The sequence below is a fragment of the Cervus elaphus genome, chromosome 25, assembly GCF_910594005.1.
Source record: "Cervus elaphus chromosome 25, mCerEla1.1, whole genome shotgun sequence".
NCBI classification, from domain to species: Eukaryota; Metazoa; Chordata; class Mammalia; order Artiodactyla; family Cervidae; genus Cervus; species Cervus elaphus.
In genome coordinates, this window is record NC_057839.1 from 29,373,675 (window position 1) to 29,445,763 (window position 72,089).

The following is a 72,089-nucleotide window of genomic DNA, read 5'->3' on the forward strand; positions in this document are numbered from 1 at the left end:
CTTTCCTTCTGCTAACCCTGGGGTTCTTCATTTCTTCCTTCTCTAATTGCTTTAGGTGTAGAGTTAGGTTATTTATTTGGCTTTTTTCTTGTTTCTTGATGTAAGCCTGTAATGCTATGAACCTTCCCCTTAGCACTGCTTTTACAGTGTCCCATAGGTTTTGGGTTGTTGTGTTTTCATTTTCATTCATTTCTATACATATTTTGATTTCTTTTTTGATTTCTTCTATGATTTGTTGGTTATTCAGAAGCGTGTTATTTAGCCTCCAGGTGTTTGAATTTTTAACAATTTTTTTCCTGTAATTGAGATCTAATCTTACTGCACTGTGGTCAGAAAAGATGACTGGAATGATTTCAATTTTTTTGAATTTTCCAAGACTAGATTTATGGCCCAGGATGTGATCTATTCTGGAGAAGGTTCCGTGTGCACTTGAGAAAAAGGTGAAGTTGATTGTTTTGGGGTGAAATGTCCTATAGATATCAATTAGGTCTAGCTGGTCCATTGTGTCATTTAAAGTTTGTGTTTCCTTGTTAATTTTCTGTTTAGTTGATCTATCCATAGTTGTGAGTGGGGTATTAAAGTCTCCCACTATTATTGTGTTACTATTAATTTCCTCTTTCATACTCGTTAGTGTTTGCCGTACATATTGCGGTGCTCCTATGTTGGGTGCATATATATTTATAATTGTTATATCTTCTTCTTGGATTGATCCTTTGATCATTATGTAGTGTCCTTCTTTGTCTCTTTTCACAGCTTTTATTTGAAAGTCTATTTTATCTGATATGAGTATTGCGACTCCTGCTTTCTTTTGGTCTCCATTTGCATGAAATATTTTTTTCCAGCCCTTCACTTTTAGTCTGTATGTGTCTCTTGTTTTGAGGTGGGTCTCTTGTAGACAGCATATATGGGGGTCTTGTTTTTGTATCCATTCAGCCAATCTTTGTCTTTTGGTTGGGGCATTCAACCCATTTACATTTAAGGTAATTATTGATAGGTGTGGTCCCGTTGCCATTTACTTTGTTGTTTTGGGTTCATGTTTATACAACCTTTCTGCATTTCCTGTCTAGAGAAGATCCTTTAGCATTTGTTGAAGAGCTGGTTTGGTGGTGCTGAATTCTCTCAGCTTTTGCTTATCTGTAAAGCTTTTGAGTTCTCCTTCATATCTGAATGAGATCCTTGCTGGATACAGTAATCTAGGTTGTAGGTTATTCTCTTTCATTACTTTCAGGACGTCCTGCCATTCCCTTCTGGCCTGGAGGGTTTCTATTGATAGGTCAGCTGTTATCCTTATGGGAATCCCTTTGTGTGTTATTTGTTGTTTTTCCCTTGCTGCTTTTAATATTTGTTCTTTGTGTTTGATCTTTGTTAGTTTGATTAATATGTGTCTTGGGGTGTTTCGCCTTGGGTTTATCCTGTTTGGGACTCTCTGGGTTTCTTGGACTTGAGTGGCTATTTCCTTCCCCATTTTAGGGAAGTTTTCAGCTATTATCTCCTCGAGTATTTTCTCATGGCCTTTCTTTTTGTCTTCTTCTTCTGGAACTCCTATGATTCGAATGTTGGGGCGTTTCACAGTGTCCCAGAGGTCCCTGAGGTTGTCCTCATTTCTTTTGATCCTTTTTTCTTTTTTCCTCTCTGCTTCATTTATTTCCACCATTTTATCTTCTACCTCACTTATCCTATCTTCTGCCTCCGTTATTCTACTCTTGGTTCCCTCCAAAGTGTTTTTTATCTCATTCATTGCATTGTTCATTTTTAATTGACTCTTTTTTATTTCTTCTAGGTCTTTATTAAACAATTCTTGTATCTTTTCAATCTTTGTCTCCAGGCTATTTATCTGTAACTCCATTTTGTTTTCAAGATTTTGGATCATTTTTATTATCATTATTCTAAATTCTTTTTCAGGTAGATTCCCTATCTCCTCCTCTTTTGTTTGATTTGGTGGGCATTTTTCATGTTCCTTTACCTGTTGGGTATTTCTTTGCCTTTTCATCTTGTTTAGATTGCTGTGTCTGGAGTGGACTTTCTGTATTCTGGAGGTCTGTGGTTCCTTTTTATTGTGGAGGATTTACCCAGTGGGTGGGGTTAGACGATTGGCTTGTCAAGGTTTCCCGGTTAGGGAAGCTTGCGTCAGTGTACTGGTGCGTGGAACTTGATTTCTTCTTTTTGGAGAGCAATGGAGTGCCCAGTAATGAGTTTTGAGATGGGTCTATGTGTTAGGTGTCACCTTGGGCAGCCTGTATGTTGACATTCGGGGCTATGTTCCTGTGTTGCTGGAGAATTTGCGTGGTATGTCTTGCTCTAATACTTACTGGCTCTTGGGTGGTGGTTGGTTTCAGTGTAGGTATGGAGGCTTTTGGACGGTCACTTATTGCTTAAAGTTCCATGTAGTCAGGAGTTTTCTGGTGTTCTCAGGTTTTGGGCTTAAGTTTCCTGCCTCTGGATTTCAGTTTTATTCTTCCTGTAGTCTCAGGACTTCTCCAACTATACAGCACTGATAATAAAACTTCTAGGTTAATGGCGAAAAGATTCTCCCCTGTTAGGGACACCCAGAGAGGTTCACAGAGTTACATGAACAGGAGAAAAGGGAGGAGGGAGATAGAGATGAGCAGGAGGAGAAAAAGGGGGACTCAAGAGGAGAGAGACAGATCTACGCAGCTGTCTGTTCCCAGAGTGTTCTCCGTATCTCAGACACCTACAAGGATTCACAGAATTGGATTGGGAAGAGAAGGGGAAAGGAGGAAATAGAGGTGTTCTGAGGTAGAAAACAGAGCGTCAAGATTGGGAGAGAATAATCTTCGGTTTAAAGATAGGGCTTCTCTTTTTTTTTTTTTTTGGTAAGGTTATAGTGTAGTGAAAATGAAAATGAAGAGTAGTAGAGGAGTTCTAGAGGACTTTAAAAGAAATAAGAGAAAAAGAAAAATAGAAAATAAAAGAGAAAACGGAAAGGAAAAAAAAGAAGAAAAAAGTAGAAAAAGAAAAAAAAGAAAAAAAAAAAAAAAAAGAAAGAAGAAAAAAAAAAAAATTTTTTTTTCCCCCTAATTAAAAAAATCGTAAAAATCTATGAAAATGAAAGTTAAGGAGTAATGGGGGAGTAATAGGGAATTTTAAAGGAAAATAAAAGAGAAAAAATAAAAAAGAAAAAATATAAAAAGAAAAAAATTTTTTTTTTTTTTCCTTACTTAGAAAAAAAAAAGTAAAAATATATCTAGGAGTTTCTCTGGAGCTGTTGCGGTCAGTGTGGGTTTGGCTCAGTTTCAGATAGCTCCTCGTTCCAGCTTACACTTCTCGATATCTACAGGGCCCTTCCGTGAAGTCGGTGTTTCCTAGAGGGATTTTAATCTGTTGCACCAGTCCCTTCTGAAGCGGTTCCCTTTGTTTATTTGGCTTCTGTTTGCCGGTCTCTTCAGAGCCTCATTTCCGCCCTGACACAGGCGGGCGGAGGTGGACTCTTATTCAGTTAGCTAGTTCCGTTGCGCTGCTAGGAGGGGCTGACGCTGCGGGGATGGGCTGGCGCTGCGGGGCGGGGCTGACGCTGCTGGGAGGGGCTGACGCTGAGGGGATGGGCTGGCGCTGCGGGGCGGGGCTGACGCTGCGGGGAGGGGCTGGCCCTGCGGGGGCGGGCTGGCGCTGCCGGGAGGGGCTGACGCTGCTTTCTCCGTCTGCGCTGCTCAGGCTCCCGGCTGTTCCACATGGAGCGCGCCCCGCGCTGCGCTAGGTTCCAGCCCTCGGGTGTTACACAAAAGCGCGGAAGGAAAAGCTGCGCCTGCTCTCTGTGCCTTCCCCGTCAGAGCGGTCCAGGCAGCGAGGGGCTTGATGGGCGCACTATCCCCAGGTGTGGCGCACTCACTCCCTTCCGCGGACCTAGTCTCAGTTTCCGCTGGCGCCCGACGGGTGCGCGCGCCTTCCGCCCTCTGCGTCCCCAGCCCCAGTCCCCGCCCGCGCCGGTCGGGTGCCTGCGCCCTGTGTCTCGCCGCGACCTTCCCCTCCCCCCTGCCTCCTGCCTCCGGCGGGGCTGGGCGGGTCCGCAGCCTGCGACCTCTTCTTGGGACTTTCTCCGTCCCTTTGTTCTGCGAACGGCCGGCAGTGTGTTCCGGCCGGTTAATTTTCTCTCTTTTGGTCTCCCACAGTTCAAGTTGGCACCTCACAGAAGCTCCCTACGATTGTCCTCAGGGCACTCAGGCCCGGACCCTAGCCCAAGCAAGGCCGCCTAAGACTCCCTTCCCGGGACGGGTCTCCATCCTTAGCTCTTTTGTCTCACTTTTTATCTTTTATATTTTGTCCTACCTCCTTTCGAAGACAATGGTCTGCTTTTCTGGGCGCCTGATGACCTCAGCTAGCGATCAGAAGTTGTTTTGTGAGGTTTGCTCTGCATTCAGTTATTCTTTTGATGAATTTGTAGGAGAGAAAGTGGTCTCCCCGTCCTACTCCTCCGCCATCTTGGCTCCTCCTCATGAATTAGTCTTATTGGCAAATAATTGATAAGTTTTCAAATTTTATTATTTAGTAGAATCCTTATAATCAGTAATGAAAAGGCCATATTTAAGAGAGAGTAGAGGATTTTTCCTTTGCCTTATTGCTGTAGCTAATCAACATAATTAAAATACTTTTCTATAGTTTGAAATAGGCATCATTTTAGGAAGAGGAATAATTGATCAGTCCTATTTATCAGGAATGTACTTTTTGATTGCTGTAAATTATGATTTATAATAGGAAATCAGTATATATATGTATATAAATAAGAAATGAATATGTATATATGTATTTACCCACAAATATATATAAACACACATATTTCTCATATAGTGGAGAAAGACATGGCTTTCTCTTGAAATGCTTTGCCTTTAAAGATAAGATCTTTAAAAATCTGTAAAAATCTGTTTCAAGAAAATTTTCTAAAAGTATGGGCCATATTATATTAAAAAGAAAGTACATGTGAATGTGGGCTGAAAACCCCCACAATAATCACCATGTTAATAATGACTGTATCTATGGCTATAACATGCAATATTTAGTAGCTGTGATTTGGTAGATTAACAAAAGAAAGCTCTAAATGAATCAATTAGGTTTTTAACAAAGGAAATATATTTCTGCATTTTGCACTGTAGCAATTTCCATAGATGGTAGCAATTTACAACAAGGATTAATAATACAAATTTGAGCTTCCTGGAAGGGGTCCACATGCAGGCTGTTTCTTTGCCACGCAGTTCTCACAAACAATAGGCAACTATTTATTACTTTTACTGTGTATTATTATTACTTCAGCTTAAGATGGGGACAGCAAGATTCTCCAAATTGGATATGGCCTAAGAGGCTTGAAAGAACAATGGTTCCAAATGATCCTTATTGTGTATCAGAAGTCATGGTATGTCCAAGGAGAGTGTGTACAAGAAGGTGGGCTGAGAAGGAGCCCCCAGGAGAGTGCTCAGCATCACATCACCCACTGACATATAATTGCAAGGCTTTGAGTCCAATCCATGACACAATCCATGGTGATTACTCTACTCAAAAAAACCAAAAGACAGATAAAAAGTGCTTAATTTGCTTGTTCTTAAATGTGGCAATCTGCCTAACGAATGAAATTGACTTCATAAAATGCCAGGGATATCTTTTAGTTTCAAATCTGGAATACAAACATACCCCAGATCCCAGCGCTTGCAGCTATAATTGATTCAAAGTGAAGCACGTGGAGTAACACATGGCCACTATCCTACTGAAACAGGTCAAAATAAACAGAAGTGGTCAGAACAAAGATGTGGCTAATACCATTATACAGAGTGAAGTAAGCCAGAAAGATAAAGACCATTACAGTATACTAACACATATATATGGAATTTAGAAAGATGGTAATGATAACCCTATATGCAAAACAGAAAAAGAGACACAGGTGTACAGAACAGACTTTTGGACTCTGTGGGAGAAGGCGAGGGTGGGATGTTTCAAGAGAACAGCATCGAAACATGTATATTATCTATGGTGAAACAGATCACAAGCCCAGGTTGGATGCATGAGACAAGTGCTCGGGCCTGGTGCACTGGGAAGACCCAGAGGGGTCGGGTAGAGAGGGAGGTGGGAGAGGGGATCGGGATGGGGAATACATGTAAATGCATGGCTGATTCATGTCAATGTATGACAAAAACCACTACAATATTGTAAAGTAATTAGCCTCCAACTAATAAAAATAAATGAAAAAAAAAAAAAAAAAGATGTGGCTAATAGAACAAGAGAGAATCTCAAATCCTGGTCAACCAAGATTATTTCTAAACACTTGCAGATAGCGATACAGAGCTGTCATTTATCGAGCTATTTTCTTTCATTTCAGCATCTCTCAATAACATTTTATATTGCCTGAGTGACACTTGAATACAGTGAGGTAAGTACAAAAAGAAAGATTAACCTTTCTATTGCACATGACAGAAAAGTTCCAGAATATAGAGGGAGAATGTATAAACCTGATGAGTAGCGCTGCTGCTGATGGTGATGATAGTGTGCCTGAAGGCAGGGATTTTTCAGTTAAGCCCAGGGGATTATACCTAGAGCACAGAGCTGAAGGTAGAGTAATAGCTGCCCAAGGTCACATATTTTCACCAGTGGCAGAAATGAGAGTTTGAACCTGGACCTTAAGGCTTCTAATGTTCTGTATGGAATATGCTCTCTTAAAGTTGGCTCTGAATGTAGCCGCTTTTTGCAGTGTGTTCTCCACAGTTAACAGCCATGGGTAAGTCTAGCTGGATGACATCTTTTCTATAGAGAGTCATCCCTGTGGTTTTAAGGTCTCAGGAAGATGGCTGGGAAGTATTTATATTACAAGACTGAATGACACCAATCTATTATATTATTTTTGATTTCACTTTGCAGAGTTCAAAAAGGAATACATGAAACACAGTGCCTCTTGAAACTCATCAATTGTTGTAGAGCAGATATGAAAAGTGATGAAAATTTTAGAGAATGCAGCTTTATGTATTTCTTAAACAGAAAGAATAAGTTAAAAAGTGTAGAAGTGTAGAATATAGGAGACATTTAGATATTGAGTCATTCAAATAACTATCACCTTATTGATTCTTAAAATTGGTGAAACTAAAGGAGGGGCATTCTATCAGTGGGTGGAGTTTTATATAAATTGGAAAAGATGAAGCCCCCAAACAAGGGCTAAGAACCAATGGTGAGAACAAACTCAAAATATTCAGGTGCCAGCTTTTAATTATAATCAGCTAGCAAGTGCTTTTTTTGCATAGGCATTATGTGAATTTTTTAGATAAAGAAAAGGATGAGAAATTTGTGATTATTATTTTAAAACTGAGATTAGTAGTTGTTTATTGTTCAGTCACCAAGTTGTGACTGGCTCTTTGCAACCCATGAACTGCAGCAAGCCAGGCCTCTCTGTCCCTCACTGTCTCCCAGGTTTTCCCAAGTTCACATCCATTGAATCAGTGACGCTATGCAACCATCTCATCCTCTGCCGTCCTCTTCTTTTGCCTTCAGTCTTTCCCAGCATCAGAGTCTTTTCCAATAAGTAGGCTGTTAACATCAGATGGTCAATAGATAAGCATCTAAATCAAGAACTGGTGACTTTTTTCCTGTAAAGGTCCAGATGGCAGATGTTTTTCAGTTTTGTGGGTCATGTGGTTTCTGTCGTACCAACTCACATCTGCCGTTGTAACTCCAAGGCAGTCATTGACCCTGTGAAAATGAATGAATGTGGCTGTTTTCAGTAAAACTTTATTTACAAAATAGGAAGCAGATCCAGATTTCACCTGCCAACCCCTGAAAGTGAAAGTGTTAGCCGCTCAGTCATGTCCGACTCTGCAACCCCATGGACTGTAGCCTCTGTTCATGGGATTCTCCAGGCAAGAATACTGGAGTAGATTGCCATTCTCTTGGGATCCTACCAATCCAGGGATAGAACCCGGATCTCCTGCATTGCAGGCAGTTTCTTTACTATCTGAGCCACCAGGGAAGCCCTTAACTCTGTATTAGTATTGATTCTTATTGATACTAGAAAGCCAGAATTGAAGCCCTGGCAATAAGAGCGTCTTTTTTTTTTCTTGTGCCAATTGTTTCCCTTTTAAATATCCTATAAATATCAGCCTTATCTATTGATAAAGTAATAAGTGTACTGAAAAGAAAATAATTAAATATTTAATGTACCTCCTCTCCCTTAGTATATGAGGAATATAGTTGAATGAAGAATATACACTTAGAAGGTCACCAGCTCAAACCATTATTTCCATTCTAAATATATATCAGGATGACTAAAACCTCACATACTGTACTTTCTGAGTATTTAGTAGGAAATTAACTAGTAGTTCTACATCATACTTAGAAAATTAAATAATATCCATATGCAGTCATAAGGCAAAAGCTGAAAAGAAAGGAATAGGATTAATTTTCCCCTGATAGCACAACATGTGCTATCAGACCATGTTGGAGGCAGTATCCACCTTAGTTGCCAACAATACACCCAAGCTATGTGTGAATATATGCATATTTGTTTATTGATAATGTATAACTTTACAAAAATGCTCCCACTCACATAATTGTAGAAATAACCTAGTGAGATAAGTGTGGTAACTCCATAAGCACTTTGCTTTCCTACCTAATTAGACTTTTGGAAAAAGTGGCTTTTGCAAAAATTTTTTTTTTTTGCAAAAATTTTATGAAGAAAACTTACATGCATTTTCTGAATTTAGAACTGAATAAGTTATCATCTTTAACCAAATGTGAAAGATATGATTCTAAAATGACAGTGTAGGAAAAGCAAGAAGTAAATACTAACGGCCTCTACTTCAAAGTATTGAAAGGCTTATTACTCTAGATCTGTTTTCTGTCAAATGCTTCCCTGCTCATTCTTATCCATTTTTCAATTTGGCATCCCCTTATGTTGCCGAAGCAGGTGCCTTGCACACAATAGCAGGAGTATGTGTTTCAAAGGGTCCCACAGGGAATCATTTATCATGCAAGATTACTTCATGACTAATGATGATCTCTGTAAACATTCAGGTGCTATTTGACTGCCTGGTTGGTGGTGGTCCAGCCTGGTGACAGTTGGCATGTGTTTCATCTCATCTCTCCTTCCACATTCTCAGCATAGTCTAATATATGTTGGAAAGAAACTCTGGGATGTTATAAGGAATAAAATGATGAATAGAAGCTATTAAATAAATCACTACAAATAAAACATTGAATGTAGAACTTTATCATCTCTGGCTTTATCAGTGACATAGGAGGTCTTTTTGAGGCTGTATTCCAAACCTGAAATGCTGACTGCTGGACACTGTAAGATAATGATAATCTCATTCGAGCCAAGTTTAGGATTGGGAATGTTGGCAGGGAGGAGAAAACTGGTAAAATTGATATGCTGCCCTAGCCAAAGCTTTAAAAGTTACAGATACCAATGCATGTGAAATGCTGTGTAAAGTAATAACACTATATGAATATGAGATGTCTTCTGTATTACTGTAATATTTGAATCATATATGTTTATGAAATAAACATTTTAAATGATCTAAGTTTATCTTTTTTAATTGTGATAATCAACTCTAGTCATTTTGAACTCATTCAGCTGTATCAACAAGGGAGCAAACACAAAAGCCAAATATGTTTCTAGACTAAAACAACACAAAATGTTTTGATATTAGCAGCTGCAACATAAGACCATACTGTTTATAGACATGCTCTAAAACTGATAATTTCACTTCTGAGCATAATTGAAGGTAAAAACTATTTTAGTAGTAAAAATTAGAAAGCTACATAATTTTGAGAAATATGCCTAAATTTTAAACATTTCAGGCTGCAGATAAATCACTATGGAAATATTTTAACCAAAACAGAAATGATCTCCATCACCATGTCCCTATTACATCCAGCATAGTTTGGTGACCTGAGCAAACCAGTAGAATATCATTTTCAGTTTTTTACATTTTTGGTAGACAGGTTAGTATTTTGCTACATGACTATAATTTACAAGCTCTTTGTTTCTTCCCTTTTTTCATATAGACATTGAAATTACAAAGCTCTTCAAAACTTCCTAATAAATAGGAGAATTGTAGTTAGGAGCACTGATTTAGGAGTTAGATTGTGGACCCTTGCTCTCCTATATCAGCTATATCATTTTGGGCAAATGACTTGGTGTCTTTGTCCTTCAACTGCTTCAACTATAACCGAGGAGGAAGAGTAGTGGCCACTTTCTGGGATTATTTTGAGCATTAGAAATAATGCATGTAAAGAATTAGTAATGATTTTTGACACACAAGATATATTCAAAATTATTCTATGTTAATATTATTATCTCTTTTATTTATTTTTAAAGTATATATTCAAGTTTTTTGGGGAAAATGGCATCAGAACGTGGCTACTTGCTGAGCTGTTGTGTTGCAGGCACTGCTAAGCTCCATCAGACCTGAAGAGTGTTTGCCTCACTCACCACAGCTGCTCTAGGACCCAGGAGAGTGTCTGACGTTAGGGTGCATCAATACCTGTCAAATGCATGAACAAATGAATGCATTAATGAACTAGACCTCAAGGCCAATGGAAAAGACTTAAATGTTTTCTCATTGCCCAAAAACAGCCAGAGAAGACTCTATAAACTAAGGCCTGCTTAATCTCAGGTGCCTTGTGTCACTGTGTCCTGTCTGCTTTGGCCTTGGAGCTTTGCCCTATCATGGAGTAAATGTTCTAATTTGGTATCCATCACTTCAGAATATTAGTTGTAAACTTCTGTGTTGATTTTTCCATCCAAGTTTGAGAAACTGGATTAAGTAAGGCAGGACTTAAGATAGAAGATATGTGTAGATCTCCAGAATATTATTCCTAGTTATAATAGCACCTGTATGTATCTACTGCTATAGCCTAGGTATAAAAATATATCCTCATTTAATCCTCATACAAATCCTGCAAGGATATTATCTCCATTTTAACACAGAATAAAAAATGAACACTACAGAAATTAAATTTATTTGCTGAGATCCTACAGCTCAGTTAAATATTAATCAGCACTACTGGCTAATATTTATTGAATGCTAAGTGCCAGACATTCTTCTGTGCCTTCTCTATGTGTGTTTTCATTTGTAATACTATGACATGGGTACCATTATTATAGTTGGAGAAACTGAGGGTAAGAAAGATTATGTAATTGGACATAGGTCACACACTTAATAAACAGCACAGCCAAAATTCAAATCTAGGCAATTTCACTCTCAAGCCCACATACTTAACCATGGGAATGGGAGGACTGCCATTATGAGGTCAATATTTAAAATGATTTATGTTTTATTTCAAAGCCTATTGTTTTCTTTATGGGGCAACTCAACCTTGATGTCAGTTACAAATGGTTATGGACTTTAAAATATATATATTTCCTTATTCATTCTGGATATGGAATCTTTGCAAAGGCAATCTAGAGATTGAATATAAAGATGAGGTTACATTATTTAGTTTTCTTGTACACTATTACATTTATTATTTTTACATGTAAGTTGAAATTAAATCATAATGGTTAAAACTTTCAAGCATGATGGCATTTCCATATGGCATTTCCAGCAATACCATAATCTAAAGTTAGAAATGGCGGTAGTGTTCTTTGACAAACTCCTTTAATAAAGAAGCTAAATGAGATGAGTACATGACATAAAATTACATGTAACTTATGCCTTTTACATAACCATTGCACTTCATAGAAAACTGCCTCTGCTCCATCTCTACACATCACCCTGTTTGATGGACACACAATAGTTTTTTTATTTATAAATGTGGAGCTCTGGAAATTAGAATATTCTTTTTAGGAGAATGCTTAACTTCATTCACATGTCTTAGAGTTTAGGTTAAGCAGTAATTTAGCCCAGCTATAGATTAACATCTTTGTGAGACATCACAAGGAACTAAGGGAAATAAAGTAAAATTGTGCTTACCAAAAGAATCAAAATCAAGTAGACAATCTGGGTTTGGATAAGGGATTTATATGTTGAGTTAAATTTTAAATTATTTAAATAAAATAAAAGTTTCTCTCATGTTTTATAGTAAGATTAACTTTTTGAAATCCCAATTCAACAATTTGAGAAGGGGAAGACACTTCTTAGCTAGAAAATTAAGGTTAAATGTGTTTTTTTAAGGTTGTTGTTGTTGTTTTGATGTGGACCATTTTGAAAGTCTATTGAATTTTTAATAATGTTTCTTCTTGTTTTTTACATTTTTGTTTTTTGGCCATGAGGCATATGGTATCTTCACTCCCTGACCAGGGATTAAATCCACATCCCCTGCATTGGAAGGCAAAGTCTTAACCACTGGACTGCCAGCAAAGTCCCTAAATGTGTTTTACATTAACACCCAAAAATATCTGTTAGTGTGATATGGGATATAATGTAATTTTCCCCTCAAAACTGTCACTGGACATGTTTAAGTTTGATGAAATCAAGTTGGGAAAATCTTAAGATACCAACAATCAGTAAGAATTTCCTAATGTAGAGCTGCACAGCCCAAAAAAGCTATGTAGAAATTTGACATGTTAGATACTTACATTAAATGAAACAACTTGATAAAGTAGGCATTATTATTAGCATTCTGCAAATGAACAAATCATGCCTTTGAGGTATTATAACTTCCCAATGGGTTTATAGCTAGCAAGTGGTGGAGCTGGCATCTAATTCCAGGCTCTCTTTACTCAACGACTTGAACTATTTATACCACATTTTATTGTGTTGGCACACCAAGCAGCTGCATTCATTAACAATGTAAATAAAAGCCCCAATCGAGCATAAATTATGTGGTGTAAGTCAAGATATGTTCTTTAGATGGGAAAATAAAATAAGACACTCTAGTTTCTGCTCTCAAGGAATTCGAATTTAAGAAAAAAAAAAAGCTTCTTGAACAGTTACTTATAAAACAGTTTATCAGTGTAATAGCAGAGGTGATTACACTGTAGAGTGAGAGCCTAGGTGATGAATAAGCTGTCTTAAATGATGAGTTGAAAACTTTTCCAGATAGACCACAAGGGAAAAGTATTCCACCTAAGGAAAATCACATGTAAATCATGAAGCATGGGATACCATGGTATATTGGGGAACAGCAAGTGACCTTTCTTGAGCTGGTATAGAGGCAGTAAAGTGAGGTGGATAAAATCAGGGGCTCTTTACAGTCACAACAGCAATAGTTAAAAATTGTATATAATGAGTGTGTTTCCTCCCATTTTCCAACAAACTCCAACAGAGTCTCTTTAGAGCAATATTAAAGGCTCTTCATCCTCTTCCCCTTCTTCCATACCCCAAGTAATCTCCTTTCACTGTTCTCTTTGCAGATATTAGGCAGTATATACTATGATTCAATCATTCGTTTAAGTATTTAAGATATACCAACTCAATTATTCTATTTATTTTGAAACAATTTTAAACTTACAGAAAAGTTGCATGAGAAAAGTACAAAACAAAACTTCTTTACATGCTTCATGCAGAGGCCAGTAAGGATTTTGACAGCCAATCCTATGTGCTCTTTACAGGAAAATAAAATCCAGTTCAGGATCAAACATCACCTTTTGCCATGTATCCTTAGTCTCCTTCAACGTAAAATATTTCCTTTGTCATTCTCTGACTTTCACAACCTGTATATGTATAGGTATTAAAGGATACTATTTGTAAAATGTCCCATCATTTGGGTTTTTCTGCTGTTTCCTCATGATTAGCTAGCTTCATGTTGCTCATTTTTAGTCAGTATATTATAGTGGTACTACAATCTCATCACATGGTAAAACGATGCTTAAGAAACAAGATGCCAGCATAAAAATTTTCCACTAGATTTCATAATTCAGTCACTATTGGTGATTTGATGGTGTGCTTCACATGATTTACTAGCAGTCTGTCTCTATAACTGGAAGATGGTGAAAACACTTCAAGAATAATGACATATAATTTACCTACTTGGAAACCTCATACAATTCTCTGTGTAGAGCAAGTACTCAATATGAAGCTATCAAATTCATCAAAAGAAATTGAGCTGAACTTAAGTCACTTAGGTAACTATAAAAGGGCGATTCTAGAAGAGGACAGCAAAGAATAGAAATTGAGAGAGAAATGTTTTAAGAGTTTGGATTCAAAAGAGGAAAGTGAAAGGAGATAGGAATTTTAGGTCTTTTAGGGGAAGGTCTGGGTAAAGAAGGAATCACTGTGAGGCTGCCTAATTTCCTTCTAGAGAAAAAACAAATACATGTTTTACTAGCATTCTGAAACAATGGTAGTCAGATGTAAATGTTGCTATTTTTTCATGTTATAGACAAAGTGAAGGAGGAAACAGATAGAATAGGCTCCATCTTGAAAGCAGGACTCCATCTTGGGCCAGACTTTGAGCTATATGCCCAGTATCTATGGAAACAACATGCCAACTGGAAAGCCAGACCTGCTGGATGGAAGAGCCCCAGGGCTCGTACCTAGACTCTCTGTGCCTTAAAGAATACCCTAATTATCTGTGTAACCGAATAGAATCATAAATTCTATTATGCTTATTGGGGTATGACCACAGGCCTATTGATAATTGTCCACTGTTAACTGCCTAGGCTTAAGGCATACAAATCACGGGTTTAAGGCATGCGAATCATGGGTTAACTTTGATTGTATCTTTCTTTTCCTTTGTTCAGACTAGTTTCAGAGAATTTGAGGAGGTGGATTTGAGCACGCACACTTAGGGTATATAAGATTTTCACAAAAACTGGCTGGGGTCCTTGGCTAAGAAGAGACTCTGCCTTGGGCCGGCTGGTGTAATAAACTTCACTCCACTATCTGTATTGTCCTTCTGAGTGAGTTTGTTTCCCGGCACTTGTGGATACAACAAAAGAAGTTGTGACTAATTTAGCATCTTGCCTGAAGTCACACAATGGAGTGACAGACACAAGTTCCAAACCCTCTCATTCTAGTATCCTGATTGTTTGCAAAAGGGCTTTAAGTTGCATGATATTTAAGATAACTTACAGTTCAAAATTATATGATTAATGAACCTGAATGAGTTATACCTATGAGAACAGAGAAGAGAAACAGTAACTGAGGGAAAAGATCATAAGTCATAGAGATGGTGCAAATTGTTATTCAAGGGAGTCTTTTAAGTTAAGATGAAAACCTTCCAGCAAAAATAATAGTACTAGATAGAGGAAGAGGAGGAAGAGAGACAGTAAAGGCAGCTGTAGTGTTTATCATAGTAACTCTTGAGGGTGTCTGCTATGTACCATGCATTGCTTTATGTCATTATATAATGCTTGCTTACAAAATTTCTTCTCTGGAAGGAATTCCTATATTTTTAGATTTGGCACTACTTTTAACTATCAATTATTTTTATGTAGGCCTCTGGCATTTGAGATGAGATAGACAAGAAGATTTTTCTTTATTTTAAAATCCTCTCCACAAAAATGACCTTTAGGGCTCTAGTTCAGTTTTAATGGCAGGCAGGATGTAGCTGCTCTCATCCATGTCAAGCATCCATGAATCGTTATTGTTTTCTCTCTCCATTATCATTTAGACAATCAATAAGTATTTAGCTTCTTTAGTAAATAAGTCAATGATTCCAAGCCTTCACTATTATTTGAACTCACTCTAGCTTATGTCTTTCTGGTAATGAAAGGATGACAAACAATCATATGGTTTTCCAGAAACAGATCATTAGTTTTGTAACAGAAGGATTATCACCTTTTTTATGGTACAATACCCTTTTGAACCCCACTCAAAATATTTTGTGTGTATGTGTATATACTATAATAAAATTGTGTCTAATGGTACCATATTGATATGTATTACAATTTTATCTCTTAATAGTCATTTCTTTAGTTATTCTTTTATGTGTTTCTTCTTTCCCCTCTCCCATCCTCACACCAGTGATGGGGAGAAAGGTTCAGTTCAGTTCAGTTCAGTCACTCAGTCACGTCCAACTCTTTGTGACCCCATAGACTACAGCACTCCAGGCCTCCCTGTCCATCACCAACTCCCAGAGCCTGCTCAAACTCATGTCCATGGAGTTGGTGATGCCATCCAGCCATCTCATCCTTTGTCATCCCCTTCTCCTCCTGCCTTCAATCTTTCCCAGCATCAGGGTCTTTTCCAGTGAGTCAGCTTACCACATCAGGTGGCCAAAGTATTGGGGCTTCAGCTTCAGCATCAGTCATTCCAATGAATATTCAGGACCAAGTTCCTTTAGGATGGACTGGTTTGATCTCCTTGCAGTCCAAGGGACAATCAAGAGTCTTCGCCAAAACCACAGTTGAAAAGCATCAATTCTTCAGTGCTTAAAGGTAAGTGTTAGCAAATTCTAAATATAATAGAATTTCTAAAGTTTGCTTAGGGTAAAAATAAAGTGGGTATTTAAACACAAAGTTGTTTTGATGAAGAAAAATTTAAACAATGTAAGTCATGTGTGGAATACAATTAGCTTTTGCTGCGATAAAACTTACCCCAAAGCTAATGGTTTAAAATATATTCATTTATTTCACAATTTTGTGGAATGGTGATTGTGTCTAGCTTCTGCTGGCTAGCTCTAGTCTGGGACCGGTTTGGTTGATCTCACCTGGACTAATTTATCTGTCTCTCAGTAGTTGGCTGTCTGACTGTGGGCTATCTGTTTTATAATGTCCTTGGCTTTGACAGCTGTCATGATTGTGGTCTCTACAAGGTTTCTCACCCCTCAGCAGGCTAGGCAGGTATTCACATAAAGGCAGAGTTATAAAGATGTAGGGAGTTGCACACCAATGGGCATGTGCTTTTCCCATTCATTGTCATATCACATTTGTCAAACTGTCGTTTTTGCTGTTACCCATTGACTAAAGCAAGCCTTGTGGCCAAACCTAAAGTCACCATGGGAAAGCAAACAGCAAAGTGTGAGGACAAAGGGCGGGTGTGAACAAATTTACCATATTAAATTTGGTGAATGTGTGAAAGTTGCCTACAAATGCCCAATTAGGGCAGCATGTTTTCATTCCAATCCCAAAGAAAGGCAATGCCAAAGAATGCTCAAATTACCACACAATTGCACTCATCTCACATGCTAGTACAGTAATGCTCAAAATTCTCCAAGCCAGGCTTCAACAGGACGTGAACTGTGAACTTCCAGATGTTCAAGCTGGATTTTGAAAGGCAGAGGAACCAGAGATTAAATTGCCAACATCTGTTGAATCATCAAAAAAGCAAGAGACTTCCAGAAAAACATCTACTTCTGCTTTATTGACTATGCCAAAGCCTTTGACTGTGTGGACTACAACAAACTGGAAAATTCTTAAAGAGATGGGAATACCAGACCACCTGGCCTGCCTCTTGAGAAATCTGTATGCAGGTCAGGAAGCAACAGTTAGAACTGAACATGGAACAACAGATTGACTCCAAATAGGAAAAGGAGTACATCAAGGCTGTTTATTGTCACCCTGCTTATTTAAATTATTTGCAGAGTACATCATGAGAAATCCTGGTCTGGATGAAGCACAAGTTGGAATTAAGATTGCCGGGAGAAAAATCAATAACCTCAGGTATGCAGATGACACCAGATGACACCACCCTTATGGCAGAAAGCAAAGAAGAACTAAAGAGCCTTTTGATGAAAGTGAAAGAGGAGAGTCAAAAAGTTGTCTTACAACTCACCTTTCAGAAAACTAATATCATGGTGTCTCGTCCCATCACTTCATGGCAAATAGATGGGGAAACAATGGAAACAGTGACAGACTTTATTTTAGGGGGCTCCAAAATCACTGCAGATGGTGATTGCAGCCATGAAATTAAAAGATGTTTGCTCCTTGGAAGAAAAGTCATGACCAACATAGAATGTTAAAAAGCAGAGACATTATTTTGCCAACAAAGGTTTGTCTAGTCAAAGCTATGGTTTTTCTAGTAGTCATGTATGGATGTGAGGGCTTCCCTCATGGCTCAGATGGTAAAGTGTCTGCCTGGAATGCAGGAGACCCGGGTTCAACCCCTGGGTTGGGAAGATCCCCTGGAGAAGGAAATGGCAACCCACTCCAGTACTCTTGCCTGGAAAATTCCATGGACTGAGGAGCCTGGTAGGCTACAGTCCATGGGGTCGCAAAGAGTCGGACACGACTGAGCAACTTTACTTTCACATGGATGTGAGAGTTGGACTATAAAGAAAGCTGAGTGCAGAAGAACTGACGCTTTTGAACTGTGGTTTTAGAGAAGATTCTTGGGAGTCCCTTGGACTGTGTGGGGATCCAACCAGTCCATCCTAAAGGAAATTAGTCCTGAATATTCATTGGAAGGACTGATGCTGAAGCTGAAACTCCAATACCTTGGGAACCTGATGCGAAGAACTGACTCATTTGAAGGAACCTTGATGCTGGGAAAGATTGAAGGCAGGAGGAGAAGGGGATGGCAGAGGATGAGATGGTTAGATGGCATCACTGACTCAATGGGCTTGAGTTTGAGCAAACCCCGAGAGTTGGCGATGGACAGGGAGGCCTGGGGTCCTGCAGTCCATGGGGTCACAAGGAGTCGGACATGACTGAGTGACTGAACTGAACTGAACTGTTACATACAGCTAAAAATATCAGTATTTCAGAAATGATTGGTGAGGTACATTTTAACGTTTTGGTAAATTAAGAGGTGATTTTAAAAAAAAATCTCACTTTCATCATTTTTCAGGGAATATGCAACTATTACAGACTAAAATGTTCTCAGAACTGCTTTGATCTATCGATATTTAGGGATTGTTGAGACAGAACCCAGAGTGGTTAAGAGTCTGTATTTAAATCTCACCAGAGGGAACAATTGAATGAGGGTAAAGTTGGTTGAGTACACCCTTTGTACCAGGACCACAGTGAGTCACAGGAGACCAAGAGTTGTCTTGAGCACCAGTGAAGAAGCTTTCATAAGGGCATGCCATTGCACTGAACCCAAGCTTAGAGACACACTCCCATGATACATATCAAAAACAGACTTGTAACAAACAAGCATACAGGCAACACTCAGATAAAGGATAGATTTGTCCACACACACTAGGATCCAAGAAATTGTAAACTCTCCTCTGTAATATGAGACTGAGTAATCTATATCCATCCAGTCTACATCCAGAGGTTATCCTGGAAAGGAAAAGAGGAATGGAAGATTTAAAAATTTGTTCCTATTGACATATTAGAAAGAGAATGAGAAAAAAAAATTTAAGACAGCATTTAATGTTTTAGATGAGACTAAATTTCAAACTGAATAAAACATGTAATTCTCATACCCCTTAACTATAATCTGGCAAAGAAGATGAGAGAACATATAAAAATAAATACTTTCCACTAGTCATGCATAGATGTGAGAATTAGTCCATAAAGAAGTCTGGATTCTGAAGAACTGATGATCTTGAATTCTGGAGAATTCAAAGTTTTGGTTTGAAGTTTTGGTGCTGGAGAAGACTCTTGAGAATCCTTTGGACTTCAAGGAGAGCCAACCAGTCAATTCTAAAGGAAATCAACCCTGAGTATTCACTAGAAGTACTGAATGCTGAAACTGAAGCTCCAATACTTTGGCCACTTGTTGTTACGAGCATGCTCATTGGAAAAGACCCTGATGCTGGGAAAGACTGAAGGCAAAAGAATAAAGGAGTAGCAGAAGATGAGAGGGTTGGATGGCATCATGGACTCAATGGACATGAGTGTGAGCAAACTCTGGGAGGTAGTGAAGGACAGGAGAGCCTGGTGAACTACAGTTCATGGGCTCACAAAGAGTTGGACACAACTTAGCGACTGAACACAGCAGCAATAACAACTATTTGTTAGAATTTTGGTACAAGTAAATACTGAGACTCAAATACATCACCATTTTAAGATTTTTAATCAATATATGTTATGTGCGCCTATTCCTTTAACTATCATTTGCAATCACTTTACTTTTATCCACAGATGAGATACTTGTGGTATAACATAAATAAAATATCTTATACAATAATTTAACTCCTCAGAGACTATATATAAAGAGTAATAGCCAGTTCTGACTTAAGTAAATTGGATAAATGATAGTACCATTTACTGAGAAGGTGGCGCTAGTGGTAAAGAACTCACCTTTACAGGAGATGTAGGAGACGCAGTTCAATTCCTGGGTCAGGAAGATCTCTGGAAAAGGAAATGGCAACCTGTTCCAGTATTCTTGTCTGGAAAATCCCATGGACAAAAGAGCCTGATGGACTACAGTCCATGAGGTTGCAAAAAGTCGGGCACAAGTGAGGTCACACACAGACACAGACACAGACACAGACACACACACACACACACACACACACACACACACACACACACAGAAAGTAAATCAAAAGCATGTGATATTTGGATGGTCTGTGTTTACAAGTTCAGTTTTAAATGTATTGAGTTTGAGGGGCTTGAGTCATCCACTAGGAAATGTCATATGGACTACTCGATTTATAGTTCAAAAATGTAAGTGTGGGGTTCTACTCACAGGATTAAAAAATTATTTCTCTTCAAGATTTGCATTTATTTAGACTTAAGTGGTTTCATCAAGAACAGTGAAATGATAAATACTTTTTAATTTCCAGGAGTACACTAGTGCAGAAATCAATGCTTTTCCAAGAAATAAACCCATGCACCTATGGGTACCTTATTTTTGACAAAGGATGCAAGAATATAAAATGGGGCAAAGACAACCTCTTCAATAAATGGTGCTGGGAAAACTGGACAGCTACATGTTAAAGAATGAAATTAGAACATGTCCTTACACCATACACAAAGATAAATTCAAAATGGATTAAAAACCTGTGTAAGACCAGAAACTATAAAACTCTTAGAGGAAAACATAGGCAATACAATCGATGACATAAATCAAAGCAAGATCCTCTATAACCCACCCCCTAGAGTAACAGAAATAAAAACAAAAGTATACGAGTGGGACCTGATTAAACTTAAAAGCTTTTGCACAGCAAAGGGAACTAGAAGCAAGGTGAAAAGATGGCCCTCAGAATGGAAGAAAATAATACCAAATGCAACAACTGACAGAGGATTAATTTCCAAAATATACAAGCAGCTCATACAACTCAACACCGGAAAAGCAAACAACCGAATCAAAAAGTGGGAAAAAGACTTAAACAGACATTTCTCCAAAGAAGACATACAGATGACTAATAAACACATGAAAAGATACTCAACATTGCTCATTATTAGAGAAATGCAAATCAAAACTACAATGAGATATTATCTCACACTGGTCAGAATGGCCATCATCAAAAAGTCTAGAAACAATAAATGCTGGAGAGGGTGTGGAGAAAAGGGAACACTCTTGTACTGTTGGTGGGAATATAAATTAATACATCCACAATGGAAGATGGTATGGAGATTCCTTAAAAAACTAGAAATAAAAACACCATATGACCCAGCAATCCCACTCCTAGGCATATACCCTCAGGACACCAAAATTGAAAAAGACACATGTATCCCATTGTTCACTGCAGCACTATTTACAATAGCTAGAACATGGAAGCAACTCAGATGTCCATCGACAGATGAATCGATAAAGAAGCAGTGGTGCACATACAAAATGGAATATTACTCAGATGTAAAAAAGGAACACATTTGAGTCCGTTCTGAGGAGGTGGATGAACCTAGAACCTATTATACAGAGTGAAGTGAGTCAGAAAGAGAAAGATAAATATCACATTCTAAAACATATATAGAGAAATTAGAAGAAAGGTCTTGAAGAACTTATTTGCAGGGCAGCAATAGAGAAACAGATATAGGGAACAGACTTGTGGATATGGGGAGAGGGAAGGAGAGGGTGAGATGTATGGAAAGAGTAACATGGAAACTTACATTGCCATATGTAAAATAGATAGCCAATGGGAATTTGCTCTATGGCTCAGGAAACTCAAACAGGGACTCTGTATCAACCTAGAGAGGTGGGGTGGGAGGGAGATGGGAGGGAGGTTCAAAAGGAGATTCATGTTGAGGTTTGACAGAAAACAACACAATTCTGTAAAGCAATTATTCTTCAGTAAATAAATAAATAAAAACAACAACAAAAAAGTTCAGTGCTTTTGTCTTTTTGTTAGACAATTGAATCATATATGCCTTTAAAATATATGTCTTTTTTATTGATTTTTTTTTTTTTTTGGTTCAGTTCATTGCTTGCTAATGTCTCTTCCTTGGATTCCATGCCCTCTGACCATAGGCCCTTGGACTGGCTACACCCACTCCATCCTTCCAAATCTTTCCCTCCATTCTCTATTATTAAACATAGTTTTTAGATTTCTCAAGGAATACTTACTACTTTCCTAATGGGGATGATGTTCCTTATCACTCAGAGCATGATACCTTTCTTTAGGGGCATTTACCATCCTTGCAGTGTTATTCTCTTTGTGTTTATTTGGCTAATACCTTGCAACCTCTTAAGAATGTTGAATTCACCTTGGTCTACTTCAATACCCAATTCAACTTCTGACACATAGTAGTGCTCAATAAATATTTGTGAAAGAAAACCTAAATGAATCAATTAGAGAATAGTTGTTAAAATGTAAAGTGTTTAAGTAAAGTACTTTAAAAAATTCACTTGATTATTCATATTTTTTCCTATACATGAGAACTACTTATACTGTTAGATCTCTCTCCTAAGAATGTTGGCTTTAAAATATGATTTTTCAAGGGCTCTTTCTAAAATGTACTTGTCTTTGTCTTATTTCATGGGGAAAACTAAAATTATGTTCATCTTTTCTTGTTAACTTGGAGTCATTATGAGCATGCTTAATTACACTGTATATTATTAGAGTGGTATTTATCTTTGGTGTTTTTCTTAGGTATCCTTTAAATCTAATGTATTATTCTTTCATGTGTCACATTCCACCTATGCTTATAGACTCTTTGACTCTAACCAGCCTTTCTTCCCATCCCTTAAATTGTTCTTCTCATCCATTGTTGTCAAGGAAACAAACTAATCAAGCTTTTTAAAAAAAATAGTTAAAATATGAGCCAACAAAGAACTGAGTATAACTTTTAGGACTGCAGTAGAAAACATTAAAGCATAACAAACTTGTCACTTATTTTTGAATTTCAAGATTTATTAAGGGCATTGCTTTTTCTCCAATCCACACCCTCAAGAATTTCTTCTCAAAAAGAAAATGATTTTTTTTTATTGTTATTATTATTTTTTCTTTCCAGTGGGTTTTGTCATACATTGATATGAATCAGCCATGGATTTACATGTATTCCCAATCCTGATCCCCCCTCCCACCTCCCTCTCCACCCGATTCCTCTGGCTCTTCCCAGTGCACCAGGCCGGAGCACTTGTCTCATGCATCCCACCTGGGCTGGTGATCTGTTTCACCATAGATAGTATACATGCTGTTCTTTTGAAATATCCCACCCTCATCTTCTCCCACAGAGTTCAAAAGTCTGTTCTGTATTTCTGTGTCTCTTTTTCTGTTTTGCATATAGGGTTATCGTTATCACCTTTCTAAATTCCATATGCAGATGTGGTTAGGTGGACATTACCTGTAATAAGTCTATCTGTTTGGACCATGAGAACATGATCCAGACATCCCTTCACGTATGGCATCATGAATTCAAACTGAAGATAGTAAACAACTTTGTGAGTATAAGCTGCTGAAACGCAAACCTATAGATATATACCACATCTGATGTGCTCAGTCTTTTGTCTATAATGCATGTTCTAGAACTAAGAGCTTGAGCTCTCAATTCAGGACATGTATCCTAATTTCTTATAGAGGTTTTAATAATTTTTCAAGTCTTATTTTCAGAGAAGTACAAAATTCAAGAGCTAGTATATCTGGAATGGATTCTCACATATCTTTGTATGTATGACTATCCACAGGTGATCCTATTGTGTGGGTGGATCAGGAAAAAGCATTATCAACCAGACATCTGCTGAATTTCTAAACGTCTACAGTGTAATTGCACCCTAAACTTTCATTCTTGGCTCTGAAATAAGCAGCACTACTGCACTGTGGTGAAAATCTCTCTGGCACTCATAGGTGTTGGGTTGAATATTCGCCAAGGTTAATACAGAGGACTTTATTGCACACATTTACGAATTTGTGCTCAGTGTGTTAGAGGCAGACTTCCCAGGTGGCTCAGTGGTAAAGAATCTGCCTGCCAATGCCAGAGATGCAGGGGACATGAGTTTGACTCCTGGGTCAGGAAGATCCCTGGAGAAGGAAATAGCAACCCACTCTGGTATTCTTGTCCTGGGAAAAAAAATCATGGATAGAGGAGCCTGGCAAGCTACAGTCTGTAGGGTCACAAAGAATTGTACATGACTGAGCAACTGAGCATACACACACATGTTAGAGTCAGTTATGTCAGTCATAACATAACATTGTTATGTCAATTTTAGAGCTTCAATCAGGTATAGGGCTGCCATATAATTTGTCATTTATATTAACCTCTTAAATTGGGAAAACCAACAATTTAAATCTCTCAAGTCCAGCTCTAGGAAGTAAATAGATTTATGTACAACAATAATGTTAAGAATATAAAGGGAAAGTATAGCTAAATTAGGGTTTTTCTAAATGAACAGACACTTAAGGTAGACTACAGAAACCTTTTAAAGCACCATGGAAAGCGTTGTCTATGATTGAGATGTTCAGTACTGGTCAACATCTACATCTTTATCAGGAAAACTTCAGCTCAGTCTGTGCTATTAATTAATTTAGGCACAATGATATGTGATTTGATTTATTGCATATACTCATGATAACATGAATCAATTTGGGGAGAGAAGGACTATGTTTTATATCTTTTTTAGCATCCTACTTATTTTACATTTTAATGTAACACTTATTTTTATTATTTAATTAAATTTTACATTAACACAATAAGCACAGACATCAAAATGATACTAGTAAACATGTAAGGAGAGTGTCCTCCAAGAAGGATAACCTTGAATTTGGCATCATAATTCTATTTAAATTCCACTGCTGAGAAAATAGTAACATATACCATTTAGTTCAATGAGTGCTCACCTTTCCCCTAAAATTATTATGTATGTATGTTAAGTCGCTTCAGTTTTGTCCGACTCTTTATGATGCTGTGGAACATAGCCTGCCAGGCTCCTCTGTCCATGGGATTCACCAGGCAAGAATACTGGAGTAGGTTGCCATTCCCTTCTCCAGGGGATCTTCCCCATCCTGGGGTTGAACCATGTCCCTTATGTCTCCTGCCTTGGCAGGTGGGTTCTTTCCATTAGTGCTACCTGGGAAGCCAAAATTATTTAATGTGTATTATTATAATATTCTATCAGTAAGGTGAATCATTGGCTTCCCAGGTAGCATAATGGTACAAGTGAGTGAAAATAAGAACACAATTTTGTATGTAATGTAAGAAGTCCTTTGGAAAGTTCTTTTAGTTCCCAAGTTAGAGCGATCATGAGTACCCAGAGAGTTATTGAGAAAGTCTTCCATTGAATCATGTCAAAGATAAGAAATATCAATGTAATTGAACTGCTTTATAGCCTTTGTAGTTAGCAGACTGAGGACGACTACAGTGGACTGCATTAGAGGTCCTTCATGAAGCTGCAGAGTCTCAATGTATACATTAGGTCAAAAGCTAATCTGTTTGATGTCCTATAGGATGTTAAATGAAGAATAAAAACCTTGATTACATTTAGAAAGAACTAAAAGTTACAGAATTGTGCCAATTTAGAGAATCAGTCTATAGAACTGATATCTACTGATAATTGACCTGAGCATGTTTCTATGAATCTGACTTTAGTTCTACTCAATGCCCACGAAAATTGACATTTTAGAAATTGTGTAAAGACTTGGAACTTGCTCAATGTTATGTGCCAGCCTGTATGGGAGGGAGATCTGGGGGAAAATGGATACATGCATATGCATGACTGAGTCCCTTCACTGTCACCTGAAACTACCGCAACATTGTTTTTCTTTTTTTTTTTAAAATTAATTAATTAATTTATTTTTTCAGTGGGTTTTGTCATACATTGACACGAACCAGCAATAGATTTACACGTATTCCCCATCCCGATCCCCCCTCCCACCTCCCTCTCCACCCGATTCCTCTGGGTCTTCCCAGTGCACCAGGCCCGAGCACTTGTCTCATGCATCCAACCTGGGCTGGTGATCTGTTTCACCATAGATAATATACATGCTGTTCTTTTGAAACATCCCACCCTCGTCTTCTCCCACAGAGTTCAAAAGTCTGTTCTGTACTTCTGTGTCTCTTTTTCTGTTTTGCATATAGGGTTGTCGTTACCATCTTTCTAAATTCCATATATATGTGTTAGTATGCTGTAATGTTCTTTATCTTTCTGGCTTACTTCACTCTGTATAATGGGCTCCAGTTTCATCCATCTCATTAGAACTGGTTCAAATGAATTCTTTTTAACGGCTGAGTAATATTCCATGGTGTATATGTACCACAGCTTCCTTATCCATTCATCTGCAGATGGGCATCTAGGTTGCTTCCATGTCCTGGCTATTATAAACAGTGCTGCGATGAACATTGGGGTGCATGTGTCTCTTTCAGATCTGGTTTCCTCAGTGTGTATGCCCAGAAGTGGGATTGCTGGGTCATATGGCAGTTCTATTTCCAGTTTTTTAAGAAACCTCCACACTGTTCTCCATAGCGGCTGTACTAGTTTGCATTCTCACCAACAGTGTAAGAGGGTTCCCTTTTCTCCACACCCTCTCCAGCATTTATTGCTTGTAGACTTTTGGATAGCAGCCATCCTGACTGGCGTGTAATGGTACCTCATTGTGGTTTTGATTTGCATTTCTCTGATAATGAGTGATGTTGAGCATCTTTTCATGTGTTTGTTAGCCATCTGTATGTCTTCTTTGGAGAAATGTCTGTTTAGTTCTTTGGCCCATTTTTTGATTGGGTCATTTATTTTTCTGGAATTGAGCTTCAAGAGTTGCTTGTATATTTTTGAGATTAATCCTTTGTCTGTTGCTTCATTTGCTATTATTTTCTCCCAATCTGAGGGCTGTCTTTTCACCTTACTTATAGTTTCCTTTGTTGTGCAAAAGCTTTTAAGTTTCATTAGGTCCCATTTGTTTAGTTTTGCTTTTATTTCCAATATTCTGGGAGGTGGGTCATAGAGGATCTTGCTGTGGTTTATGTCGGAGAGTGTTTTGCCTATGTTCTCCTCTAGGAGTTTTATAGTTTCTGGTCTTACATTTAGATCTTTAATCCATTTTGAGTTTATTTTTGTGTATGGTGTTAGAAAGTGTTCTAGTTTCATTCTTTTATAAGTGGCTGACCAGCTTTCCCAACACCACTTGTTAAAGAGGTTGTCTTTTTTCCATTGTATACCCTTGCCTCCTTTGTCAAAGATAAGGTGTCCATAAGTTTGTGGATTTATCTCTGGGCTTTCTATTCTGTTCCATTGATCTATATTTCTGTCTTTGTGCCAGTACCATACTGTCTTGATGACTGTGGTTTTGTAGTATAGTCTGAAGTCAGGCAGGTTGATTCCTCCAGTTCCATTCTTCTTTCTGAAGGTTACTTTGGCTATTCGAGGTTTTTTGTATTTCCATACAAATTGTGAAATTCTTTGTTCTAGTTCTGTGAAAAATACCGTTGGTAGCTTGATAGGGATTGCATTGAATCTATAGGTTGCTTTGGGTAGAATAGCCATTTTGACAATATTGATTCTTCCAATCCATGAGCATGGTATGTTTCTCCATCTGTTTGTGTCCTCTTTTGATTTCTTTCATCAGTGTTTTATAGTTTTCTATGTATAGGTCTTTTGTTTATTTAGGTAGATGTACTCCTAAGTATCTTATTCTTTTTGTTGCAATGGTGAATGGTATTGTTTCCTTAATTTCTCTTTCTGTTTTTTCATTGTTAGTATATAAGAATGCAAGGGATTTTTGTGTGTTAATTTTATATCCTGCAACTTTACTATATTCATTGATTAGCTCTAGTAATTTTCTGGAAGAGTCTTTAGGGTTTTCTATGTAGAGGGTCATGTCATCTGCAAACAGAGACAGTTTCACTTCTTCTTTTCCTATCTGGATTCCTTTTACTTCTTTTTCTGCTCTGATTGCTGTGGCCAAAACTTCCAACACTATGTTGAATAGTAGTGGTGAGAGTGGGCACCCTTGTCTTGTTCCTGATTTCAGGGGAAATGCTTTCAATTTTTCACCATTGAGGGTGATGCTTGCTGTGGGTTTGTCATATATAGCTTTTATTATGTTGAGGTATGTTCCTTCTATTCCTGCTTTCTGGAGAGTTTTAATCATGAATGGGTGTTGAATTTTGTCAAAGGCTTTCTATGCATCTATTGAGATAATCATATGGTTTTTATCTTTCAATTTGTTAATGTGGTGTATTACATTGATTGATTTGCAGATATTAAAGAATCCTTGCATTCCTGGGATAAAGCCCACTTGGTCGTGGTGTATGATTTTTTTAATATGTTGTTGGATTCTGTTTGCTAGAATTTTGTTAAGGATTTTTGCATCTATGTTCATCAGTGATATTGACCTGTAGTTTTCTTTTTTTTGTGGCATCCTTGTCTGGTTTTGGAATTAGGGTGATGGTGGCCTCATAGAATGAGTTTGGAAGTTTACCTTCATCTGCAATTTTCTGGAAGAGTTTGAGTAAGATAGGTGTTAGCTCTTCTCTAAATTTTTGGTGGAATTCAGCTGTGAAGCCATCTGGTCCTGGGCTTTTGTTTGCTGGAAGATTTTTGATTACAGTTTCGATTTCCTTGCTTGTGATGGGTCTGTTAAAATCTTCTATTTCTTCCTGGTTCAGTTTTGGAAAGTTATACTTTTCTAAGAATTTGTCCATTTCATCCAAGTTGTCCATTTTATTGGCATAGAGCTGCTAGTAGTAGTCTCTTATGATCCTTTGTATTTCAGTGTTGTCTGTTGTGATCTCTCCATTTTCATTTCTAATCTTGTTAATTTGGTTCTTCTCTCTTTGCTTCTTAATGAGTCTTGCTAATGGTTTGTCAATTTTGTTTATTTTTTCAAAAAACCAGCTTTTAGCTTTGTTGATTTTTGCTATGGTCTCTTTAGTTTCTTTTGCATTTATTTCTGCCCTAATTTTTAAGATTTCTTTCCTTCTGCTAACCCTGGGGTTCTTCATTTCTTCCTTCTCAAATTGCTTTAGGTGTAGAGTTAGGTTATTTATTTGGCTTTTTTCTTGTTTCTTGATGTGAGCCTGTAATGCTATGAACCTTCCCCTTAGCACTGCTTTTACAGTATCCCATAGGTTTCGGGTTGTTGTGTTTTCATTTTCATTCATTTCTATGCATATTTTGATTTCTTTTTTGATTTCTTCTATGATTTGTTGGTTATTCAGAAGCGTGTTATTTAGCCTCCATATGTTTGAATTTTTAACAATTTTTTTTCCTGTAATTGAGATCTAATCTTACTGCACTGTGGTCAGAAAAGATGACTGGAATGATTTCAATTTTTTTGAATTTTCCAAGACCAGATTTATGGCCCAGGATGTGATCTATTCTGGAGAAGGTTCCGTGTGCACTTGAGAAAAAGGTGAAGTTGATTGTTTTGGGGTGAAATGTCCTATAGATATCAATTAGGTCTAGCTGGTCCATTGTGTCATTTAAGGTTTGTGTTTCCTTGTTAATTTTCTGTTTAGTTGATCTATCCATAGTTGTGAGTGGGGTATTAAAGTCTCCCACTATTATTGTGTTACTATTAATTTCCTCTTTCATACTCATTAGCGTTTGCCGTACATATTGCGGTGCTCCTATGTTGGGTGCATATATATTTATAATTGTTATATCTTCTTCTTGCATTAATCCTTTGATCATTATGTAGTGTCCTTCTTTGTCTCTTTTCACATCCTTTATTTGAAAGTCTATTTTATCTGATATGAGTATTGCGACTCCTGCTTTCTTTTGGTCTCCGTTTGCGTGAAATATTTTTTTCCAGCCCTTCACTTTTAGTCTGTATGTGTCTCTTGCTTTGAGGTGGGTCTCTTGTAGACAGCATATATAGGGGTCTTGTTTTTGTATCCATTCAGCCAATCTTTGTCTTTTGGTTGGGGCATTCAACCCATTTACATTTAAGGTAATTATTGATAGGTGTGGTCCCTTTGCCATTTACTTTGTTGTTTTGGGTTCACGTTTATACAACCTTTCTGCATTTCCTATCTAGAGAAGATCCTTTAGCATTTGTTGAAGAGCTGGTTTGGTGGTGCTGAATTCTCTCAGCTTTTGCTTGTCTGTAAAGCTTTTGAATTCTCCTTCATATCTGAATGAGATCCTTGCTGGGTACAGTAATCTAGGTTGTAGGTTATTCTCTTTCATTACTTTCAGTATGTCTTGCCATTCCCTTCTGGCCTGGAGGGTTTCTATTGATAGATCAGCTGTTATCCTTATGGGAATCCCTTTGTGTGTTATTTGTTGTTTCTCCCTTGCTGCTTTTAATATTTGTTCTTTGTGTTTGATCTTTGTTAATTTGATTAATATGTGTCTTGGGGTATTTTGCCTTGGGTTTATCCTGTTTGGGACTCTCTGGGTTTCTTGGACTTGGATGGCTATTTCCTTCCCCATTTTAGGGAAGTTTTCAGCTATTATCTCCTCGAGTATTTTCTCATGGCCTTTCTTTTTGTCTTCTTCTTCTGGGATTCCTATGATTCGAATGTTGGGGCGTTTCACATTGTCCCAGAGGTCCCTGAGGTTGTCCTCATTTCTTTTGATCCTTTTTTCTTTTTTCCTCTCTGTTTCATTTATTTCCACCATTTTATCTTCTACCTCACTTATCCTATCTTCTGTCTCCGTTATTCTACTCTTGGTTCCCTCCAGAGTGTTTTTGATCTCATTCATTGCATTATTCATTTTTAATTGACTCTTTTTTATTTCTTCTAGGTCTTTATTAAACATTTCTTGCATCTTTTCAATCTTTGTCTCCAGGCTATTTATCTGTAACTCCATTTTGTTTTCAAGATTTTGGATCATTTTTATTATCATTATTCTAAATTCTTTTTCAGGTAGATTCCCTATCTCCTCCTCTTTTGCTTATCTTGGTGAGCATTTTTCATGTTCCTTTACCTGTTGGGTACTTCTCTGCCTTTTCATCTTGTTTAGATTGCTGTGTCTGGACTGGACTTTTTGTATTCTGGAGGTCTGTGGTTCCTTTTTATTGTGGAGAGTTTTCCCAGTGGGTGGGGTTAGACGATTGGCTTGTCAATGTTTTCTGGTTGGGAAAGTTTGCGTCAGTGTTCTGGTGCGTGGAACTTGATGTCTTCTCTCTGGAGAGCAATGGAGTGCTCAGTAATGAGTTTTGAGATGGGTCTATGTGTTAGGTGTCACCTTGGGCAGCCTATATGTTGATGTTTAGGGCTATGTTCCTGCGTTGCTGGAGAATTTGCTTGGTATGTCTTGCTCTAAAACTTATTGGCTCTTGGGTGGTGGTTGGTTTCAGTGTAGGTATGGAGGCTTTTGGACGGTCACTTATTACTTAAAGTTCCATGTAGTCAGGAGTTTTCTGATGTTCTCAGGTTTTGGGCTTAAGTCTCCTGTCTCTGGATTTCGGTTTTATTCTTCCTGTAGTCTCAGGACTTCTCCAACTATACAGCACTGATAATAAAACTTCTAGGTTAATGGCGAAAAGATTCTCCCCTGTTAGGGACACCCAGAGAGGTTCACCGAGTTACATGAAGAAGAGGAGAGGGAAGAGGGAGATAGAGATGAGCAGGAGGAGAAAAAGGGGGACTCAAGAGGAGAGTGACAGATCTACGCAGTTGTCTGTTCCCAGAATGTTCTCCGTAGCCCAGACACCCACCAGGATTCACAGAATTGGATTGGGAAGAAAAGGGGAAAGGAGGAAATAGAGGTGTTCTGAGGTAGAAAACAGAGAGTCAAGATTGGGAGAGAATAATCAACACACTCCTGAATAAAAATGGGAACTGAATATTGGATTCTTAAATGTTCACAATTTATATCATATATTGAAAAACAAAAATTAAAAATCTAGAGTAGAGATTAGACTCTTAAAAATACTATATTAAAAACAAAAACCAAAACACACACACAAAAAATTTTTTTAAATATATATGAAGTTCAGTTTAAAAAATAGGTCTTCTCTCTTTTTTTTTTTTTTTTTGGTAAGGTTATAGTGTATTGAAAATGAAAATTAAGGAGTAGTAGAGGAGTACTAGAGGACTTTAAAAGAAATAAGAGAAAAAGAAAAATAGAAAATAGAAGAGAAAAAGGAGAAAAAAAGAAAAAAAAAAAGATTTTTCCCTAATTAAAAAAAATTGTAAAAATCTATCAAAATGAAAGTTAAGGAGTGATGGGGGAGTAATAGGGAATTTTAAAGAAAAATAAAAGAAAAAATAAAAAAGAAAAAATTAAAAAAAAATTTTTTTCTCTTATTAAAAAAAAAAAAGTAAAAATATATCTAGGAATTTCTCTGGCGCTGTTGAGGTCAGTGTCGGTTCGGCTCAGTTTCAGATATCTCCTCATTCCAGCTTACATTTAGGGATTTTAATCTGTTGCGCTGGTCCCTTCTGAAGCGGTTCCCTTTGTTTATTTGGCTTCTGTTTGCCTGTTTCTTCAGAGCCTCATTTCCGCCCTGACACAGGCGGGCGGAGGTGGACTCTTATTCAGGTAGCTAGTTCTGTCGCGCTGCTGGGAGGGGCTGACGCTGCCGGGAGAGGCTGACGCTGCTTTCTCGGTCTGCGCTGCTCAGGATCCCGGCTGCTCTATATGGAGCGCGCCATGCGCAGCTCCAGCCCTCCGGTGTTCCACAAAAGCGCGGAACAAAAGGCTGCGTCCGCTCTTGTACCTTCCCCGTCAGAGAGGTCCAGGCAGCCAGGAGCTTGACAGGCGCACTCTCTCCGGGTGCGGTGCGCCCACTACCTTCCGCGGTCCCAATCTAGGTTTCCGCCGGTGCCAGTCGGGTGTGTGCGCCTTCTGCCCTCTGCGTCCCCAGCCCGTCCCCGCCCGCGCCGGTCGGGTGCCTGCGCCCTGTGTCTCGCCGTGACCTGCTCCCGCCTCCGGCGGGTCTGGGCCGGTCCGCAGTCTGCGAGCTCTTCTCTGGACTTTCTCGGTCCCTTTATTCTGCGAACGGCCGGCAGCGTGTTCGGGCCGGTTAATTTTCTCTCTCTTCCCTGCTCTCCCACAGTTCAAGTTGGCAACTCACAAAAGCTCCCTCTGATTGTCCTCAGGGCACTCAGGCCCGGACCCTGCCCCAAACAATGCCGCCCGCTCCTCTCCGTGCCGCCCCCACTTGCTGGTGGCGGATGCGGGTGTCTGGGGCACTTTTCTGCTGAGAGTTGCTTTTAGGCACGTAATCTGTGGGTTTTATTTATTGTTTCCCTCCCAGTCAGGTTGCCCTCCTAGATTCCAACACTTCCCCCAGGCCCGACAGTGCGAGGGTTTCCCGGTGTCTGGAAACGTCCTCTAAAGACCCGCTTCCCGGGACGGATCTCCGTCCTTAGCTCTTTTGTCTCACTTTTTATCTTTTATATTTTGTCCTACCTCCTTTCGAAGACAATGGGCTGCTTTTCTGGGCGCCTGATGACCTCAGCTAGCAATCAGAAGTTGTTTTGTGAAGTTTGCTCTGCGTTCGGATATTCTTTTGATGAATTTGTAGGAGAGAAAGTGGTCTCCCGGTCCTACTCCTCCGCCATCTTCACCTCAACATTGTTACTCAGCTATACCCCAATACAAAATAAAAAGTTTAAAATATGGAGGGGAAAAAAAAGAAATTGTGTAAAGAGGTTAAATTAACTTTGACTTCCTTTGAGGTTAAACTTCATAACTATGTACTAAATAATACCTAGTACAGGGCTTCCCTGGTGGCTCAGATGGAAAAGAATCTGCCCGCAATGTGGGAGACCCAGGTTTGATCTCTGGATCAGTAAGATCCTCTGGAAAAGGGAATGGCAACCCTCTCTGGTATTCTTGCCTGGAGAATCCCATGGGCAGAAGAGCCTGGTAGGCTACAGTCCATGAGGTTGCAAAGAGTTGGATATGACTGAGAGACTAACACTTTCACTTTCGCTTCAAATAATAATCAGACCCTGACTCTGGGAAAGATTGAGGGCAAGAGGAGAAGGAGGTGATGGAGGATGAGATGGTTGGATGGCATCATTGACTCAATGGACATGAGTTAGAGCAAACTTCAGGAGATAGTGAAGAACAGGGAAGCCTGGTGTGCTGCAGTCCAGAGAGTCACAAAAGAGTTGGACATGACTTAGCAACTGAACAAGAACAACAAAATAATACTTATAGAGTGCTTACTATATAACAGAAACTATTCCGAACATTTTACATAGACTAAATCATTTAATTCTCACAGCAACCCTGTGAAGTAGACACTATTACTCTCCTTATTTTACAGGTGAGGAAATGTTAAGTCAGAATCCAATGCCTCTATTCCTACTGACCATTCAAGTAAAATAATTTGTGTTTTATCCACTTGTTCTGATATCATACAAATATGAAAATAGTAGACAATAGTAATGAGTAACAGCAAGTTTTTCTGATTTCTTAAAACTATTGCTTATTAGCTTTTCAATCATTCTTTAGCTTCTAGAGAAGCTAGAAGAAACTACCAGTAGGATTCTTGAACATGAATAAGAAAGGCCATAGTAGGTGCTATTTCTACATGTGGAATTTTATTTGGGTCAAGAGTAAATAAAGAAATCAATACAAGAATGATACAATTCCACATATTACAAGGATAAATTATACCCATACATCCATTTATGTGTTCCAGATTAGGCACAACTCTGAATATTTATTTTCAAAGTGGAAAGAATCAAAGGGAAGAGGCTATTTTTTTTTCTTTTTATCTTAGGATACAATCATTTTACAAAATGAAGAAAATTATATTTTTAAATTTGAATCTGTTTACATCTGTTTCTGTGATACTTTCATAGTAGAAAATAAATGTCCTCCTTTCCCTTTAGTGTGGGTGAAAAGTCCCCATTTTAAAGAAAAGCAGCACAAAATTGTGAGTTCTGAATCATCACTGTTGTTTTCTATCGTGGGGATCCATTTGTGACATTGAGCCCTGCCCAGCTGAGATATGTCTTGACAACTGTTTTGCTTGGGGTGCTGCTACTGAAAGCATCTTAGTTGCCTGATTTGTCTTTTGAGTTATCTTCTCTTTTACCTTCATTATTGTGGTCCTTTCTAGTTTTACTGAGCATGCCCTTCCCATGATTTTTTGCTCATTTTTCAGTCTTCTGGGGGGAAGCAGAATACATATTTACAGTTAGGACCTCACTGTAATTTCACAGTGCTTAATGTTGCCATAGATAACAATAAGACTTGCTACATACTTTGAAAGCCAGGGCCTACCATTTCTGAAAGGTAATTCTGTGGACTTCTTTCAGGTTAGTTGCCTAACCTGGATATTAATTGAATTGAGATTTATCATATCTTTTTTCACTGAAATGTTACTTTTAACTTCAAAGTCTCAGCCATATTGTGTACCTCTGCTGAGTTTTTGGAATTCTTTACAGCCTAATTCAAATATGAGATTTTGACTTACTTCCTCATAATGTCTGCACTGATTATTAATGCCAAATCACTCTAGCTCTCTTTTAGCGCTGTCTCATATGCACTTCTGGATCCATCTGAGTCTGTCACTTCACCCTGGCTGGCGTGTATATGGCAATAATGTGAATATTCAAATGTTCTTTTTTCTTTCACACTTCCCTTCTATAATCCATAGTTATGAATATAAAATAGAATTACTCAACACAATTCTCTGATATGCTTCATATGTTCTCTAAAAATATGGTGAAAAATTTGCTCTTCCATTTCCTGAGTAGCTGCTATTTGCCATACATCATGCTAGAAAATGGATGAACAATGGAAAGCTTATGTCTAAATAGAGGAGACAGATAACGAAGAAGGAAATAAATGATAAACATGCAAATTACAGATTTTGGAGAGTGATACAAAGCAAACATATGGTGTTATGCTATAAAATATTGGAGGACGGGGGATATTGATGGAGGGAAAGAGTTTAAGTGGCATGGGTCAGCAGCAGAGAGGGTGTGTCCTTTATACAAGAGAAGAGAAGGAACCAGCAGTGTAATGAGACTGAGGACAATACAGAGGGCAGAGGGCATAGCACGTGCAACAGGAAGCCTCAGGAGAGTCTTTGATGACTTATTGAAGGAACTGAAGCAAGATGAAGCTGAAGAGGTTAGAAAGGAAGACACTTCATTGTGGAGAACTCCGCAGTAAATGATGCAGCAGAGTTTCCGTTCTTTTTAAAGGCAATGATAAGCCATGATAAATTATCAACCATTTCCCCTGGACTTTCATGCAATAAAAGGCCTGCATAGGTAAAATGCTTTACCTGGCTTAGAGTTGATCAAAGAACAGTGTATTTGTGTGGAGGGGAAAAGGCTATCAAGGTGATCAATTCACATCTCTGATCATTGGTATCCTATTTTTCTGAATTTGGATCAAGTCAACCAGGTTACCTAACATGTACATAAAAGACATGGTCCTTGTAAATATAATGAATCTAATTGTGGAGGATTTTACAGTACATTTGATAATAATAATTGACTTAGTATTATGTTACTATATCTATTTTTTATCCTTTACTTTTATGAGAAAGATAATTACATTTGTTAAAATATATATAGTGCACTTAATGTGAATGCACTTTTTACAAAAGAGACTATGCCTCTTTTTAGCATCTTATTTAGGCATTTAATTTGAGCAGTATTACAAAATAGCTCCCTATCCTTCAGATTAAAAAAATACAACAGGGCTTTGAAAATAAAGTTGAGCCATATTTTGCCAAATTATCATGAACATATATCAAGGCTTATCTGTACAGGTGGTTCTTGTACAGGAAACAGCATTATACACAGTTTGACTAAAGGTCACAAAGGAATAAATGCAGTTCTTTTTGAACTTGACGATAATTTATTGGAACGTAGCTTGCTTTAAGTAACAAAGTGGCAGCCTAAGCCTCAAAATTCTCCATTGTATATACTCATTTCACTGACTTGACTAATTCTGGGGATGAACTTGTCCTAAGTGAAACAGAAGGAAGTTTGTGTTCAAAGATGCAATGTTAACCCTTTAGTTAATACTACACTAAGAGGCTTACAGGAATACTGGTCTTAATTTCCATTATCTTTGGCAGATTGAAATCCAACAGTCAGTGATTCAGGAGTCCATCTTTTATTAATCTAGGTATCTAATCTATCTATTAAAATTAAGTCTAATGTAGAATTTGGGCCTAATCTCAGTATATCTAACTAAGATGTATAAACACACAAACTGCAAATTATAGCTTAAATATAGAGTACTTTCTTTAGGTGCTTAAATTCAATGGCGCCCTCTGTCCAGTTATGGTTTGTTAGATTTTCCTCTGTTTCCTGAGTTTATATTTTCCCCCTTTACCCTTCCTCTTGATAAAGGTAGACAGGATGGCAAAGATGTCAGAAAAAATACTTTTTATAGAATTTTATTTTATGTAGGGAGAGAAAATATGTTAAAAAATAACAAACATTATTATCCTATCTCTATTTTGGAAAAAAAATTCATTTTCTAATTTGCTAAAGTAAAAGTGGGAAAGTTGCTCAGTCATGTCCAACTCTTTGTGACCCCATGGATTTTAGCCTGCCAGGCTCCTCTGTCCATGAAATTCTCCAGGCAAGAATACTGGAGTGGGAAGCTGTTCCCTTCTCCGGGGATCTTCCCAACCCAGAGATCAAACCCAGGTCTCCCACATTGCGGGTTCTTTATCTTCTTAACAACCAGGGAAGCCCAAGAAAACTGGGGTGGGTGACCTATCTCTTCTGCAGGGGATCTTACTGACCCAGGGATTGAACCAGGGTCTCCTGCATTGCAGGCAGATTCTTTACCAGCCGAGCTACCAAGTATATATTAAGCAAGTAATTCATACATCACTTTGCGTTAGGAATTGCCCATGAACTCCACTCCTTGTGTGATCCAGGACTTATCTAACCACTTTCCTCTGGCAAACCACAGTCTATTTTAGTTGCTTCAGTGGATATTCTTGTACACATGCTTTTGTAAAAGTCCATGCTCTTACACATTGTAATATATGCTCCAAAAGTGCGAGGAATCATCTTTTACGAATAAGTATTTTATGTTTAGCAGAAAGTGAAAAATGACTGAGCCTAAAAAATAAAGGTGACATATGGAGCAAGGTTGATGTTTGGAAGATTATTAGTAAGGAGCTAAGCATCTCATTAAACGCTACAGAAAATACCGATCCTGTTTCAGTGATGAGTTTCCCCAGGCCACATCTATATTGATCTTTGTGGAATTTATAAGTAGTGTGTGAGGTCTGGATTGGTATGTCTATCATTTTTTTCTACCTATTTAACTGCTATCTTCCTATAGAGATTACTTTCTATATACTTCTTTTTTATATAACAGTTATTATTGTTAGCCTAAATTTATAATGCTCCCAATTGAATTCTAAATATTCTCCCTTGTATAAAGGATAGATTATGAAACTGAAACCAATGATTGTATTTTGGATTTCTGTCTCCACTCCTTTTTTTAAAGTTTGCAATAATCTCTTTACAATTAATTTTTATTGAAATACAGTTGATTTATAATGTTGTGTTAGTTTCTGCCATAGAGCAAACTGAATAGTTTGTGCATATATATATATATATATCTCCACTCTTTTTTAGATTGTTCTCCCATATAGGTCATTACAGAGTATTGAGATCCCTGTGCTATACAGTAGGTCCTTATTAGCTCTTATTAGTCATCTATTTTATTTATGTGTGTATTTCAATCCCAACCTCCCAACTTATGCCCCTCCCTTTTCCCCTTGCTAGCTGTAACTTTGTTTTCTGGACCTGTAACTTGATTTCTGTTTTGTAAATAAGTTCATTTATAGCCACATTCCCTCAGAGCTTCAAAAATGACTAAGAAGTCAATTTTTAGATAAAGATAAAAGACTGTATTGTCCTTTTGGTTGGTCAGAGAGAAATGGAAAGAAATTTATATTTAATTTTAAAGGTGATTCACTTAAAAATAAAGCAGTTCAAAATAATTTTTTCTTTTCTTTCAGCTAAATGTTTAATAGACTGGTGAAAAAAAGTGTGGTAATTTAGGAGCTGCAAGAGGACAAATCCTTTAACCTTCTGTAGATGCTACTTAAAATGGTTTCTTTGTTAATTTTTACAATTTAATATAAATTCAAAAAGATATAATTGCCTTAGTTATTTATCTTTAAGTTACAATATAAAAGCACTGTGGATAACTGTAAGTCCAACCTCCTGAAACATGTAATAATAATGTCCAAGTAAGGATTAAAATGAGGATAAATGGCTTTTAAACATATAAGTCTGTATTAAACAAGTTCTCTCCTTTTATGAAAATGCATCAAATTTTAGGCAGCTAGACTGGAAGAGTTGATTATGTTAGAAATATATTATGGCTCCTGAATTTTAAATGAAAAGAAAAACTTTTTCTTTTTTGGTTCTCTAGTGCATAATACACTAATGTGTAAATGACAAGCTTTGTTGAGAGAAAATCTGGTTTTATAAGTAAACACTTTAATAAAGTGATCATGAATGGGAATATAATACTTTAAATGGAATAACACACTTATTTACAAATAAATATTCCTTCAAACTAAGAAAGATAGGTAAAATGACATATTTCCTTTCGTAGGTTTATGGTTAAAATTATCCAAAATGTCAGCAATCAACTCAGAAAATGCCTCGACTGAACAAATTGAAATAAGATAGTTGGTTTCATGGATATGTGATTAAAGACGCTCTATTCCATCTAGCAACTACACAGAGTTCTCAAGGGTAGCCACAAATTTATAGGCTGAAACAAGTTTCCCTATAATCAATTTATCAGAATTGAACAGTAGGGGACGATATTTCACCAGCTTGTGCAAAATCCATCAACATTAAAACAGAAAAAAAAAAAAAAAAGCCTTTAATAGGGTGACAGCCAAAAGTCAGACAAACTACTTTTATTTTAAAATGTTTCTTTTTTTCTTGTTTATCAAAATCAGCTTTCGTTACTTGTGGAATATTTGACTGTACTCTTATCAGTATTTTTATTTAATATTTATTAATAGATTTTATTGGAAAGAAACACCATCATTGTTATTTCCATTACATCTTTTCAAATGGAATTATCTGTTGAGGAAGAAGTTACATTAAAAAAGATTGTTTTAAATTGGAAATATTTTATTCTCTGGCTATGCCAAGAAAAAAAATCAGGAGGGCCAATATCACTGGCTGTGTTTCAACAGACTTTATATCAGTGCTTTTAATTATATTCTGTGTAATATTCTGGACAAAAAAGAGAACCTTATCAAAATTACAGTTCTTTAATTGTGTTCCCAATAAAAGAGAAAATTCAGCAAGGAATTGTTCTAGAGCTTTCATTTACTACACTGAATGTCATAAAATAAATGGCAGAATATAAATCCATCTTTATATGCAGATAAAAATGAAGTGTGTTATATTAAATAAAATATTCCAGAGTAGTTTGTTTCAGGATTTTGAGGTTTGCTGTGTATTTCTACCACAACATTGTCATGAAAACCAGAATCAGGTAATACATATTTTATTTTAAGTAGAATATATTTACTGGTAAAAATTATGTGGTTTTGGTATCAAGCATTTTAACTATATATACATTAATGAATTATTAAGGTTAATTTATAAAAACATTTACCAAGAAATTTTATAATTCATATTTATTTCTTCTAGAAATTGCATTCCTACTTACTATTCCAAGAAATTATGCTGAAGTAATTGGAGTACAAAGTCTAATATATATCTTAGTTTTTCATCAGTTTGCTTACTGTGAATTAGAATTCTACTTTTAACAATTACGAAGTATAATGCATTGAGTGCCTTTATGAAGACAAGGTCAGTAAATAGTTGTTAAAACAATGTTTCTGTGAGTTTAATTAATCTTGCAATACTGAATAAATTACCTAATCTCTATAAATCTTCCCCTTCATGGATCATAGCCTTGTTGTGGTGAAGGGGCTTGCATAACTCAATGAAGCTTTGAGTCATATTGTGTAGGGCCACCCAAGACAGACAGGTCATAGTGAAGGGCTCAGAAAAAAAAAAAAAAGTGGCCTACTGGAGGAGGGAATGACAAACCACTCCAGTATTCTTACCCTGAGAACCCCATGAACAGTACACAAAGGCAGAAAGATATGACACAAGAAGACAGTCCTTCAGGTTAGAAGGCGTCCAATATGCTACTGGGAAGAGCAAAGGGCAATTCTAATAGCTCTTGAAAGAATGAAGTGACTGGGCCAAAGTGGAAACAATATTCAGTTATGGAAGTGTCTGGTTGGTGACAGTTAAGAATGTAAAGCTATAAAGAACAATATTGCACAGGAACCTGGAATGTTAGGTCTATGAATCAAGGTAAATTGGATGTGTTCAAGCAGGAGACGGCAAGAGTGAACATCGATATCTTAGGAATCAATGAACCAAAATGGACGAGAATGGGTGAATTTAATTCAGAAATGACCATTGTATCTACTACTGTGGGCAAGAATCCCTTAGAAGAAATGGAGTTACCCTCATAGTCAACAAAAACATCCAAAATATAGTACTTGGGTGCAACCTCAAAACAACAAAATGATCTCAATTCATTTCCAGGCGAACACTTCAACATGACAGTAACCCAACTCTATACTCCAACCACTGATGCTGAAGAACCTGAGGCTGACTGGTTTTGTGAAGACCTACAGTTCATTCTAGAACTAACACCAATAAAAATAAAAATAAAAAAGACACCCTTTTCATCATAGGAGATTGGAATGCAAAAGTAGAAAATCAAGAGATACCTGGAATAATAGTCAAATTTGGCCTTGGAGTACAAAAAGGAACAGGGCAAAGGCAAATGGAGTTTTGTCAAGAGAAACCTCTCATCATAGAAAACACCCTTTTCCAAAAGCAAGAGACAGTTCTATATAAGACATCACCAAACTGTCAATACCGGAATCAGATTGATTATGTTCTTTGCAGTCAAAGGGGGAGAAGCTCTATACAGTCAGCAAAAACAAAACCTGGAGCTAACTGTGGCTCAGATCATGAGCTCCTTGTTGCAAAATTCAGGCTTAAATGGAAGAAAGTAGGGAAGACCACTAGGCCATTCAGACATGACCTAAATTAAATCCCTTATGATTATATAGTAGAGGTGATGAATAGATTCAAGGAATTAGATCTGGTAGACAAAAGAATGTCTAAAGAACTGTGGAGGAAGATTCATGACATTGTACAGCAGACAGTGACCAAATTATTCCAAAGAAAAATAAATTCAAGAAGGCAAAGTGGTTGTCCAAGGAGGCTTTATAAATACCTGAGTAAAGAAAAGAAGTGAAAGCCAAGGGAGAAAGGAAAAGATATCCCAACTGAATGCAGAGTTCCAGAGAATAGCAAGGAGAGATAAGAAGGCCTTCTTAAATGAGCAATACAAAGAAAGAGAGGATGGGAAAGACTAGAGATCTTTTCAAGAAAATTGGAGATACCAAGGGAATATTTCATGCAAAGATGGGCACAATAAAGGCCAGAAATGACAAGGACCTAATAGAAGCAGAGGATTAGAAAGGACCTCATAGAAGCAGAGATTAAGAAGAGGTGGCAAGAATATACACAAGAACTATACAAAAAAGGTCGTGATGATCCAGATAACCATGATGGTGTGGTTACTCACCTAGAGCAAGACATCCTGATGTGTGAAGTCAAGTGGGCCTTAGAAAGCATTACTATTAACATGGCTAATGGAGGTGATGGAATTCCAGCTGAGCTACTTAAAATCCTAAAAGATTATGCTGTTAAAGTACTGACTTAGGATGTCAGCAAATTTGAAAGAATCAGCAATAATCAAATGAATGGACAAGGTCAGTTTTCATTCCAGTCGTAATAAAGGGCAATGCCAAAGAATGTTCAAACTACTGTACAAATTACCTCACTTTACATGGTAGTAAGGCTATGCTCAAAATCCCTTAAGCTAGGCTTTAGCAGTAGATGAATTGAGAACCTCCAGATATACGAGTGGGTTTACAGAAGGCAGAGAAACCAGAGGTCAAATTGTGAATATTCATTGGTTCGTAGAGGAAGCATGAGAATTCCAAGAAAATGTCTATTTCTGCTTCATTAAGTACACTAAAGCCTTTAACTGTGTGGGTCACTAAAGCTGTGGAAAATTCTTAGAGGTGGGAATACCAGACAACTTTACCTGTCTCCTGAGAAACACTGTATGCAGGTCAAAAAACAACAGTTATAACTGGACATGGAAAAATTGACTGTTTCAAAATTGAGAAAGGAGTTAGTCAAACCTGTATATTGTCACCCTGCTTATTTAACTTATGTGCAGAGTACATCATGGACATGCCGGGCTGGATTAATCACAAGCTGGAATCAAGACAGCCAGGAGAAATATCAACAACCTCAGATATACAGATGATACCACTCTAATGGCAGAAAGTGAAGGAACTAAAGAATCTCTTGATGAGGGTGAAAAAAGAAGGTGAAAAAGCTGACTTAAAAGTCAACATTCATGAGACAAGTGCTCCGGCCTGGTGCACTGGGAAGACCCAGAGGAATCGGGTGGAGAGGGAGGTGGGAGGGAGGATCGGGATTGGGAATACATGTAAATCCATGGCTGATTCATATCAATGTATGACAAAACCCACTGGAAAAAAAAAAAAAAAAGTCAACATTCGAAATACTATGATTGTGGCTTCCAGTTTGATCACCTCATGGAAAAGAGATGGGAAATAGTGGAAGCAGTTACAGACTATTTTCTTGGGCTCCAAAATCACTGTGGATGGTGACTGTAGCCTTGAAATTAAAAGATGCTTACTTCTTAGAAAGAAATCTATGACAAACCTACTTAGCATATTAAAGAGCAGAGACATCACTTTGCCCACAAAGGTCCATATAGTCAACACTGTTGTTTTACCAGTAGTCATGTACAGATGTGAGTGTTGGATCATAAGAAGGGTGAGTGCAGAAGAATTGATGCTTTCAAATTTTCATGCTGAAGAAGACTCCTGAGAGTCCTTTGGACAGCAAGGAGATCAGACCAGTCAATCCTAATGGAATTCAACCCTGAATATTCATTGGAAGTATGGAATGCTGAAGCTGAAGCTCTAATACTTTGGTTACCTAATGCAAAGAGCTGATACACTGGAAAAGACCCTGATGCTGGGAAAGATTGAGGGCAAGAGAAGAAGGCAGAAACAGAGGATGAGATAGTTGGATAGCATCACCAACTCAATGGACTTGAGTTTGAGCAAACTCATGGAGATAGTGAAGGACAGGGAAGCCTGGCATGTTGCAGTCCATGGGGTTGCAAAGAGTGGGAGACGACTTAGCAACTGAACAACAAACATCTATAAACCTTAATTTCTGTGATTGTCAAAGGCCCAGAAAACCAAATATAAATTTTATCCACTTTATAAGTTTGTCAGTGATTAGACTGAATTGTTTAGAGTACTTTCGTACTTTCTAATTTGGCTAAAAGAGAATTTTGCTGAAACAAATCATACTACAATTCAGAAATTATTTACTATACAAAAGTAGGATGTGTTTTAAGAGGAATTTCTCATACTGATCTTAGCATAATTGGAAAATAAACTAGACCTTAGAATTGGTTCTGAGTTTTACAATTAATAACACATAGGACTTGGAAAATGAGAGGAATAAGAAAAGATCAACAATGACAAGAGATTAAACAGAAAGAAAAAATATCTAAGCCAATGGACTAAGAGCATCCCTAAAGTGTATGCTGACCCTTACTTTTCTCACACCTGAGAATTTTGCAGAAGAAAGATTCTAGATTAATAGTATTACATATAGGATTGATTTTAGACTTGGTCATTGCAAAGATTTCATATACAACAGAGTAATAGATTATGTTTTATCTTTGAATATCTTTTCAACATACCAAACACAAAGAAAATACACCTGAAATAATGAAGTTCATGGTCTCATTGAGCACCCATCAAATTCAAGTTGCTTGTCTAGTCTTCTAGAATCCATCTGGCTAACAACAACAGAACAGAATCCTCTTCACCTCCCTAGGAGCATATGAGCCTTGTTTCTTAAGCTATGTGTGGGTATATGTGTAGAAGTTTAAAGGCACTAAAGTAGAATTTTAAATTACTCTAAGTAAAAATGGGCAATAGATTTAATGCAGTTTTTCTCCATGGGAGCAATTTTGTTCCTTAGGGGACAAATGTCCATAACTTGAGAGAGGTGCTGTTACTGGAAACTGGTGGGCAGAGTCCAGGGATAATGCTACATGACCTAGCATGCACAAGATATCCCATTGTTTCTCAAGACAAAGTATTATCTGACTCTCATCTCAATTGTGGCAAGGTTGAGAAATCCTGACTTACAGGGAATAGGAGAATGTTCAGAAAAAAATAATTTTCTCTGCTAATTTTGAGGTCAAATGGAACAAGGGAATAAGGAAATAAGAAAGATTCTTTGGCTACAAGAAGGATGAAGAACGCTGAGAAAAGCCCTGTGGAGATTTTTCAAATAAATGCTGTGTGCTAAGAGATGTGATCCTTTCTTGTGACTTGGAAATCTTCAGTAAGGGTATGATGTATCTGTTGTGATTGATATACCTCTACAGTCCTGTGAAGGGACGGAGCTTTGCAATAAGCCTGGTGGGTCCATGAGGATGCAAGAGAGCAAATGCCATTTTAGTCATTATTTAGTTGGTACCTGTTAACTCACTGATACTTCAAGTGTTATATTTTCACAGTGGTTGATAATAATAACTATCTTGAAATCCCTGAGTGTTCTTGATATCCTGACTACCCTTTTAATTCTCACAACCCAGCAAGTAAAAGAATGATGTCTGACACAGTTGGGGGCCAAAACTGGGGTGCAACACAAGGCCAGTGTCTTTTCACATGGTTTTGTGTCCCTACTATACTATGGTTAAATATTTTGCACTTTACACTTTATACTTATTTTTTAATTTATTTTTAACTGAAGGATAATTGCTTTACAGAATTGTGTTGTTTTCTGTGAAACCTCAACATGAATCAGCCATAGGTATACATATATGCCCTCTCTTTTGAAACTCCTTCCCATCTTCCTCACCATACCATCCCTCTCGGTTGATACAGAGCCCCTGTTTGAGTTTTCTGAGCCATATAGCAAATTCCCATTGGCTATCTATTTTACATATGGTAACATAAATTTCCATGTTACTCTTTCCATACATCTCACCCTCTCCTTCCCTCTCCTCATGTCCAAAAGACTATTCTCTATGTCTGTTTCTCCATTGCTGCACTGTAAACAAGTTCTTCAGTATCACTCTTCTAGATTCTATATATATGTGTTAGAATATGATATTTATCTTTATTTTTCTGACTCACTTTACTCTGTATAATAGGTTCTAAGTTCATCCACCTCCTCAGAACAGACTCAAACGTGTTCCTTTTTATGGCTGAGTAATATTTCATTGCATATATGTACCACTGCTTCTTTATCCATTCATCTGTCGATGGACATCTGGGTTGCTTCCATGTTCTAGCTATTGTAAATAGTGCTGCAGTGAACAATGGGATACATGTGTCTTTTTCAATTTTGTTTCCTCAGGGTATATGCCTAGGAGTGGGATTGCTGGGTCATATGGTGGTTTTATTCCTAGTTTTTTTAAGGAATCGCCATACCATCTTCCATAGTGGCTGTATCAATTTACATTCCCACCAACAGTGCAAGAGTGTTCCCTTTTCTCCACACCCTCTCCAGCATTTATTGTTTCTAGACATTTTGATGATGGCCATTCTGACCAGTGTGAGGTGATATCTCATTGTAGTTTTGATTTGCATTTCTCTAATAATGAGCGATGTTGGGTATCTTTTCGTGTATTTGTTAGTCATCTGTATGTCTTCTTTGGAGAAATGTCTGTTTAAGTCTTTTTCCCACTTTTTGATTTGGTTGTTTGTTTTTCTGGTATTGAGTTGTATGAGCTGCTTGTATATTTTGGAAATTAATCCTTTGTCATTTGTTGCATTTGGTATTATTTTCTCCCATTCTGAGGGTTGTCTTTTCACCTTGAATCTAGTTTCCTTTGCTGTGCAAAACTTTTTAAGTTTAATCAGGTCCCACTCATATACTTTTGTTTTTATTTCTGTTACTCTAGGAGGTGGATCATAGAGGATCTGGCTTTGATATATGTCATCAATTGTTCAGCCTATGTTTTCCTCTAAGAGTTTTATAGTTTATGGCCTTACATTAGGTCTTTAATTCATTTTGAGTTTATCTTTGTGTATGGTGTAAGGACGTGTTCTGATTTCATTCTTTAACATGTAGCTGTCCAGTTTTTCCAGCACTATTTATTGAAGGGGCTGTCTTTGCCCCATTTTATATTCTTGCATCCTTTGTCAAAAATAAGGTACCCATAGGTGCATGGGTTTGTTTCTGGGCTTTCTATCTTGTTCCATTGGTCTGTATTTCTCTTTTTGTGCCAGTACCATACTGACTTTATGACTCTAGCATTGTAGTATAATCTTAAGTCAGGAAGGTTGATTCCTCCAGCTTCCATTCTTATTTCTCAAGATTGCTTTGGCTATTCTGGGTCTTTTGTGTTTCCATATGAATTGTGAAATTTTTTGTTCTAGTTTTCTGAAAAACGCCATTGGTAATTTGATAGGAATTGCATTGAATCTGTAGATTGCATTTGGTAGTATAGTCATTTTCACAATGTTGATTCTTCCTTCCCAGGAACATGGAATTTCTCTCTATCTGTTTATGCCATCTTTTATTTCTTTCATTAGTGTCTTATAATTTTCTGTGTATAGTTCATCTCCTTAGGTAAGTTTATTCCTAGGTATTTTATTCTTTTTGTTGCAGTGGTGAATGGGATTACTTAATTTCTCTTTCTGATTTTTCATTGTTAGTATATAGAAATGCAAGTGATTTCTGTGTATTGATTTTGTATATGGCAACTTGTCTAAATTCACTGATTAGTTCTAGTAATTTTCTGATACTGTTTTTATGGTTTTCTATGTACAGTATTGGGAAAAGGCAATGGCAACCCACTCCAGTACTCTTGCCTGGAAAATCCCATGGATGAAGGAGTCTGGTAGGCTGCAGTCCATGGGGTTGCTATGAGTCAAACACTACTGGGGACTTCACTTTCACTTTTCACTTTCATGCATTGGAGAAGGAAATGGCAACCCACTCCAGTGTTCTTGCCTGGAGAATCCCAGGGATGGGGGAGCCTTGGTGGGCTGCCGTCTGTGGGATTGCACAGAGTCGGACACAACTGAAGCGACTTAGCAGCAGCCTCAGCAGCATGTACAGTATCATGTAATCTGCAAACAGTGAGAGCTTTACTTCTTTTCTGATCTTGATTCCTTTTCTTTTTCTTCTCTGATTGCTTTAGCTAGGACTTCCAAAACTATGCTGAATAATAGTGGTGAAAGTAGACACCCTTGTCTTGTTCCTGATCTTAGGGGAAATGTTTTCAGTTTTTCATTGAGAATAATGTTTGCTGTAGGTTTATTATATATGGCCTTTACTATATTGAGGTAGGTTCCTTCTATGTCCATTTTTTGAAGAGTTTTAATCATAAATGGGTGCTGCATTTTGTCAAACGCTTTCCCTGCATCTATTGAGATGATCGTATGGTTTTTATCTTTCAGTTTGCTAATATGGTGTATCACATTGATTGATTTGCATATATTGAAAAATCCTTGCATTCCTGAAATAAACCCAACTTGATTATGGTGTACGAGCTTTTTGATGTGTTGCTGAATTCTGTTTGCTAAAATTTTGTTGAGGATTTTTGCATTTATGTTCATCAGTGATATTGGCCTGTAGTTTTCTTTTTTGTGTGTTGTCTTTGTCTGGCTTTGGTATCAGGGTGATGGCGGCCTCGTAGAATGAGTTTGGAAGTGTTCCTTCCTCTGCAAATTTTTGAAAGCATTTTAGAAGGATAGGCATTAGTTCTCCTCTAAATGCTTGATAGAATTCTCCTGTGATGCCATCTGGTCCTGGGCTTTTGTTTTTTGGGAGATGTTTGATCACAGCTTCAAGTTCAGTGCTTGTAATTGGGTTGTTCATAAATTCTATTTCTTCCTGGTTCAGTTTTGAAAGATTGAACTTTTCTAAGAATCTGTCCATTTCTTTCAGGTTGTCCATTTTATTACCATATAGTTGTTCACAATAGTTTCTTATAATCCTTTGTATTTCTGCATTGTCTGTTGTAACCTCCTCTCCTTTTTCATTTTCTAATTTTGTTGATTTGATTCTTCTTTCTTTTTTTTTTGATGGCTAAAGGTTTGTCAATTTTCTTTATCTTCTCAAAGAACCAGCTTTTAGTTTTATTAATGTTTACTATTGTTTCTTTCAATTCTTTTCCAATTATTTCTCCTCAGATCTTTATGATTTCTTTCCTTCTACTAATTTTGGGGGGTTTTGTTCTTCTTTTTTCAGTTGTTTTATGTGTAAAGTTAGGTTGTTTATTCAATGTTTTTCTTGTTTCTTGAGGTAGGATTGTATTGCTATTAACTTCCCTCTTGGAAATGCTTTTGCTGCATCCCATAGGTTTTGAGTTGTTATGTTTTCATTGTCATTTGTTTCTAGAAATTTTTTTATTTCCTTTTTGATTCCTTCAGCAGCCTGTTGGTTATTTAGAAATGTGTTGTTTAATCTCCATGTGTTTGTGTTTCTTACAGTCTTTTTCTTGTAATTCATCTCTAGTCTCACAACATTGTGGTCAGAGAAGATGCTTGATATGATTTCAATGTTCTTAAATTTACTGAGGTTTGATTTGTGACCCAAGATGTGGTCTATCCTGGAGAATGTTCCATGTTCACTTGAGAAGAAGGTATATTCTTGCATGTGGATGGAATGTCCTGAAGATATTAATGAGTTCCAGCTCATCTAATGTATCATTTAAGATTTGTGTTTCCTTATTAATCTTCTGTTTTGATGATCTGTCCATTGGTGTGAGTGGGGTGTTAAAGTCTCCTACTATTATTGTATTACCATCAATTTCTCCTTTTATGTTTGTTAGTTTTTGTCTTATGTATTGAGGTGCTTCTATGTTGGGTGCATAGATGTTTACAATTGTTATGTCTTCCTCTTGGATTGATCCCTTGATCATTATTTAGAGTCCTTATCTCTTGTAATCTTCTTTATTTTAAGGTCTATTTTGTCTGATATGAGGATTGCTACTCCAGCTTTCTTTTGCTTCCCATTTGCATGGAATATATTTTTCCATCCTCTCACTTTCAGTCTATATGTGTATTGTGGTCTGAAGTGTGTTTCTTATAGACAGCATATATATGGGTCTTGTTTTTGTATCCATTCATCCAGTCTGTGTCTTTTGGTTGGAGAATTTAATCCATTTACATTTAAGGTAATTATTGATATATATGTTCTTATTGCCATTATCTTAACTGTTTGGGATTGATTTTGTAGATCTTTTTTCTTCTCTTGTATTTCTTGACCAGATAAGTCCATTTAACGTTTGTTGTAAAACTGGTTTGGTGGTACTGAATTCTCTTAACTTTTGCTTGTCTGAAAAGCCTTTTATTTCTCCATAATTTTGAGTGAGGTGCTTGTCAGGTACAGTAATCTTGGTTGTAGATTTTTCCCTTTCAGTACTTTAAATATATCCTGCATTCCCTTCTGGCTTGCAGAGTTTCTGCTGAAGGATCAGCTGTTAAGCATATGGGGCTTCCCTTGTGTGTTACTTGTAGCTTCTCCCTTGCTGCTTTTAATATTCTTTCTTTTTGTTTAGTCTTTGTTAGTTAGATTAGTATGTGTCTTGGCATGTTTCTCCTTGGGTTTATCCTGTATGGAGCTCTTTGTGCCTCTTGGACTTCTTTGACTATTTCCTTTTCCATGTTGGGGAAAATTTCAACTGTAATGTCTTCAAAAATTTTCTCATACTCTTTCTGTTTCTCTTCTTCTTCTGGGACCTCTATAATTTGAATGTTGCTGTGTTTGATATTGTCCCAGAGGTGTCTGAGACTATCCTCAGTTCATTCTTTTTACTTTATTCTGCTCTTCAGAAGTTATTTCCACCATTTTATCTTCCAGCTCACTGATTCATTCTTCTGCTTCAGATATTCTGCTACTGATTCCTTCTAGAGTATTTTTAATTTCAGTAATTGTGTTGTTTGTCTCGGTAAATTTATTCTTTAATTCTTCTAGGTCTTTGTTAATTAACTCTTGCATTTTCTCCATTCTGTTTTCAAGGTTTTTGATCATCTTTACTATCATTATTCTGAATTCTTTTTCAGGTAGTTTGCCTATTTCCTCTTCCTTTATTTGTACTTCTGTGTTTCTAGTTTGTTCCTTCATTTTTATAGTATTTCTCTGCCTTTTCATTATTATTTTTTAACTTATTGTGTTTGAGATCTCCTTTTCCCAGGTTTCAAGGTTGAATTCTTTCTACCTTTTGGTTTCTGCCCTCCTAAGGTGGTCCAGTGGTTTGTGTAAGCTTTGTATAGGGTAAGATTTGTGCTGAGTTTCTGTTTGTTTTTCCTCTGATGGGCAAGGCTGAGTGAGGTGGTAATCCTGTCTGCTGAATACTGGGTTTGTATTTTTGTTTTGTTTGTTGTTTAGATGAGGCATCCTGCACAGGATGCTACTGGTGGCTGGGTGATGCCAGGTCTTGTATTCAAGTGATTTCCTTTGTGTGAGTACTCACTATTTGATACTCCCTAGGGAGAAGGAAATGGCAACCCACTCCAGTGTTCTTGCCTGGAAAATCCCAGGGACGGGGGAGCCTGGTGGGCTGCCGTCTGTGGGGTCGCACAGAGTCGGACACGACTGAAGTGACTTAGCAGCAGCAGCAGCAGCAGGGTTAGTTCTCTGGTAGTCTGGGGTCTTGGAGTCAGTGTTCCCACTCCAAAGGCTCAGGGCTTGATCTCTGGTCAGGAATAAAGATTCCATAAGTGGTTTTCTATGTCATTAAGTGAGATTAAAACAAATATCCAAAAAGGAGAAACCAAAGATGAACCCCAGACAAATGGCAGTTACAAAATCAGGCAAATAATAATTAAAATACTGGAATATGCACATATACATATACACCCATGAGCAAAGTAAAAACAGTCCAACAGAAATAAAGTGCAGTAGATTGACCTGGTGAACAAAGGAAATAAAAAATCATATTTACCAGTTAAGAACAAAACTCACTAAAGCACAAACTGGAAAAGAAAACGAAAGCAAAGTGCCAATTGGAGAATAAAGCAATGAAAATAAAATTAACAAATATGTTGAGAGGAAAGAAAAGAAAGAAAGAATAGATATGCAAAGTTAAATAGAGGTAGATAAAGAAGATTGATATGCATTAAAGCTAACTGCAAGGGGAAAAGAACAGTAGGAAAAGCAAACAAAGAAATAAATGTAGAAAAAATAGTAGTAGGTTTAAAAAATTAAAAGTTAAAATTTAAAAAAAGACAAAAGAAAAAAAAAAAGGCGGGGGGCACCCCACGGTACTGCAAAAGCCCAATGTGGAGGCAGAGGTTTATAAAAACAATAAAAAATGTGACTGAGGGGGAAAAAAAGCTTAAAAGCTTAATTGGATTTCATAGTGCCAATAAAATTGACAACTAAAACAGAATAAGAGATAAGAAAGAAAAAAAAAAATCCAAAAGAATCTACAGAACAAGTCAAGACATAAGAATAATAAATGTTTTTCTTGAGTCACTGCTGTCAGAGTCCTTTTCCTCGCTGGGAGTCGCAGTCCACCTCACCTCCCTAGGATGCCCTCCAACACCTCTGGACCTGCTGTGGGGCCAGCTCAGATTTTAATCTGGTCCTACTCCTATGTGTTCTTGCCTCCAATGTCCACAGCTCTCAGAACTAGTGTGTTTTCTTTTGTGGGAGCTATCAATGTCCTTTTATATCTTCCATAGATAGAGTCTGCTTAATTGATTGTGTGGATTTAATCTGCAGCTTGTACAGCTGGTGGGAAGGTTTTGGGTCTTCTTCCTTAGCCACACTGCCCCTGGGTTTCAATTGCGGTTTTATTTTCACCTCTGCATGTGGGTCGTCCACTGGGGTTTGCCCCTGTGAGGGCCAGCTGTGGAGGTGGTACGGCTGCTTGGGTTGCAGGGGTTCTGGCAGCACCAGGTACTCAGGGGAGTTGGCGGCTAGAGCAGCAGGAAATATAGTGCTCTAGAAGGGTATGGCAACCAGTATTGGTCAATACGCTCCAGTATTCTTGCCTGGAGAACCCCCTTTCTGACAGAGAAGCCTGGCAGGCCATAGTATACAGGGTTGCAGAGAGTTGGGCACTACCGAAGGGACCCTGCGCGTATAGATGCAAGACTTTTTGGCCTGTGGCAACTCTGCCCCAGTGAGAGTTGAACGTGAAGGTGGCACAGCTGCTTGACTTGCGGGGACCCTGGCAGAGCCAAGTGTGCAGGGACATTGACTGCCTCTGCTGCAGGAGTTACGGCCCTATCAGAGTCTTTATTCAAGCCTCTTGTAGCCGGCGATCAGGAGGCTTCTTTGGCCCGTCTTTCTCCATAGCTCCACCTGTTCAGGCACTTAGAGGGCTCCCTTGCCTGGGGCTTCTCTGTTGTTCTTCACGTCAGGCACATAGAGGGGCCCCCCTGGCTGGGGTCCTCTGTCGATTGGCACGGCAAGCACTTAAAGGGGCACCCTGGGTAGGGTCCTACTCTGTAGTTGTGTGTTAGGCGTTTGAAGACCAGCATCTCTATTGTTCAGCTGCCTATGCTGGCGTGTGGGGAGAGAGAGGCTATGGTGATGGCTCCACCCACTATGCATGACTCAGCAGCCGGATTTCCTCCACAGGCATTTCCTACCACAATCTACTCCTTCACATCCCCTCAATCTGTCTCTCTGCAGTAAAAAGAAGCTCTCACCCTGGGATTGCTCCACAATCCCTAAATTCCAGCTCCCAGACACTGCACCTTCCAGGGGACCTGCGTCCTTGTCCAGGGTATGTATGACTGCAGCAAGGACTGTCTGATTCTCATTCCATTTTGGCTGCAACAGATCAGCTGTTTCACCCTCAGCCTTAAATGTTTCTCCTCTGACTCAGACAATTGTCCTGATGTGGGGATCGTACCCCTGCTTCAGTTCCCCCACCAGCCAAGGGCAGGTCCAGTCCTACTAACACTCCTGTTTTTCTCCTGCTCCTTCATCCTACTGAAATTTGCATGGTTCTGTATATTCTTTTCCACTGGCCAGGTACTCCTGTCCACTCTCAGCTGGTATTCTGTATGCATTTCTGTGTCTGAAAGTATATTCCTGATGTATCCATGGAGAGAGATGTACTACATGTCCACCTACTCCTCCATCATCTTGTTTTCCTCTACCCATTATACTTTTAATAAAATGAAACCTCAGTCCTCCAAAATTGACATCTAAATGACAACCTACATAGGGGGTCATGGGGAAGGAGATAAAAACCAGTTACTCTGTCATAAGTTGAGATTTTTCTTTCTGTTGCAAGACGGGATGTAAAGTTTTAGATTTATTAATAAAAATGGCATATTTTTGATGAGAGATGTAGTGTGTGAATCTTATCAGTATGCTAATTTTCACAGTAAAACTAAGAATATTATAAGTAGCATAATATTTGTTACTTATTTTAGGATCCTTAGAGTGAATATCGGAGAAAGCAATGGCACCCCACTCCAGTACTCTTGCCTGGAGAATCCCAGAGACGGGGAAGCCTGGTGGGCTGCCGTCTATGGGGTCGCACAGAGTCGGACACGACTGAAGCGGCTTAGCAGCAGCAAAGTGAATATACTCTTAGAAAACTGGCTCAGTGTCAAAATAAGTAAGAGATATCCTTAAAAGAAAAATGAAGATGGGAATGGAAATGTCAAGTTTGGGCTGTGTAGATTCTCAAATCAATTATATCAAATGTATTTTCATTATCTGAATTTTCTTGTATATTTATTTTGAAGAAATTTTTATGGTTGCTTTAATACTCATGGTGCAGTAGCTTGAATTGGTTTGAATTTTTCCTAAAGGGAAATCTCTGAAATAATGTTGCAAACAGCAAAGTGAAACAGAGACCCTGAATACTGAAAGGCTATGGGACTCTATGATTGTGTGTAGGAACACAAGATCAAAATATAGCCTGGGCCAGAAAGTTGTATATATCTTTATTGTAAATATCTTTCTGTGGCATTTGAACAGTTATTTTAAAAATAATTTACACTTGAAACATATTTTATTTAAAATGTTCAAATGTACAACAAAGTGATTCAGTTATGTATAGATATATATTCCTTTTCAGATTCTTTCCCCATAGAGGTTATCACAGACTATTGAGTAGAGTTCCCTATGCTATTCAGTTCAGTTCAGTTCAGTCACTCAGTCGTGTCCAACTCTTTGTGATCCCATGGATTGCAGCATGCCAGTCTTCCCTGTCCATCACTAACTCCCAGAGCTTGCTAAAACTCATGTCCATCGAGTTGGTAATATCATCCAACCATCTCATCCTCTGTCATCCCCTGCTTCTCCTGCATTCAGTCTTTCCTAGCATCAGGATCTTTTCCAATGAGTCAGTTCTTCACATCAGGTGGTCAAAGTATTGGAGCCTCAGCATCAGTCCTTCCAATGAATAGTCAGCATTGATTTCTTTTAGGATTGACTGGTTTGGTCTCCTTGCAATCCAAGGGACTCTCAAGAGTCTTTTCCAACACCACAGCTCAAAAGCATCAATTCTTCAGTGCTCAACTTTATGGTCCAACTCTCATATCCATACATGACTACTGGAAAAACCATATCTTTGACTATAAGGACCTTTGCCCACAAAGTAATTTCTCTGCTTTTTAATATGCTGTCTAGGTTGGTCATAGCTATTCTTCCAAGGAACAAACGTCTTAATTTCATGGCTGCAATCACCATCTGCAGTGATTTTGGAGACCAAGAAAATAAAGTCTGTCACTGTTTCCATTGTTTCCCCATCTATTTGTCATGAAGTGATGGGACTGGATGCCATGATCTTTGTTTTTTAAATGTTGAGCTGTAAGCCAGTTTTTTCACTCTTCTCTTTCACTTTCATCAAGAAGCTCTTTAGTTCCTCTTTGCTTTCTGCCATAAGGGTGGTGTCATCTGTATATCTGAGGTTTTGATATTTCTCCCAGCAATCTTGATTCCAGCTTGTGTTTTATACTGCCCAGTATTTCACATGGTATACTCTACATATAAGTTAAATAAGCGGTATGAAAATATACAGCCTTGACGTACTCCTTTTCCGATTTGAAAACAGTCTGTGTTCCATGTCCAGTTCTAACTGTTGCTTCTTGATCTGCATACAGATTTCTCAGGAGGCAGGTCAGGTGCTCTGGTATCCCCATCTCTTTAAGAATTTTCCATAGTTTGTTGTGATCCACACAGTCAAATGCTTTGGTGTTGTTAAGAAAGCAGAAGATATTTTTCTGTAACTGTCTTGCTTTTTCTGGGATCCAACGGATGTTGGCAATATGATCTCTGGTAGACCCTTATTATTTATCTATTTTATAGATAATACTGTGTATCTGTTGGCTTCCCAGGTGGCGCTAGTGGTAAAGAACACATCTGCTAATGCAGGAGATATAAGAGACTTGCTTCAGTCCCTGGATTGGGAAGATACCTTGGAGGGAGGGCAAGGCAACTCACTCCAGTATTTTTGCTTGGAGAATCCCATGGACAAAGGAGCCTGGCAGGCTATGGTCCATAGGGTGGCAAGAGTTGGACATGACTGAAACGATTTAGCACATATACACTCACTGTGTATCTGTTAATCCCAAATTTCTAAAATTTATCCCTCCTCCCTTCCCTTTTGGTAATCATAAATTTGTTTTCCATGTTAATATATTTTTTATTTTATAAATAAGTTCATTTGTATATTTTTGTATTACCTATATATGTGATGTCATATGATATTTGTCTTCCTCTGTTTGACTTACTTCACATAGTATAATAGTCTCTAGGTCCATCTATGGGAAATCCTAAAGGTGCAATCAGAAAGCTACTCGACCTCATCAATAAATTAGGTAAAGTTGCAGGTTATAAAGTTAATACACAGAAATCTGTTGCATTTCTGTACACTAACAATGAAATATCAGAAAGGGAATTAAGAAATCAATTCCAATTACCACTGCATCAAGAAGAATGAAATACATAGAGATAAACCTAAGGAAGCAAAAAAGCTATACTCTGAAAAATATGACATATAGGAAAGAAATCAAAGGTGACACAAACAGATTGAAAGATATACCATGTTCATGGATTGGAAGGATAAATATTGTCAAGATGACTATGCTACCCAAGGCAATCTACAGTTTCAATGCAGTCCTTTTCAAATTACTAATGACATTTTTTTTTTTTGCAGATCTATAACAAAAATTCACAATGTGAATGGAAATACAAAAGATCCTGAAAAGCCAAAGCAGTTGATAAATAAAAGCAGCCGGAGGGATCAGGCTTCCTGAATTCAGGCTATACTACCAAGCTACAGTCATCAAGACAGTAAGTAGCTGGCTCAAAACCAGAAATACAGGCCAATGAAACAGGATAGAAAACCCAAAGATTATTATATCAAATAATATAGACTTTAAGTCAAAAACTGTCAAAAGAGACAAAGAGGACATTATATAATGATTAAAGGCTCATTTTACCATGAAGATATAATTTTACACACACACACACACACACACACACACATATATATATATACACACATCAGAATCCTCAAATATATGAAGCAAAGAAAGGGAGAACTAAAGGGAGCAACATAGTTCCCTTAGAAAGCAACACAAAAATAGTAGGAAATTTCAGTGCCCCACTTTTGATAATAGATAGAACATCCAGACATAAAATCAATAGAGAAACAGAGAACTCAAATGATATGATCAACCCAAAGTATCTAACAGACATAATGAGAACATTCCAGCCAACTGCAGCAGAATATACAGTCTTCTCAAGTGCACAGGAAACATTTGCCAGTAGAGATTGAGGGTTAGGTTACAAAATTAGCCTTAACAAATTTAAGAAGATTAATATCATACTAAATATTTCAACTATAATGGAATAAAAAATAGAAATTAATGGCAGAAAGAGAACTTGAAGAGTTGTGAGCAGGTGGAAATTTAATAACACACTGTTGAGCAATCAATGGGTCAATTAGATGTCAAAAGAGAAATTAGAATATATCCTGAGGCAAATGGAAATAAAAACAGAACACACCGAAAGGAAGAAAAAGTAGTGTTAAGAGGAAATTTTATGATGATACACAAATACATTGTATAACATAACTTTAAATCTCAAGAACTTAGAGAAACAGAATGAAGGAAATGATCATGATTAGACCAGACAAACATGTAAAACATGAACTAGAGAATAAGAAAAAAATTATAGTAAAACTGAGAGTTGCCTTTTTGAGGAAATCACCAAAATTTACAAACCTTTAGCTAGATTAACTAAGCAAAAAGAGAAGACTGAAATCAACAACATTAGAAGTAAAAGAGGAATCATTAAAACTGATACCACAAAATCAAAAAGGATGTAAGAGACTACTATTAACAATTAAGGCCAACAAATTGCGTTATCTAGAAGAAATGGATAAATTACTAGAAGCATACAATCTATCAAGATGTAACCATGAAGAAATAGAAACTCTGAACAGACATATAACTAGTAAGGAGATTAAATTAATAACCCAAAATATGTTGACAAAGAAAACCTCAAGACAGATCACCTCACTGGTAAAAGCTATCAAATGTTTGAAGATGAATGAATGCCAATCCTTCACAAATTCTTTCAAAAAATTGAAGAGGACGCAGCACTTTCAAATTCCTTTAATTAGGTCTGTAATATCTGATACCAAATTCAGAGAAAGGCACTACAAAAAAAGAAAGTGACAGGCCAATATCCCTGATGACTATAGATGCAAAAATTTTCAGCAGAAAATAGAAGAAACCAAATTTGATGGCATTTGAAAAAATTATTTATTTTTTAATTGAATGATACTTGCTTTATAGAATGTTGTTGTTTTCTGATGGCATATTAAAAGGATCATACACCATGATCAAATGGGATTTATCCCTGGGATGCACAATGTTTCAGCATATGAAAATCAGTCAATGTGATACACAATATTAATGGAATAAGGGATTAAAAATCACAGTGCCATGTCAGTAGCTGCTGATAAAGCATTTGACAAAATTCAGCATCCTGTCATTATCAAAAACATTCAACTAAGAATAAAAGGAAATTACCTTAACATAATAAAAGTCATAAATGAAAAAAAAAAACTCATTCCACATCATACTCAATAGAAGAAAAAACTGACAGCTTCTCCTTTAATATCAAGAATAATGCAATGACACCTACTCTCATCACTTATATTCAACGTGGTACTTGAAGGAATAGCATGAACAACTAAGTAAGAAATAGGAATTAAATGCATCAAAGTTAGAAAAGAAGAAGTAAAATGATCTCAGTTTAAAGATGACATGATCTTACATGTAAAAATCCTAGAGTCCACAAAAAATAATAAACCAGAATTAATAATTTCAGCAAAGTTTCAGGATATGAAATCAATATCCAAAAATAAATTACATTTCTACATATTAACAATGAAAGACTGAGAATGAAAAAATAAGCAATCCTATTCACAATAGTATCAAAAAATAATAAAATAATTAGTAATAAATTTTACCACTAAAGTTTACCACAAGTATATTACCTGTACACTGAAAACTACATATCATTGATGAAGTAAATTTATAAAGATACCAATACAAGTAAATGGAAAGATATCTGTATTATTGTTCATGGTTTGGAGAATTTAATATTAAAATGTCATAAAAAATTTTAAAAAAATGAAAAAAAAAATTAAAATGTCCATACTATCTGTGTGGCTGAACCACACTGACTGCACTTTGTCAGCTCTATCTTAGGTCTGCAGTAATACCCACTCACCCTACTGTGTGACTGAACTTTAGCCTACTCATAGAGAATGCATCCAAGCCAGATACATTCCTTGCCAACATTTACCTTTGCCTTTGTCTGATATGAAAACCAGAAGTGCATCTTTGGCTGACATAGATAGTGAATGGTGACAAGATCCCCCATGGGGAAGAGAAACCCCCATTTCCAGTCAGTGCAGATATGCTTCTCACTTGATAGACTCTGTTTTTAGTTTTGTTCCCTTAAATCTCCCTGTACCCATTTGGCTAGTATGGAGTGCAGCTGCAAATGTCTTTGGTTTGTCCATCCACCTTATATTTCCTGTCTATACATAAACTGCTGTGATAAACTGCATAATTGTGCTTTATGGAGTTGCCCACTTCACATTTCAGTCTGCTTCTCAGTTCAGAGGATAGTAAATATCTCCAACTCCCAAGACAATCCAAAGTAATGTGTACTTTCAATGCAATCCTTATAAAGAGCCCAATAGCATTCTTTAAGGAAATAAAAAGTTAACTGTAAAATTCAAATGCAACCTAAAAGGACCCTATATGGCCAAATTAATCTTGAGAAAGAGGAGCAAAGCTGGAGGCTCACACTTCGTGGTTTCAATACATATTATAAAGCTACAGTCATTGAAACAGTATGGCACCAGCATAAGAATGGTCATGTAGGTCAATAGAATAGAGAATCCAGAAATTAACCCACACATAATATGGTCAGACTTGATCATGGACAAGTGTTCCTAGACTACACAATGGGAAAAAGATAGTCTCTTCAAAAAATAGTGGATGGAAACTAGACAACCACATGCAAAAGGAAGAAATTAGATATTTTATATCACACACAAAAATAAAGTAAAAATAGACAAAAGACATAAACATGATACCTAACACTATAAAACTTCTAGAATTAGTCATGGGGGAAAACTTTCCTGACATCAAGCTTGGCAATGATTTCTTGGATATAACACCAGATATGCAGGCAACAAAGCAAATAGACAAATGAACTACAGTAACTAAAATGTGTGGTGCAAGAAAGGAAACCAATCATAATCCACCTATAGAATGTGAGGTAATATTTTTAAACCATAGGCCTAATAAGGAATTAATGTCTAAGATATATTAAGAACTTTTTTTCTTCAATTGTAAAAAACAGATAAATAGACCAATTTAAAAAATGGGTTAAGAACTTGAATAGACAGTCCTCTATAAAGATTATCTGGATGCTCATGCTTACTCAGTCATGATTCTTTGGGCCCCATGGACTGTAGCCTTCCAGGCTCCTCTTTCCATGGAATTTTCCAGGCAAGAATATTGGAGTGGGTTGCCATTTCCTACTCCAGGGAACCTTCCCAACCCAGGGATCAAACCTGCATCTCTTGTGCCTCCCACATTGCAGGCTGATTCCTAACAACTGAGCCACCTGGGAACACTTCTTCCTCTAATGAAGACATACAATTGGTCAAGAGACATATAAAAAGATGTCAATACCACTAATGTTAAGGAAATATAAATCTAAATCACAGTGAGTTATCACCTCAGTCCTAAGATGCTTGGATTGATACTTACTTATATTGGCTGATGATTTGGGTGGTTGAAAAAATAAAAGTGATAATTAAGAAATCTGGATGAGAGGTATGTGGTTGGACCTGTCATAAATGGAATAGGGTGTGACAATAATAATACTCCACAAAATGCACTCCAGGTGCCATTCACTAAACAGAGACTCTCATTAAATAGGTAGACAAGATGACCTATCCTGAGGATGTCAGTTGGCTTATTTCCATAGACACCCTTGATCAAAATGCTTATAAATGAAAAGCCCATGGACACAGGGATTGAACTATGTTGGCTCAGCAACATGGACTTTATTTCATCAAGATTATTTTGGCTTTCTTCCCATTTGACTTTTCAACCTGCCAACATCAGAGGACATCCCTGATGCCCCCACAGGATACCAACCATTGCTGGCAGGTAAGTCACATTGGCCCTTTCCCATGGAGGGGAGCAGAGATTAATGCAAATTAGGTTTCTTCCCTTTGGGCAGTGCTTCTGTCATGCAACCATTAAAGGAAGTTAAAAATGCCTTACTTATCACCATGATAAAATTCCATACAGCATCACTTCTAATCAGATGCTTCAAGTTATGCAAAAGAAATTCAACAACAGTTTCTCCTAGAAATGTATCTAGACATTCTAGGAGGCTCAGTGAAACCTAGCTTTCATCCTCCAGTAGCAAGAGCTTTGATAGGATAAATAAATAGCCTACTGAAGATTTAGTTTTGGTATTTTCTGGGAGACAACACTGTATCCTACTGGATACTCCATACACCATAAACTTGTGGTTGATAACCTTTGGTACCATCTCATACCCAGAACTTTTTTTTCTAGGGAAAAGAGGCTAAAGATAGAAGCGGTCCCTTCATTATTCCTAAATTACACACTGGACTACATTTCACTTATCTTCTCTGCTACCTTGGACTCTGTGTGTTTGGAAGTTCTACTTACTACTCAAGATTGGAGTAGTCTGAGAACGTTGTCCTATCTGAGAACATTGTCACAGGTCAGATGAGTTAGAAACTGAGGCCTTTCCTGGGTCATTTTGAGTATGTGTTTAAATAAATGTCTGAGAGAGGGGATCACATAAAGTCAGGAAGAATGATCCTGATTATCAATGAGTTTCAGCTACACATCTGAGGCAAGGATGAGCTAAGGGGAATTAGCCCTTAGCACTCTCTTGCCTAATATTCCTGTCAGTGAAAAGCTTTAGCAACTGAATAAAGATGTTGAAGAAGATCACCAACAACTCAAATCCTAGGAAAATGAAGGTTTGGTTCACTCAGTCAGGGAAAGGACACTATATTCATGCCAGCTCATTGTGACCCCTTGGACTGTAGCCCACCAGGCTCCTCTGTCCATGGGGATTCTCCAGGAAATAATACTGGAGTGGGTTGCCATGCCCTCCTCCAGGGGATCTTCCCAACCCAGGGATCAAACTCAGGTCTTCCACGCTACAGGCAGATTCTTTACCATCTGAGCCACCAGATGAATACTGCTGTGGGGAGCAGTATTCCTTCTCCAAGAGACCTTCCCAACCCAGGAATCAAACTGGGGCCCACTGCATTATAGGTGGATTCTTTACCGTCTGCAACACTAGAGAAGCCCTGCAGTTTAGATCATGGATGACTAAAACTAAAGGAAATATGGATTATGTGGTGGAAGACAAAAACTGAAGTTTTCGATTTAGGCCTGATGATCAGGTATAGAAGCAGTATTATAGCAATGATATACTTTTTGGTTTTGTTTTGTTTTTTGTTCTTCTTCCCTTCCTTCCTTCCTTGGTTTTTTCTTCTTTTTTGATATTTATATATTTCTTTTCTTCTTATTTGCTTGTAACCTTCTGAAAATAGTTCAATAAATTAAATGTGAACTGAAATTATAACTCTGACTTAAAAACAGAAAAAAAAAAAAAGATTTTACCGGGCAAAAATGTGTGGATTATAGCCGACATTTTAAATTTTCCCTTCTAGATCGCTGTCATTTGACTCCTTGCTTATTTCTTTGAGAGACTAAGCTCTATGGACTACCTTATAGGACTCCCTTGTCTCTGGCTTTGGTTGGGTTAGGCCACCAGGAGACGGGCCAGGTGGTGTGTGAGGTCCTGTTTCCTTCCTTGTTTGCATTGGCTAGTTCCATTCCTCTATTCAATGCTGCATCTGCTGTGAGTTGACCTCTGTTTTGCAGTTACTCTCCAAGTTTCAGTAACCACGCCCTCTACTTGTCCATTCAGATCTTGTTCTAGGAACTGCATCAGTCCTTGTTAGTTTCCTTATCCCCAGTCACACATTTATAAACAGTTCTTTTACTAAATTCTCAAATGTGCTGTTTAAATGTGATTAATCATTCCAGGACCCCAACTGATAAAAATAAATAAACTTAAGCTGTAGTCTTTGTGGCCATACATGGAGGTCTATTTAGAAAACTGAGTGTTGTGGGTAGACAGTCCCATCCCAGAGCCTCTCTTAACTACTCTGTATCATCTGCAGGAAGTTTGAAACCCCTGTTTTGTAGTCTTTATCCTGATATTTTAACTCAGACCGAAGTTTGGTTACATTGTCTCATCCTTTGCTTCTGATTTGTATACAATTTCTTTGTTGTCTAGCCATCTAGCTCAAATGATGCAATGGAACTGTTCCCCATCTCAAAAGATCAGCATGCCAGTTCATTTATCTGTGTAAAGCTTAGAAACGTAAAATGACTAACAACATACTGTAGATGTTTATATTTAAGTTTTATCTCTATAAATATTTAGGAACACACAGACTGATTATTGTATATCAGCTAAACCAATAGCCCCAAATAATTATCTCCTGGAGAGTCATCAATAATCTCACTTCTCATCCATCTGCTAATGAACTAAGGTACTTTCCAGTTAGATTTCCAATTAGTATTCCATTATACACAACAAAATATTTATCTTTTCTCTGATTTGTTTCTTAATGGGAAAAAAATCCCTTTCATATTCTTTTTATCCAAAATCTGAGTTTGGAACAAACTTTAAGCTCAAACAAATGGTACAATGGTTATTGGCAAGAAAAGAAAGAAAGGTACAGTGGCGTGCAGCAATAATGAAACACAAAATACTCAAAAGCATTTCAAGCAGGTGGTGCCACCTGTACCCATCTAATTCCTATCCTGACAGTCTGCCACCCACTTGTTAAAAGGATGGAGAACTTGATACTGGTCCAGTATTGGTGCGGAAAGGAACCTGTGGCTCTAGCTCAAGTACTAAGTCAGATATGGAGGAGGGGATTATTACTATTAGTGCCAGTGGATAATTTCCTTTCTGTGAAACAACTGTGGGGATCCCCTCAACAAATCTAGCTTTGATATTGGCAAGCTATCAAATGCGAGGCTGGACACCTGTGGGCCAGGAATTCCCAGCTGTACTTGTTGCCCTGCTGTTCCAGCTGGCTGGCATTTCCTTACAAAGAGTGTTGAAGAGGGTCTGGATGAGGGGGAGAGAATCCATTAGAGAAGCTCAGCCTGCTCTGAAATCAAGAAATCTATTGAGATTATTTTAAGTGGTGTCATCCTTGTGGAACCCATAGAAGAAGAATGAACCTGAATAAAGGAGTATCTTTTTAAGAAACTCCTAAGGTGTTCTTTATTTCAAGGTCATAATGGTAGGGATGTTATGTGATCAACTCTGAAAATAATGTGATGCATGTTGAATGAATAGACAAATGACAAATTGAACAAATCAATGAGAGTAATACCTTCCCCCTCCAAATACACACATCATGATCAGGCTAGGTATGCATAGTTCATGTTTGCATCTTTTTTATTGAAGGTGTTGTTATTAAAGATGTTATCATGTCTGTCTTGTGTTGGGATATAAAATTTATGACAACTATCAATATTTCTGGCTCTGTTTGTGTTTGATCATAGATGAATCACTTCACAATGAGCTTTAGATTCCCCATCATTTAATACGTCTACACATCTTTATAGAAGACTTGGATGAATATTGTAAGAAAACATAGTGGCAACTTTCCCAGTCATGGGAAAACCCAAGCTTCTCTGATAGATAATTCTCACCTGAGGGTTTCTTTTTTAAAGAATTAAAACTGTTTGCCTTTGAGTAAATCTATCTATAAATATTCCTCATCAAATGATAATTTGCTTCAAGTTACTTCATGTTAAATTTCTTTTAAGTTGTACTTCTTGAGTAAAATCACCAAAATAAGCCACGCCTTTGCATAACCCTATGACTTCTCATCATTGTTTTCTCTCTGGCCAGCCAAGGAAGAGAGCCATAATGGTGGTGATATCTTTAGGTTCAAACTCAGCCTTTAGTTTATCCACTTCCCAAACATGAGGTTGTTTATGGACAAGAGTATTTATGTCATATTCTCCATTTACTTAGGTGTTGCATCTGATAACCCTAATGGTTTGTTTGGCCATAATAATCTAACAATAGTAGGTAATCTATGGAATTACCTCATCTTTTGTACTATGGAGAAGGAACAGGCAAAAGATATCTCTTGGAGAAACTACAGTAGCTAGCATTACTATAGCAATTATTGAGAGCTAACATGAGTTATCCAGGTTTGAAGTAGTTAAAATTGTCTTTTATAAGGTAATGTGTTCTTCTGCTATTAAGTCATTTTGTTATTACCTACATTCCAGTCTTAGAGAAGGAAGATCCTCTCAGCCCTGGTGGTGTGAGGTCCAAAGTAGTGTCTTGTTACTGAATTCCTTTTAGAAGCCTAGAATTTCTTCAAGAAAATGAACATCTTATGCTGCTGTATCTTAATGGACCAAAGGGGACTGTAATTTGTGTAAAACATCTATGTACGTGGCAGCATATCAGAGTTCTATGTTAAAATAAAAATCTTTCTAGTAGCAATATAAAGGGACCAAAAACCTAAGAAAAATAACAATGGAAACTTTATATTCATTTTCTAGGCAACATATTCAGATTGTTGCGTCAAACAGCATTCAGCACCTTACTTGAATGTCACACCAATCAGAGTAACTTATCTCAGCATAGTGGTGACAGGTGCAAGCCTTATGGCTTTTTACTGTAGGTTCACTGGGAAATGGCACCTAATAATGCTTCCCTGGTTCATAGTGATTCAGAGAATCTGCTTTCTTAAAATTTTAAGTCACAGGTTTTCTAATTTTTTTAAGAATGACTTTTATTTCTAATAGTAATCTTTTAGCTTGGTAAAAATATTTCCACTTTTCTTTTTTTCCACTCACCCTGTTGTAAATAATGTTTGTCATTGTTGTTCTGTCCTTTAACTGGTAAAGAAGTAAGATTGGTTTAGAGGAATGCGTGAAATGGTCATGTGCAAATCACTCTGAATAAGAATATATTTAACATTTCCCCCAAAGAGCAATGCTACCTAAAGCAAATGTTTATTTAACGTTATGTCCAGAAAAGATCAGGTGTGCACTGTGACATATGCAAATAGATCCAACTGAGTTCCTTAATTATTTGTGTTTATGCTTGCAAATGGCCATAATGCCATCATTTATTTCTCATATCATTCCTGCTATCATGGTTCATTTGTATTTTTAAAGACATTAAAAGTATAGAATGAGCTCTTCTTTTGGCCAGGTATAGATTTAGATTCTCATTTACTGGCCCTTTTAAATTATAAGATACCTTTGTAATTTGGAGAAAAGGAAATATTATTTATAAATTCCTTTTACTTCATGATATAAGCAAATGAATAGCAAACACTACCCCTGCTATCCACCCCCCCCAACACATATACATACACAGAGACACATAGAATAACATTATAATTTAAGAGGAATTCACATTATTTCATAGTGAATATTTTAACATTTACTTATTTGTGGAGTTACAAGGGTTAGGTGGAGGAGCTTAAGGAGGAAGAGGGTGTGCTTGACTTGGTATGATTGCTGTCCCCTTGCCCAGCCTAAATTATTCTCCTACTGGAATCTCGCCCTTACTTTTACCTCTCAATAAAGATTCCAAATTACCTAAACTCATACATTGCTGATGGTTTGAAAACTACTCTCCAAATCACTAGCACAGACACAAATATAATGCTACCAATTCACGACAGGCATAAAGAGGTTCAGTAACTTCCTCTTACTTCCATGGCTTCACGGGCATGAGACCTGAGCTGTACAGGGCATCATGTTCAGAAGGGTCCTATTCTTGAATTAGTGCTCAGTTGTTACCCACTTAGTAATTTTTGAAACACAGTTTCTGCATTTTCATTTTGTACAGGGCCCCAAATATTATGCAGCTGGTCTTGTATAGGATACATCACAAGTTTTTGGTCAGTTTTTAAATTAATTTTTATTGTCAAGAGTTGTTTTATGATGTTGTGTTACTTTCTAGTTAATTGGATTCACTACTCTTACAACAATATGCTTTGAACTCAAACTCTTAAGTTTTAATATCTGTTGTTCATTGTTATCATTTTAGCTGTTGGTATGATTTGCATGGACTAGAAAACATAACTGGGACTGTGTATCAAGGCAGGATCATGGAGGGGCATGATCTAATCTGGATGTACCTTTTGGTACTACTGATGGACCAACTTTTGCCAAGGCATGTGGACATATAGGAGGAAATTAAATTCCTGAACAAAACTAGAATGTGTGAAGAAAGGAGAAAAGTAATTCTAGATAAACACACGACAATATTTACCTCAGCTCTGGATTTTTTACCTTTTGAATAGTAAGTTATCAATTCACTTCAGTCACTCAGTCGTATCTGACTCTTTGCGACCTCATGGACTGCAGCACACCCGGCTTCCCTGTCCATCACCAACTCCTGGAGCTCACTCAAACTCATGTCCATCAAGTTGGTGATGCCATCCAACCATCTCATCCTCTGTTGTCCCCTTCTCCTCCTGCCCGCACCCTTTCCCAGCATCAGAGTCTTTTCCAATGAGTCAGTTCTTCACATCAGGTGGCCAAAGTATTAGAGCTTAAGATTCAGTACTTCCAATGAATATTCAGGACTGATTTCCTTTAGGATTGACAGGTTTGAACTCCTTGCAGTCCAAGGTGCTCTCAAGCGTCTTCTCCAACACCACAGTTTAAAAACAGCACTTCTTCGGTGCTCAGGTTTCTTTATGGTCCAACTCTCACATCCATACATGACTACTGGAAAAGCCATAGTTTTGACTAGATAGACCCTTGTCAGTAAAGTAATGTCTCTGCTTTTTAATATGCTGTCTAGATTGGTCATAGCTTTTCTTCTAAGGAGCAAGTGTCTTTTAATTTCATGGCTGCAATCACCATCTGCAGTGATTTTGGAGACCAAGATAATAAAGTCTGTCACTGTTTCCATTGTTTCCCCATCTATTTACCATGAAGTGACAGGACCGGATGCTATGATCTTGGTTTTTTGAATGTTGAGCTTTAAGCCAACTTCTTCACTCTCCTCTTTTACTTTCATCAAGAGGCTCTTCAGTTCCCCTTTGCTTTCTGACATAGGGGTGGTGTCATCTGCATATCTGAGGTTAGTGATATTTTTCCTGCAATCTTGATTCCAGCTTGTGCTTTATCCAGCTCAGCATTTCACATGATGTACTCTGCATATAACTTAAATAAGGAGCTTGACAATACACAGCCTTGACATACTCCTTTCCTGATTTGGAACCTGTCTGTTGTTCCATGTCCGATTCTAACTGTTGCTTCTTGACCTGCATACTGATTTCTCAGGAGGCAGGTAAGGTGGTCTGGTATTCCCATCTCTTGAAGAATTTTCCACAGTTTGTTGTGATCCCCACAGTCAAATGCTTTGGTGTAGTTTATAAAGGAGAAGTGGATGTTTTTCTGGAGCTCTCTTGCTTTTTCCATGATCCAATGGATGTTGGCAATTTGATCTCTGGTTCCTCTGCATTTTCTAAGTCTAGCTTGAACATCTGGAAGTTCTCGGTTCACGTACTGTTCAAGCGTTGCTTGGAGAATTTTGAGCATTACTTAGTTGTGTATGAGATGATTATAGTTGAGCGTAGTTTGAAAATTCTTTGGCATTGCCATTCTTTAGGATTGGAATGAAAACTGACCTTTTCCTGTCCTGAGGCCACTGCTGAGTTTTTCAAATTTGCTGATATACTCAGTGCAGCACTTTCATAGCATCATCTGTTAGGAGCTCAACTGGAATTCCATCACTTCCACCAGTATTTTTTTTTTTTTGTAGTGATGCTTCCTAAGGCCCACCTGACTTCAGACTCCAGGATATTTGGCTCTAGCTGAGTGATCACACCGTCATGGTTTTCTGCGTCATTAAGGTCTTTTTGTATAGTTTTCATGTGTATTCTTGCCACCTCTTCTTACTATCTTCTGTTTCTGTTAGGGCTATACAGTTTCTGTTCTTTATTTTGCTCATCTTTGCATGTAATATTCCCTTGGTATCTCTAATTTTCTTGAAGAGATCTCTAGTCTTTCTTATTGTATTGTTTCCTCTATTTCTTTGCATTGATCACTGAGGAAGGCTTTCTTTTCTCTCCTTGTTATTCTTTGGAACTATGCATTCAGATAGGTATATCTTTCCTTTTCCCCTTTGCCTTTAGCTTCTCTTCTTTTCTCAGCTATTTGTAAGGCCTCTTTAGACAACCATTTTGCCTTTTTGTGTTTCTTTTTTGGGGGGGATGTTCTTGATCACTGCCTTCTGTACAATGTCACAAACCTCTGTCCATAGTTCATCAGGCACTCTGTCTATCAGATCTAATTCCTTGAATCTATTTGTCACTTCTACTGTATAATCTGTAAGGGATTTGATTTAGGTCATACCTGAATTGTCTAGTGGTTTTCCCTACTTTCTTCAATTTAAATCTCAATTTAGCAATAAGGAGCTCTTGATCTGAGCCACTGTCAGATCCTGGTCTTGCTTTTGCTGACTGTATAGAGCTTCTCCATTTTTGGCTGCAAAGAATATAATCAATCTAATTTTGGTATTGACCATCTGATGCTGTTATGTGTAGAGTCATCTCTTGTATTGTTGGAAGAATATGCTTGTTATGTAGGGATAGTAGGTTATTAGTGCTTTTTATTGCCGTAATTATTCCAATACACAATTGAGATAAATGTCTTTCCAAGAGTAGTCTGTAGATTAATTTCATAATTTTGCTATGGAATGAAATCATAATTTAGTCAATTTTTCATAACATTATATTTATTTAACTTCAAGATCTTCTCTTTACTCAATATCCAAATTTTAATGTCACAACATTTTTCCTTTATCAAAAAACAATAATAACAGATAAAAACTTTACTTGGCATGATTAAGTTTGGTAATAATATAGCAATTCTCTTATGATTATTATCATTGGAGTTTGCTTTTACTTTTACTATTTATTGAAATCTTTAAAATTAGATAATTTAAAGTAATAAATAAAACAGAAATAGATGTTTTTCGATGATCCAGCAGATGTCGGCAATTTGATCTCTGGTTCCTCTGCCTTTTCTAAAACCAGCTTGAACATCTGGAAGTTCACGGTTCACCTATTGCTGAAGCTGAAACTCTGATACTTTGGCCACCTCATGTGAAGAGCTAACTCATTGGAAATGACCCTGATGCTGGGAGGGATTGGGGGCAAGAGGAGAAGGGGACGACAGAGGATTAGATGGCTGGATGGCATCACTGACTCAATGGACATGAGTTTGAGTAAACTCCAGGAGTTGGTGATGGACAGGGAGGCCTGGTGTGCTGCAATTCATGGGGTCACAAAGAGTCGGACACGAATGAATGACTGAACTGAACTGAAGTGAAAGTAATAAATATTTTTGAGACATGATTTGGGCCTCAAATGTGGTAATTAAGTGGATAATAATAATTACAGCTGAAACTTCTTGAATGCTTTCTATTTGCCTGGCATTAGTCTAAGTTGTTATGTGACATAGAACTCTGGACTCTTAGTGGTATATTTTTGATCAATTGCTTGTATAGATGATATAATAGAGATGAGACCTCTATTTATAGGTAGTGAGTCCAATTCTAGCAGAAAGAAAGTGAGAGCATGGTTAAGAATATAATCTCTCTAGTTTCCTTTGCTTTGTAAAATCTTTGAGGTTTGATTAGGTTCCATTTGTTAATTTTTTCTTTTATTTCTTTAGCCTTGGAAGACTAATTTAAGAAAATATTTCTATGGTTTACATCAAAGAGTGTTTTGCCTATGTTGTCTGTGTCTTGTCTTATATTTAGGTCTTTAAACCATTTTGAGTTTATTTTTGCATATGATGTGAGGGAGTGTTCTAATGTCATTAACTTACATGAGGCTGTCTAGCTTTCCCATCACTACTTGTTGAGGAGACTGTCTTTTCTCTGTTGTATATTCTCGCCACCTTTGTCAAAGATTAATTTACTGTAGGTGTATGGGTTTATTTCTGGGCTCTTTATACTGTTCCACTGATCTATATTTATGGTTTTTGTGACAATACCGTTTTCTTTTTTTTTTTTGGATTATTGTAACTTTTGTGATATTGTCTGAAGTCTGGGAGTGTTATTATGCTTCTCCTTTTGTTCTTTTTCCTTAGAATTGCTCTGGCAATTCTGAGTGCATGTAAATTTTAGGATTATTTGTTCTAGTTCTATGAAAAAATGTCATGGGTAATTTGATAAGGGTTACATTAAATATGTAGATTCCTTTGGAATTTCTGGATATTTAAACACTATTAATTCTTTCAATCTAATAGCCTAGGTAATATAGTATTTTAATGGTAAACAAATAATAGGACAGGAAAGGTAGCATTCTGATAAGACACCAGTTTTGCTACCTTCA

General features: G+C 37.4%; 1 long non-coding RNA gene across 1 annotated transcript; it reads right to left on the reverse strand.

Annotated features, from left to right (window-relative positions):
• Positions 1–17,581: 17,581 nt before the first annotated feature.
• On the reverse strand, positions 17,582–43,729 carry LOC122683901. The gene is made up of 3 exons (XR_006337865.1): positions 43,672–43,729; positions 38,269–38,271; positions 17,582–17,669 (listed from the first exon to the last, which is right to left on the reverse strand). It is a non-coding gene; the product is annotated as an uncharacterized LOC122683901 (long non-coding RNA).
• Between the last annotated feature and the right edge of the window lie 28,360 nt (positions 43,730–72,089).